General features: G+C 54.6%; 8 protein-coding genes across 8 annotated transcripts in view; 4 read left to right on the top strand and 4 right to left on the bottom strand.

The window, feature by feature from the left end:
- Positions 1-518: 518 nt before the first annotated feature.
- BESB_082370 (LEM3 (ligand-effect modulator 3) family / CDC50 family protein) lies at positions 519-4,066 on the top strand (the record flags this gene model as incomplete). Its single annotated transcript, XM_029366587.1, has 6 exons — positions 519-713; positions 1,334-1,600; positions 1,986-2,117; positions 2,652-2,973; positions 3,407-3,568; positions 3,876-4,066. 6 exons carry the CDS (start codon positions 519-521, stop codon positions 4,064-4,066), a joined length of 1,269 nt encoding a protein of 422 aa, XP_029217047.1.
- A 6,407-nt stretch (positions 4,067-10,473) lies between these two features.
- Positions 10,474-11,619, bottom strand: BESB_082360 (alanine-glyoxylate aminotransferase; the record flags this gene model as incomplete). Its single annotated transcript, XM_029366586.1, has 1 exon — positions 10,474-11,619. One exon carries the CDS (start codon positions 11,617-11,619, stop codon positions 10,474-10,476), a length of 1,146 nt encoding a protein of 381 aa, XP_029217046.1.
- A 929-nt stretch (positions 11,620-12,548) lies between these two features.
- On the bottom strand, positions 12,549-18,184 carry BESB_082350 (uncharacterized protein; the record flags this gene model as incomplete). Its single annotated transcript, XM_029366585.1, has 6 exons — positions 12,549-12,786; positions 13,136-13,201; positions 14,506-14,572; positions 15,045-15,231; positions 15,920-17,406; positions 18,085-18,184. The coding sequence occupies 6 exons, from the start codon at positions 18,182-18,184 to the stop codon at positions 12,549-12,551; spliced, it is 2,145 nt and encodes a 714-aa protein (XP_029217045.1).
- Positions 18,185-19,709: 1,525 nt separating this feature from the next.
- On the bottom strand, positions 19,710-22,273 carry BESB_082340 (uncharacterized protein; the record flags this gene model as incomplete). Its single annotated transcript, XM_029366584.1, has 5 exons — positions 19,710-19,949; positions 20,382-20,521; positions 20,743-21,052; positions 21,325-21,408; positions 22,016-22,273. The coding sequence occupies 5 exons, from the start codon at positions 22,271-22,273 to the stop codon at positions 19,710-19,712; spliced, it is 1,032 nt and encodes a 343-aa protein (XP_029217044.1).
- Positions 22,274-24,028: 1,755 nt separating this feature from the next.
- Positions 24,029-25,832, bottom strand: BESB_082330 (putative proteasome subunit alpha type; the record flags this gene model as incomplete). The annotated part of the gene is made up of 4 exons (XM_029366583.1): positions 24,029-24,256; positions 24,404-24,577; positions 24,852-25,007; positions 25,632-25,832. 4 exons carry the CDS (start codon positions 25,830-25,832, stop codon positions 24,029-24,031), a joined length of 759 nt encoding a protein of 252 aa, XP_029217043.1.
- Positions 25,833-28,816: 2,984 nt separating this feature from the next.
- On the top strand, positions 28,817-33,441 carry BESB_082320 (dehydrogenase E1 component family protein; the record flags this gene model as incomplete). Its single annotated transcript, XM_029366582.1, has 9 exons — positions 28,817-29,249; positions 29,877-29,976; positions 30,309-30,468; positions 30,921-30,999; positions 31,353-31,440; positions 31,771-31,962; positions 32,452-32,543; positions 32,806-32,900; positions 33,274-33,441. The coding sequence occupies 9 exons, from the start codon at positions 28,817-28,819 to the stop codon at positions 33,439-33,441; spliced, it is 1,407 nt and encodes a 468-aa protein (XP_029217042.1).
- Positions 33,442-35,866: 2,425 nt separating this feature from the next.
- BESB_082310 (RNB family domain-containing protein) lies at positions 35,867-51,562 on the top strand (the record flags this gene model as incomplete). The annotated part of the gene is made up of 31 exons (XM_029366581.1): positions 35,867-35,986; positions 36,330-36,417; positions 36,919-36,968; positions 37,337-37,474; positions 38,334-38,367; positions 38,854-39,122; positions 39,638-39,710; positions 39,950-40,084; positions 40,638-40,690; positions 40,964-41,066; positions 41,483-41,515; positions 41,938-42,136; positions 42,313-42,372; positions 42,664-42,763; positions 42,972-43,007; positions 43,298-43,813; positions 44,152-44,235; positions 44,646-44,733; positions 45,213-45,282; positions 45,743-45,958; positions 46,250-46,451; positions 46,622-46,699; positions 46,992-47,043; positions 47,578-47,642; positions 47,886-47,951; positions 48,269-48,316; positions 48,819-48,875; positions 49,136-49,256; positions 49,897-49,913; positions 51,031-51,145; positions 51,558-51,562. The coding sequence occupies 31 exons, from the start codon at positions 35,867-35,869 to the stop codon at positions 51,560-51,562; spliced, it is 3,291 nt and encodes a 1,096-aa protein (XP_029217041.1).
- Positions 51,563-53,613: 2,051 nt separating this feature from the next.
- The window catches only part of BESB_082300 (uncharacterized protein), a gene marked incomplete at both ends in the record, with an annotated part of 13,390 nt that continues 6,055 nt past the window's right edge, over positions 53,614-60,948 (top strand). Inside the window, 8 exons of the mRNA XM_029366580.1 lie at positions 53,614-56,874; positions 57,276-57,461; positions 57,733-57,816; positions 58,438-58,506; positions 59,058-59,172; positions 59,724-59,842; positions 60,348-60,530; positions 60,908-60,948. The exon at positions 60,908-60,948 is cut by the window's right edge and continues 135 nt beyond it. Coding sequence (XP_029217040.1) covers positions 53,614-56,874; positions 57,276-57,461; positions 57,733-57,816; positions 58,438-58,506; positions 59,058-59,172; positions 59,724-59,842; positions 60,348-60,530; positions 60,908-60,948 — 4,058 coding nt within the window. The remainder of the gene's footprint in view (positions 56,875-57,275; positions 57,462-57,732; positions 57,817-58,437; positions 58,507-59,057; positions 59,173-59,723; positions 59,843-60,347; positions 60,531-60,907) is intronic.

Genomic DNA, 60,948 nt, shown 5'->3' with positions numbered 1-60,948 from the left:
TTACCGTCTGTGCGCCTTCATTTCGTCGTAAGCTTGATTTAATCGGAACCTGTAATTATTCGCCTACACAAGCGGCAGTCCTACGCAAAGTCCGCCGTCTGCCGTCAGCGTGAGACCAGTTTCCTTCAACCGTCCAAATCCTTTCGTTTCTGGATTCTGAGCGCCAAAGAACAGTACGCTCGAGCGTCAACAGCGGGGCAGTCTCAAACAGAGCGCTCCGAATTTTCCGTTGTTGGCTGGGTGCACCTGGTCAGTTGCAGTTTCTGTCGCTAGGCTTACTCAGGTGTACGTACGATCGTAGGCAACGAATGGCTTTCCGGTTTCTTTAGAGAGTCTCTCTCACCAGCGTATTCCCGGATTCCCTCAGGTCGTCAGGTAACGGAGTTTTACGGTGACGCAAGAGCTAGCTTTTCTTGCGGCTCGCCCTGCTCGTAGGCAGGAAGCAGCAACAAGATGAGCGTCAGGCTGTGAATTCCGGGCAGGACTTTGGGTTCCATCTTCGCTTTTACCGAGTCACCATGCTTCGTCAGAGTCGAAGCAAAGTCACTCCCTCGGCGACAGAGGAGGATGCGTCTGCGCCACATAGGGAGGGCAACGACGCCCAGGGTCCTCATGAAAAATCGTCTTTCGTCGCAGTGCCCTTTAGGGAAGGAGCCAAGCCGAAGGCATCCCCCAGTCCGCGGAAAGCTCCGTCAGAAGCCAGCACAGATGAGGTAGGATTTTTCTTCGCTGACGCGCCTCTTTCCCGTGTCGTCCGTTCGCAGGTGTTCTGTCCGTCAACCTGTATCGAGATCAGTGATACACTGACTCCGCTTGAAAGAGGGCACAGCGACGCGCGCTGCGGAGTGCAGCTCGGTGATGCCCTCGACTGCGCAGGAACCTCCGTATACTCCTGTTCATCGGACGATACATAAGTATCTCTGTATTATTATGCGCGGGTATGTCCGCGTCCGTGTTCAAGCGTGATCCACCATGAGAGTAGTACCTGAATATATATATATATATATATATATATATGCACAGTCATAAAGGAGATGTTACTGTCCAGCAGCGTGAGAATACAGACTCGTCGCCAGCGCCCCAGTCTTTAGAAGACTGCGAAACGTAAATCCGTAAAGGGGGGGAGAGAGGAGGCGGGGGGGGGCTGCATTCAGTGATGTCTACGACGTGTGCATATGCGTCTGCGGAAAAGCGGGGTCTGGTTGCTGCGTGCTCGCCGCCCGCCGACTGTATGATACCCGAAGAAGCTGCTGTGAATGTAACCGTCAAGCGAAGAGGACGTGTGTGTGCACGGGAGTGAATTCTTTGGCGTCATCTTTGGCTGGGTTTACAGGGTGGCGGATGCTGCGTCTGTGGAGTAGGCAAGAAGAGCGAGAAGCGGCGGCTGTGCGGCTGCACGAAGCGCGCCTTCTCGGACTTCATGCAGCAGCGCATGCATGCCTGGCAGCCGGTCCTCTCGCCTCAGCGAATCGTGGGAATTCTGGGCATTGGCGGACTCGTGCTCCTTGCGCTTGGCATCCTCATTCTTGTCACCTCCAATAACATTCTCGAGTGTAAAGTCGACTACACGGACGCAGCGGGCGTCAAGAATTACATCAAGGTACGCATTCGGGGTCTCCATGCCGGACGAAAGAGTTAGAAGGGGAGAAGGGTGGAGAGCAGCGGGAAGAGGCAGGAACAGAATAGGAAAGGCCTGCCCCAACCTGCTGCGTCGTACAATGCCGGAGTGGTTGCATGGACGCGGATTTCGATCGCGAGTCCCTGCGCAGAGTCTTCGCGTGTGTTGTGTGAATGTGTGCAGGGACACGCAAGTATGTATATCATGTGCATGTATGTATATATATATATATATATATATGAAAAGGTGTCGGGTACGTGGATTCCATGAAATTCGTACAGCTCGTATGTCAAGACGCGTGCTCTTGTTATATAGACGTATTATCGCGCACTCCTCTCCTTTCTGCGGCTGCCCCGGTTTTTCACAGGTCGACTCGCGAGACTGCACGGACACGAGTGTGACCGAGCTCACTGGAACTCTGTACTTTTTCTACGAACTGACGAACTTTTATCAAAATCACCGTCGCTACCTGAAGTCTCGCTCTGATTCGCAGCTGCAGGTAAGATCGGCTCTTGCGGAGGTAACGTGGTGCTGAGGCAGAGGAGAGAGTTGTGCCGCGTTCGGATTCCTGCGTGTCTTTTCAAGACCTTTACCGGGTCGGGGGTGTCGTGTCGCGCAACAAAGACTCCAAAGTTTTGCCTGCTTCGCTTGCGCTGTCGTGTCTCTGCAGTCCATTCGGAAACCACCCCATCCGAGCGACCCTTTGGCGCGCTCACAAATCGTGTGTGGATGTAATGTATCTGCTGTTCGTCGTCAAGAGACGTTTGTGAAGTGGATTAGAGGGTCTCGAGGCACCCAAGATACACGTATTCAGCGCAGAGGCTATCCAGCGTCCTGTTCAAGGGGTCGCATGGCTCTCGTGTGGTCGCACGCTCTCCGCTGCGCTCGTCTTGCGCGTGCCCCCCCGCCCCCCCTACCCGTGGCTCCTGTGGCCTGAGAGCGATAGGAGCTGTTTCTTCGCGAGAAGCTTCTCTTGGCTTAGCGGCGCGTGCTTTCCTCGTTTGTTTGCCACGTGTGCGGCTGCGTTTCGCAGGGGAAAGTGTACACGGAGGCGAGCGAAGTCAAGACGGCATGCGATCCACGGTACCTCGCCGACGACGGGCGCGTACTCGACCCCTGCGGGCTGAACGCGCTTTCCGTCTTCACGGATTCCTTCTCGCTGCACCGGAAGCGCGAGAACGATGCATACGACCTGATACCGCTCGATGAGAGCCGCGAAACCATTTGCTGGCATTTTGACCTGAACTCGAGATTCAAAAACCCGAGTCCGGAAGAAAGGAAGCGCTACGAGAAGTCCGTCGACTTCTGGCTCTTCGAGCCGGAAATGCGAAAGGCACTTCACATGGATATACCAGGTGCGGCAGCAGCGGCCGCCGCGCCGTCTTCTCCGGGCCGCCAGGCCTCTGCTCGCTTATGGACATCTCGCGACCGCAGAAATGACTTCGCCGCGTAGCATCTTCTGGCACCTTGCTCCTGGCGATCTGAGCCCCAGTGTCTATCGCCGCGTCTAAAAAGGAAAAGATGGAAATTTCGTGCAAGTAGGGTGTGTAGCAGTGGCGTCGACCGCGCGTGCGCCCCTCTGTCCATTCTGAGTTGGCGTCAGTGGATGCGTGAAGCGGTTCTTAGACATTTGCAATTCTGTGTCGGTCTCTATATGTGCGTCTGCGTTGGCAGGCGTTTCGTGGCTGGGCGCGGTCAGGCAGCGAGCGGCCTCTTCGGATCGGGAGTTTTGTCTCAGGCGTATTCTTCATTTTTGCCTTCGGTGAATGTGTGGTGTGTGCTCGGCAGGCGTCGGCGAGGGCGTGGAAAACAGTCACTTCATCGTCTGGATGAGGGAGGCGGCGCTACCGACCTTCAGGAAGGTCTACGGAAAAATCGAAGAGACTCCGCTGAAGCTCCCCATCTACGTGAACATCGAGGGAGACACGTACGACGTGAGATCCTTCGGAGGTCAGTGCGGCGCGTCAGCACAAGAAGAATGGCGAACTCGCTCGCAGGGCACGCAAGCAGGCAAATTTGTATATGTAGGGTAATGCTCATGTGCCTCTATCGTCTCTCTGCGTGTGGAGGTCTGCATCTGTTTCCTCTTCTGTATAAAAGGACGGCAGACACCCCGTCGATGTGAGTAGCTGGTGAGGGCGCAGGAAGGGGGACCGGCGGGTGTCCGTGGGTCTTCGTCGTCTTCGCTGCAGACGTCAAAACATTCAGGGCACGCACGCGCGTGTCTGGTTGTCTGTGGTATGCGTTTGTTGCACAGGAAGGAAGTACGTCGTCATCTCGCAGGCATCCTGGCTGGGAGGAAGGAATTCTTTTCTCGGTATCGCGTACCTGGTGGTGGCCTGCGTGTGTCTGGTCGTTTGCCTTATCCTCCTGTACGCGCAGATGCGCAACCCGCGGCACATGGGAGACATTTTGTGGCTTCGGAAGGCGCTCTACGGCGATGCATGAGAGGAAAGCACTGCGTTGGGGAGCGAGACGGGAGAGAGGCGGTCAGATACAGGGACAGTTGAGCACAATTGAGGCGGAAAGCCGCAGGCGTTGGAGGCTTTCTGCGTGTCTGCACTCTGAACGCGGAGAAGGAGCGAGAGACAGACGGGTGGAGGATGCACTCTGCCCCCCTCGACACCGTCCCAGCATCCGTGCCAGCGCCGTGTTCCGAGTTTCTGCTCGCGACTTTGCAGGCCGGACACCTGAATTTGGGTTTGTTTGAAAGCCACACGGAAAAGGTTTTGTGGCGTCCACAAACAGCTGCTTTCGAGCGGACAAGATATGTGGATTTGCTGGAAAGTCCAGTAAACGATCTATTTGAATTTCGGTGGCAAACCCGTTTTTTCCAGATATGCTCGCGCCTGTTTCCCCACGGCACTGCTCGAGTAAACGAAGTCAAAAGGGAGCGAGCTCTGGATTGTTTTGTTTGTGAGGCATCCAGCCTCGAGGATCCGTTCAGAAGACAGTATCTCCAAGCTGTGTACTTCTCAGGTGACAAGGCTAAGGTGGAGTGCGTGCATCATCCGTATTTGCTTTGTTGTCCGCGTAGCGACCACTGTGATGTCTTCCTATGCTTCCTTGTGTACATGAGTTTGCACTTTTCTAAGATTTTGATCTAAAGCGACTTGCATTGCCGTCGGGCGCCTCCGACGCTCTTAACGCAGCTCGGGCTACGAAGCACAACCAAGTTCTTTCCGTAAAACGATTTCCAAACACTAATTTATAGTGCGGAATGCCCCTTCGATTTCCATGCAGCCCGAAGCATTGATTCATGACCTTCTTGCTTCCTATAGAATGAACTCGTGCAGCCTAACTTGGCGATTGCAGCGAGTCTGTCGTACTAGTCACCTTGCTTCCTCCTCTCTGTTCATCGTGACACAGCCCTGCCTGGGTGGAGCGCACTCATGACCAGCGTTGCTGCTGCCGATATGCCAGCGGTGTGGTTGGCGAACAGGAGATTCCACGCTACCCCGGTAGTACGAGGGGTTTCAGAGGCCATCTTTTCTTTTCTGATCGTACTAGCATTCGCGCACTAGAATCCTCGCGATCTTAAGATGAGTGTGAGCAAGAATTCATAGATTGCGCCTCGAATGCAACCGATGGGGAATAACCTTACTGCAGTTGAGTACTGAAATCCAACAATTCGAGCTATCCTAACCTACGTCATCAAGCATGCAATACTAGTCAGATAACAGCTCACCTATGCTGTTTGTTGCCCTTACTGAAATGGGATTCCTAGGTTTGAATAAACTACCTTTTTCTGGGGGGTGATGGTGTACCGTGGTCAGTGCATTTCTATGGCGATAATGTACCTCCTTAGCGCAGCAGACTGGATAGCCGTCGGCAGGGAGCCGCACGCATTATCGCGCCACATTAGCAAATGAGCACCTGATTACGAGGTTTTACGGTCGCTGGGAACGGCGGCTGATGTTACAGCACTTTTGATCTTTAAGAAAATTTTTAAAACAACTTTCTTTATTAATATTAAATATTAAAAAAACGCGTACGCGTTTATCAATGCGGGAATAGCCTAGCGCTAAATAATGGGAGGAAGCACTCGTACGACCACATTCGTTGCCGTGCGACACCACGAGCCGGCAGGCGTTACCAGGAAATGCAGGCAGAGTGGTAAAGTTCCCTGCCTCGTGCTGACTTCATCTCTGTCTTAGAGCGGGGTGATGACTCGACCCCCACGTTATGCCTGTATCTGATGTTCGTCTATTTCTATTCGCCACGTTCTCTACAGTTGGCGCATTTCGACTCGAAAGGGAAGACGTCACATACGTCACTTCAGAGGGCGTCGCATCCGGCGTGTTTTGTCATCTTTAGCCGCCTGGTGCTGCCCTCCCACTGCGCCAATTTCTTGAGTTGATCTCCCAAGGAGCCCAGCGCTGACGCCGCGCCCTTGTTTACCATCCCCCGCACCACCAGCAGCCTCTGCCGTCGAAGCTCTGCTCGCAGGTATTACACCCAGGGTCTTGCCCCTAAAAGCAGAACCGGAAGGTGGCTTTGAGGCGGCGATGCGTGTCTGCCAGCTTTACTGTTTTGCATTTGCTGTGAATCAAGGCAGCCAGCCAGCTAAAACTGCATGCGCTTGTCAATGCGGTTGGACGCCACAGGAGCCATGTGCACGGATGGCGTCTTGCCTTGTCTATGGGAAACTCTGTGGGTTCTCAATTCAGTGATCGTTGATGGGCCACCTCCACGAGTCACGTATTTGCAGCGGTGGGAGACGCACCACTTATCCAGGTCTCTGACCTCTTGACAAGCTTCCTGAGCACAGGGTCCATATTGGTGATCACACACCAGTCTCTGCCCTACAGTCGAAGCAGTCGACCGATCCATGAGTTAACTCAAGCCAGAGGTATGCGCTTAAATTGGGTCAAGTGGCTGGGTGTTGTGGCAAAAACCTTCCAGAGAGAGAGAAGGTCGAGGTTAAGGCTGCCTGCACGACTCGCTCGGATAAATACGGTAAAGTGGCCTTGGCATAGCTCCAGATGAAAGTATGCGCGATGACATGTTCACACTATTTTTGATCATATGTACAATAGAGCACGCGGGTACTCTTTACGGTATCCATGCCAGTAACTAGGTGTAAACCAAAAGCGAGTAGTGTCTAATGTTATGATGCACCCTCTCGAAGGCTATCTCACCAAAGAGGGACGATGCATAGAGTTTGGCAGCAAACGTCTGTCTATGCGTACCTGGTGCTCCTTTTCCCGCTGTGCTTGTTGGTATGTTCGTAGAGTCGGTCCTGTCAAGTTGCGAAGGGTATTCGTAACTGCAGATCCAGTGCAAGCAGCAAGACGTTGGAACTGTATGGAACTGTTTCCCAGTAACAACGGCAAATAAGGCATCCATAGCGGCTTCGGAAAAGCAACGTCGCGCGTACAATGGTGACCGTGTCATATAGACGAGCGCTGTGGTCTTGGCGTGTGTACGGCCATCGCGTTGGCATTTATTGGAGGGCACACAGTATTCTGCATGCTCTGTCCGGCCCCTGTGGAGGTGTGAGGCAGTTTTGTCTAAGCCCCACTTTACTGGCCCGTACCTGCTCCACGTCTCTCACGGTTGCATGCGGAAAGGCTGAAACGGCTGCAGACGGTGTAGGAGAAGGCGCACGGACTGTGTGATTCACTGATTGACTCTAGGCGCTGTACTTCGGTCTTCTGTCACGACGCTTGTGTCCCACCTCTTTCTCTAGCTCACACAGGGCGATCGCAGGCAACAGTCCGCAGGTATAGTGGCACCTTGGCTGAAAAAGTTTCTTCGTTTTCTCGGCGTAGTCGAATCCACTCTCCAAAAGGGGAATCGGGGGAGAAAACTCCTGTTCACAATCGAAGGACCGGGTTTCCGAGAATCGAGCGCCGCTCTGTGGCTCGGGGCTGAAGGAGTGGTTGGCCGTGTATTCGGTGAAGAGTCACACTCTATGTGAAAGAGTCACTGAATGCAGGGCATGGCCTCAACGATCACAAGCGAACAGTACGGTAATTCGCCTCGTGTCCTCATATATAACTGTGGAAAAGAGTGCACTATGTGTTAATGGATGCGTCGTCGTCGTAGCAGCCCAACGAGGCAAAACCAGGAAAAAGCAACAATCTCTCGCAATAGAAAGTTTCTCCGCGATATGCATTGATGGTGTCCGGATCACGACCACGAAGACGCGCGATGCAGCGGATCTGGAGGAGAACATATCCGCTCATATCCACGGCACGGGGGGCTTGATTGCTGTCCGGGTGACTCGCGAGGAGTCTGGTGTCGGCAGCAAGGTGGTAACTACACGTGCCACTTTTTTTTCTAAACAGGTGTGGTGCCATAATGCTCTGGTTGTCGACGGCGCGGTTTTAAGCGGAAAGCTTCTTTCCAGTTTGATGTGGGATCACAACGCACCTCTCGCTCTGCGGCCGAACTCTTTTTCCACGCATCTATTCCCCGATCTGGCCCCAGCCAGCTCGGGAAACGTTCGTTTGGTTCTGCGAACAACTCATAAGACGCTTCGATCGGCAGTAAGGTCAGTTCAACCGACGGTGGGGCATGTGCAAAACGCCAGCGCGTTTTGCGTTCCGAACAACGTCATGAACCAGAGGGTCGTGACAACGGTGTACGATTTCTGTGTACGGTCCATCGCCATTCCGCGCTGTGTCTGTTTCTGCCGTTGTGTCACCGACAACAGCAGCTAAGATTTCTTCAGACTTTCGGAGTCCTGAGAAGTCCTCGTTTCGGCCTTCCCTTCGATATAGCAGAAATGGCAGGTCGTAAGCCACTTGAGGAACACCAATTGAGAGCATGTCGCTGTGATAGTACTGCGAGAAGCTCCAAGTGATCGGGGCCGCCAGTATTTTTTCAGTGCTATTTCCTGTGCTTCTTGTACGCACTGTACGAACTGTCAACCTAGACGGCTCCGCTCTACATTTCACTGAGCACTGATAGATCACCTCTTTTGTTGGTGTGCTTCAATGATGCGAGGCGCAGGGACATGCTTCTTCCCCGATAATGTAACTCTGAAAGACGGAGAACCTGCCGCTCCTGCGTCTCACACAAGTTGACAAGGCTTCTCGCCGTTTTTAGAGACTCATGTGCCCCTGTGCTCTCCTCGGAGACAGTGAAGCCAAGCGACCGCTTCCTGAGGGTGTTGTGTCTCTGCCCCACGCGCCAAACCCATAACGCATCAATTAAGAGCACTGCTGAGTATTGTGGGCTGTCAGTGGCAATCCACATATCAGCTGCTGGCAAAGGTAAAGATAACTGATGTCCGAAACTCACCGGCGAACTGAGCCGCCTCCCTCAGCCATGGCTCGCTCCGCTTGCATGTCATATTGCCGGGTCAGGCCGGAAGTGCAGAACCAGCCCGGTAAAAACTGTGGATTTTATCCTTGGTCATTGGCTGCTCGGGCCGTGTCGATTCAGTGGCATGAAAGAATGCGCCAGTAGAAAATATTCACACGCCAGCTGTGTCTCTGTCCGCGGTGCGCACTACGAGAGGTTGCGGCCCTTGAGTCTAGACGCCGTGAGACCACGGTCCTCGCTCGGGCTGGCTGCTACAGCGGCGTCATATTCATCAGCGCTTGCCTGCACACTTGCTTCCCAACATGGTGTGGGGCAGTGTCCCCACCAGTGCATACTTAAAAGCGTTGCACCGTCCCGAGCCAGCGACAAGAAGCGCGTGAAAGCCATTTGGGAATAAGGGCCGTCCTTGGACACGGTAAGAGAGGATGATAACGCTTGCATCCCAGCTACGTTTCGAACATGCCCTAGACGGACAATACGAAATCCCGGGCTAGGAGGCAGCGTAGAGGTGCAAGCCTGCTGTACGGATGAGCGGGTTCGTGAATCAAGGACTCTGCGGGCGTCAAAATCTTCAGCTGTGTCCTGGCGCTGGGACGGCATAGCAGCAGCTGCCTACAGACCGGGAGCTCTACCCAGCTGACTTTTAGTAGACCACTATAAATGTTCTATTTAATATGGTCATGAATAGCGCAAAAGAACTTGGAACCAGTGAACACATGCCCTCGAGATCTAAACCACTACTCCAGCTTGCAGGAAAAAACTTAGCGTGTGCGGTGTATCTCCATATATCCCCCTATAGCGAAAGGAGCGCGGATTCAAAATCTGTTCTCTCGGCCAGTGAGAACCGTAGTATACGGGTGCACGATATAATTCCAGGGTCACCCATCTCTGCAGCAGGACAGCGTGAGACTGCCGCTTTGGCCGGGCGTCCTCCGACGGGGCGAGCGGGCGTTGCCGCACCTCTCCGCCAAGCAACGAGCCGTGCGACATGAGTTGTCCATTACCCTAAGTCATCTCGGAAAGCGCTCGCCCCAACCATGGATCTAGTGAACGGCGAAAGACTCTCCTTATTGTTTGCAGTGCGCAGACATTGTGGGAACCCCAAAATTCACACGGCTCTGCAGCGAGGCCTTTGAAACTTTTCCGTAAAGCGGGCGGAAGCACGCGCTGCATCTGTATCTTCTTTCCGGCGACACTTATCCATCAGCCGCGTGATTCTGCGTCTTTGACATTTATTGATACACGAAAGCCACATGGAGCGCGGATTGGCCAGAATATCCTGAAATCAGGATAATTCTTTTGAACATGGGGGGACTATCATCGACAGAGCGCACACAAACCGACGCCGGCATCAAACTTAAATTCCACGTTCCAAGCCCGGTTGGCGGCTCTCACTTTATCCTTGATGCGTAAAAAAACCTGACACCCCCGGGAGACGAAAAACAGCAGAGTGCGAGACGCTTCAATCGAGAACGAACTTCGGCGCGTTTCTTCAGACCCGCACGTTCAATCCTGAAAGCAGCTAGTATGTCATTCTGAATTTTGCAAGCAGTTCGGTGTCGGCAGCAACAGTCTGAGTCTCAGTCCAGAACTTTGGCAAAAGCGGCAATGAACTTATCCACTGTTTCACGCCGGCTGTTGTAACCCATGAGGCCGACGCGCCAGACCTTGCCCGCAAGGTCGCCGATTCCATTTCCGATTTCTATTTGCTCTTCCTCCAGTAACTTCTTCGCAAGGGCTTTTCCGTCGATGCCATCTGGAATGCGCACGGTAGTCAGAGTAGGCGCCCTCCAGGGTTTCTCTACATGCATTGTCAAGCCCAGCTTCTCAAGCTCCGACCACAAGTACTCTGCGTTCTCAGCGTGGCGTTGCCAGCAGGCCGACATCCCTTCCTCCGCGATTACACGGAGAGCCTCACGCAAGCCATAGTAGCACGCCATCGATGCGGTATGGTGGTACTGACGTGCGGGACCCCAGTATTTCTCCAAGAGGGTAAGATCCAAATACCAGTTCGCGACCTTTCCACGGCGCGCACGCATCTTTTCGAGAGCGCGGGGCCCGACGGTGAGAGGCGAAGCTCCGGGACTCGCGCTTAATCCTTTCTGACTGCAGCTGTAAGCAAGATCCACTCCCCATGCATCGAGATGGATAGGAACGCCTCCCAGACTGGTCACGGTATCAAGGAGCAGCAGCGAATCATACTCACGGCACAACGCGCCAATTCCTTCCATGGGTTGCACGACACCAGTAGACGTCTCCACGTGAACCATCGCGAGAACCCGGGGTCTGTGCTTCTCAAGAGCTTCGCGAATTTCCTGGCAGGTGAAAACCTGGCCCCAAGGCTTGTTGATGACTCGGACGTCTGCGCCGTAGCGCTCAGCCATGTCGACCAAACGGTTGCCGAAGTACCCACACACAGCAACAAGAACGACGTCGTTTCTTTCCACAGTGTTAGCAACGCAGGCCTCCATCGCGGCAGAGCCCGTTCCGCTGATGCAGATGGTTGTTTCATTAGTCGTTTGCCACACGTACCGCAACAGAGCCTGGATTTCCTGCATAACCTCGATGAACGCTGGATCTAGGTAGCCAACAGCCGGTGACCCCATGGCACGCAGCACTTCAGGGTATGAACCCGAGGGTCCCGGACCAAGAAGAAGCCGCTTGGGGACGCACAACGGCTTAAGTGCAGGCTTAAGCTGCTCATTGACTTTGATAGTCTCTTCCATTGTCATGGATAAGACCTCGGCAAGGGCAGCTAAGACAGTAGAGGGCCCCAAGTTTCGTATTTGTATAGTAAATAGCCGCGCGCTTCCTGTCGAGCACCAACAAAGAAACCTTGGAGTTTTCAGCAGCGACAGTGGGCTATGCGAGGCCCGACAAAAACGGCGTGAATCAAAAAACAAAAAGGACCCGACTGGTCACTTGCGCGAGACTTTCTGCGTGCATGCGCAAGGGCTGCCGCAGACGACCCTACGCAGCCCCAGCGACCGCGGCCACTGCGCGCGCGAACGGCAAGCGCGAGCCCGTCTGTCTCTGGTCCGCGGCACTGCCGAATGCAGGACGAGAGACGGGTCCAAACAGCGTTGCTGATTGTCATAGGAAAAGAAATCACTTCAATTGAAGCCAGAACACCTCGTTTTTAACGGTCCCACACAAAATCCATACATTCTTTCCCGGATTGTGCGTCGAGACAGTGCATCTGATCGGAAGACAGCAGCCCTGCAGCAGAGCTGCGTAGGCTAATGGAGCTTCAGGAGTTCAAAGAGTCCTGCACTTGGTTCGAAGCGCAAGTCACAGCAACAAGTTTCAGTGAACGGGGATCCTTGCGCCTAACATTTGGTCGTTGCACAGGGACAGGGCCGCCGCGGGACAGCCAACGCGGGGACTGCGGGGGGGGAGCCTTTAGATTCGAGCGTGGTGATACTGCAGGAATACACATTATTCAATCAAAGGCGCTAAGAGATGTGTGTATACAGCCATCTGGTAATGTGCAGATGAGTTACGAGAAAGAGCGTCGAGTTCAGTCCCTGGATCCTCGGTGTGTGCGCCGACGGATTTCTGCCGACTTGACGCCAGCGCAGCTGGTGTCAGGTGCCTCGCTGACGACCCTCTAAAAGTCTCTAGGCGATGGTTCGAAAGCGAGGGGGTCGACTGGTTATGCGACGGGTTCCTTGACTTTTTTTTTCTGTCTGGGTTTGCCGGGATTCGGCTGCGCTCGAGACTTCTTGGCGCCACCGTCGCGGGCCTTCTTCAGATTGCCTTTTCCACTATCCTTGGTGTTGTTTGTCTGATTCTTCCCTCGTCTGGAAGTATCTTGAATCTGGTTGGCTTGCATTTTCACTGGCGTGTTCATTGCTGCCTGACACTTGACCAACGCACGCAGAGCTGACGAGCTGTGAGTGCAGTACCCAGCTCCAAGGGGGAGACGTTGGAGCGCAGCATAAAACTGACACCCGGACTTTTTCTGTTGCTGAAAGACGAGCTGCTGTGCCATAAAAATGAGTGACTACGCGAACGGCATATTTCTTGCCGAGAAGGGCACGCAAATAAGAGTGGTGAAGGAGGGGAGGGCATTAGCACGCGAGAATCTCTCCATGTGTGAGCAAGCCAGACGAGAAAGAGAATGCCTTCGTGACAGAAGTCGTGGGCGTTGAGGAAACAGCTTTCGACTTCGATAGAATCCATCCCTGTTGCCGATGCGGAATGCAGCACACGACCACTCGTTTCGCTGCTAGCCCCTACTTTCGCGTGATCAAGCCGAAGAAGCTTTTCGACGGCCGCTTCAGTGTGCAGTTTCTCTCGAAGATCCTAGAAATTGCAAAAAACAAGAGATACATCTCTCACCGTGTCGCGCCTTCCTCCACATGCTGTGGGCCCAAAGAAGTTCTCAGGCGCCGATGAGGGCTCCCTTCGTTTCGCCCGCCCGGAATAGGAAGTACGAGAAGCGTGAAAGCAGCACAGCCTTTGCTCACCCGCCGTTGCCGTTTGCCGGCTCAGGCAATTGCGCAGACTCGCCAGGCAGCAGGAAGTGAAATGCGTATCTTCTAACCCCATGTCGTGTAAAAAATGCCCCGACGGCGAGTCTATATTGGTATTGCTTCTCTCCATATATATATATATATATATATATGTAAACTACGTGTATATGTGTTTCATACGCTGCATATCGGCATGTTGACGCCTTTATGGAAGATAGATCTGTACAGTTTATGCACAGATTGCAGGTAAAGCAATACAGTATCTGCTCGGGCTCAACCCGAGGCCGGACAGGTAAGCCGCGCGTGGCGTTGATTCCGTCAAAAGTCACTATAATCGGGACTGTTATGGCTTTCGTCGGATCTCTCGCCGCCCGAGAGTGCAGTGTCCGATGAGATGTATCCAGTTGGAGTTCGATGCCCCCGCTACGGCCCATTGAAGCAGGTCGAGCGAGAAAGCACCCTGCAATGCGCGCTTGTTCAACTCATTGAAGCATGAGGAGCTCACCGGCACAACTTGGCGAAGTTTTTCTCTAGTTGCCTCCACCTGAGCTGTACCCTGTGCAACAAGCAGAACGCGCGTCATGGCGTGGCAGCGGCTGTGTTGAAGGCCCGAGACCTAAAAACGGGACGCAGGGAACATCACTGCTTGGCTGCCCTCATTGTCGCTGTAGGGGTTTCCTTGCCACGCTTAGTTAGCATTGGACTGCTACGAGTTAGTTTTGGGGCGCAATCCACGATTTTGGTTCGGTAGAACCCTGATCCCTAAACCCACCCGTTCGTTAGCGATTCCAAAAACTCGTCCCGCACATTGGCGTTACTTCTCTATATAGTTATTTTGAAGAGCCGAAGTGCAGCCACGCAGACAGGACATTGCAAGCACTGAAGAGCCCCACCTGCAACTTCGCGCGTAGCCTCTTGGCCTGCTTTGCGTTTCTGATGATCGACCTCCACAGCGCCTCCCGGTCTGCGAGGACGCAGTTCCTCTCGGCGGCGTTACCAGAAACGTTAGGGTGAGTTGCGGCGGCACACATTTCCCGAAAGAATTGCTCATGAGGCGGCCGAGAAAGCGGGTTACGGAAGGCAAAAAACCTAAACTCAAATGGTTTTTGGTAATCATGGATCCCGCCGGCTGACCGCGTGCCTGCAGCCTGGAAGTACTCCCGCACCATCGTAATGCACGTCTTCTGATGGCTGACAGCAGCTGCAGAAAAAGACAGAGAGAAAACAAAGCGGCCTCAATCTCCGTTAAACTGGGCACAGATCCTTCAAAGCGTAAGCACCAGCTGTGCCTGACGCGGCGAAACGATCTTGTTACGATGCCAGAGGCCCCAACCGAAGCTGGATCGTGGAAAAAAACTGGTGTGTTCAACAGCGACTTAGCATAGAGTGTCAGGGCAGAATGCCCGTCGTTACCACGTCGCTGAGACAACAGTAACAAAAGCAGTGCATTATTGCCTCCAGGCGTCAGCGAGGGAGCTCGATATAACAAGGGACACCGCAGGGTCTCAGTAAATGCCCACTCGGCCCATTTAACGGTGTGCTTCATCTCTTCGAATACTTCAACCTGACTTCACACACGCACGCTTATATATCTAATGCAGTATCTAGTATAAATATACATGGGAATACCTGTGCGAATCCACGCCAGAGCGATGCGCAGGACGTCAGCTTACACGGTGGAGTGTGCGCTATCAGATAGAGGACGTCTGGCCTCATGAGAAGCGCTTTCCGCAGGCCTTCTACCAGGTCTGTGCAGCCTTCACTTTGCTTGGATTTCGTCAGGCCGCTAATGAATTTGTATGTAGCGGTAACTGTTCGTGCGTCGACTCGGGAGGGCATCGTAACGAAGCATGCATCGACCTGAAGTTACACCACGCAACTCGGCAAGGCAGTACTGAGGGAGAGTCTGCTACCCTGCAGCGCTCTGAGGGCAGCCTTTTTCCACCTGTGAATGAAGCACGTGTCAGTGTGAAGACAGTGGGACATTTCCGCGTGAATCATTAAGGCGCCAGACAGCTGAGAGAAGAGAGGGGAGAGACGCACAAAAACGTGCTTCAAACCAGCAGGTCTGGTGCTGGGACTCATCTGCTCCCATACGCTCCTCCACACGAAGACGGCGATAGACAGACTACCCGCATGACAACCGACGACACACAGAGGGGGGACGGACTGAGCTGTAAAGACAGAGATACGAGGGACTATACTGACTCGAGGAATGCGAATGACAAGGTTGCCGACGGGGTGGAGGCGCCAACAGAAGACTCACTTCGACAAGGTTTCACAAGATGTAAGCACACACTGGTGCGAACAGGAAAAGAATAGTTGACCGGATGCTGTTTAGTTTGTCGTTGGGTGTCGTGGTTAGTAGCAGCCGGAAGGTGGCTGACAGGGCACGGAGTACTTGCGAAACGCGAAAAACAACTTTCTCGGCCTCGAGCAAAGCCCGCTGTAACTGATGAATTCTTGTGCATTTGTTTCGTGCGTGTACCCTGACTGGCAAGTGTCTCTACTTCGTGTACGTGCATCTGCACAAGTCTGTCTGAATCACCTTATTACCCATTTTAATGATATTGATGACTGCGTGCTGCTTCAGCATAGTCTCCTGCATGAACTTGGTGAGCTCCTCGCGGATGTCGGGGAGGTAAACAGCCGTATCACTGGCCAGGTCGACAACGACAACGTAGCGCATCTTTGCCGCGCGCATTCCTCCCTCGTTCGGCATCACGCAGGGCGCGCTGCCAGTCGGTTGTTCTCGAAGACGTTGGTCACGTTCGCTTCTTGGCGGTTTCTCGGCGTGGGAATGAAGACCACAGGCTACCGCCGCGCCGCTCCGACTTCCGTCTTCCCCTGCAAGGCCTCCGTGTGGGGATTCAGATGGAACGAAGAACTCAGGAAACTCCGGTGGCGCAAGCAAAGGCTTTTCAACTTCTGTGAACGCCTCCTCTAGAACCTTCTCGACCTGCTTCAGTTTGGCCTCAGTGGCTTTTCTCTGCCCGAGTCTCTTGGTTGTTTGCTTGAATGCGGCTGTTTTCAACGTAAGGTCTTGCAGAAGCCCCATCTTCCGGTTCGTCGTTTCGCATATTTGCTTCTCCACGGCAGACGCATTCTTCATGAGCTCGGAACCCTTTATCTTTCTCACAGGAATGCCGCCGCCGCAGGGGTCTTTCTGGGGGAGAACGCCCGACATGGATCCAGAAAATTCCGGCCTTGTCGATCCACTGACTGAACTGCCGAGAGGCAGCGGGGGCACAAGCACCGCCACTGCCACTCCGGCGACAGCGAGACTCACGTCGCTCGGGGGTTGCCTCGAGATGGATGATGCTCCTTCAGTATTTCCCGTGCCCGTGTTCTGCGGCATCCATCCTCGGTGCCTTCGAGCCTGAATATTCACCGCGGGGTTCTGAAGCGAAGAACTGATGGTGCTTGTGCGAGAGCGGCGTTGCCAACCAACTGCATCGTGATAGGCGTCTGCTTTCCGCGCTACAGGGGGCCAGCTCCGCGCCGATGGAGCTGCACTCAATTCCCTCCTGTGTATGAAAGAGGGGAAACTACGCACGACTTCTGGATTGTCAGTTTCAGGCGCCCTGGGTGTGCGCAGCCGCCCCGCGCTTGGCCTCGAGAGCGTTGTCGTACTGCTGTCTCTACTCTGCGGACGCCTTTCTGCCTCTTTGCTTCGCGGTGATCCTCCAGAGCCTGCATTCCGCGCTGACGGCATCGAAGCAAGGCCGGCATGCGCAATGCCATATTGGTTCAAGGCCTGCCCGAGGGGGCATACGCCATACGTTGAGAAATACTTCAAATATGCGGCTACTTTGGCATCCTTGATGAGTTCCGGGGGCAGTGGCGGGGTGCGTGCAGCATCACAGACCGTGATATGCACGGCGGGGGACGAATTCGGGGCTGGTTTCTTCTTCGAAGACTGTAATCGCCCTCTCAAAAGGGCTTCACCTCTGATTTGAGGAACCGGAGTGACCTGCGGCTGTCTAGATTTCGTGACCCCCGCCTGCTTCTGCGCCGTGAGAAGGTGAATCCTTCCTGGCAAGAAACGAAATCAGAGCGAAAAGAAGCCCTTCACTGCGAGCGAATCCACATCGGAATTCGGTGCACGGTGCTTGCTTCTGTTTTCCCCTCTCCGCCCCGACGGGTGTCCAGGACGAGAACGCCAACACATCCATGGGCCAGTATACCCGTGCGGTCCCATGCACTCGATAATCTGCTCCTGGTGCCTATCTGCGACAAGGGAGGCAGTCCTAAACTTAATCCATGAACAGCTCCACCGAGGGAACAGTTTCTGGAACAGCGCAGTAGTACATAGCGTGGTTCACTCTTTCTAGGCCGCGAGCGGATGTAAAGACCCAACCTCACTTCGATCCCTTCTCTGTCTTAGAGAAATGAGCTAGCCAGTCGATTCCCTGTGGTACTTCAGTAATGTGTCGTACACAGGTGTTAAACAGCGCATGCTCTGGTACGCCACGGTACAATGGACTACCGTAGCATTATCAAACGACACAGTGCCACAGTCCTAGAAGGAAGGCGTGCGGCCATCATCCTGGAATACGCGCGAGGAGAATGACGGAATCTGCAACTGCGTACATAGGGCTGCTTATGTATATATATATATATATACGCACCCCTCAGTGACTTCACTCCCTAATAACGCGGCAGTGGCAAAAATCAGTCACGCTCGAGCATGCCCCCAAAATTGTATCTCACTTTGAGTGTCCTCTTCGATGTAGTACAGCTCATTCGTCCTAAATCCGCGAGGCACCGAGGCGCGCTGAGTGCCGATGTGGGTCGTCTCCTGTTTCTTCATTGTTGTTGCTCTGCTTCACATTTCCCCCGAGAGCGGCTCTTCGCAACGCTGGAAGTGCTGAGAGAAGGCCTGTCTCTAGTCCTATAGAGGACTGAAAAAAACAATGGAACCTTCTGTAGGAAGATGTGCACTTGCAAAGAGCTGCCGCGAGATACCCTAACCTATAATCGTCGACCAAATCTCTGCAACCACACACAGCAGGCCCTCTGGGACCTATCGGTGTTGACATGACGAAAACACCGATCGGCTTGGCCGTGCCAGCCCGACGATGGCAACGAGCTCACGCCGCAACCTGTTTGAAGCGCCTGCTTCGGCGCATTGTGACGGGCTCTTTGTCCCCTAAATCGCTACTTCCCAGTTCTGCTTGTGAGGTCAAGCAGTGATTCCGTTTTTGCCGTTTATAGGGTTGTGTGTTTGGTCGTGCAACGGGCTACCATGTGGGGAAAGGCTACAGGGTGCCCGCCACATCGCAAACGTCAAACTCAACAGCGGACGACACCTACGGATGTGGTACAGATCGAAAGTTGGTACTGCTGCTAGTCCTTTGCTGACCTCTGGGTTCTGAAGACAGGGCAAGTTGCAGATGTGAATGAATAACTTTCAGACCGTGGGAGGCTTTAGCCCCACATCTGCCACGCGGCCTACCGGCTTGCTTGCTGGAAGGCCTAATTGTGGCCTCGAGACGATTCTCTGCTTCAGCCGCCGTTTGCCTATATGGTGAGCCCCAGCAGCGTGATTTGCATTCCATACACAGATACGGACTTCAAAAAATAGCGTGCTACAGAAAATCCGTGAGTTTCCGAGCTTTCGAGCCGTGAGTTCAGCCGCCGCCCAATACCCACGCATGCCTTCTCATCACACGCCTGTTCTGTACAGCCCTGCTACGGAAGGCTATTCATGCATTGCCCCGTGCAGTCGTTGCGGCTAATTGACCTTTTAACGGTGCCAGACGCAACAAATGCAATTTGGCCAGTGGCTGTAGAGAGGGAAAACGTAGATACGCCGAAAAAAAAACAAGCAGGAGGCAGACCGCAAACGCCTGACCACACACATCAGATGTTGTGTGAGACACCTCGGACAGCGAAGCTAGCTGAATAAATACCCACATACCAACCAAATCAATATCTGATATATATATCTGATGATATCAGTATCATAAAGATGGTCGTACATAGGCGAATTGACGACGCCGCTTGAACTTTGTAGCCTCTCCCAGAAACCTTTTCGCGCAGTAGCCTAAGTCTTTCCTCACGTGTGTAAAATAACTCAGTCCGAGCCTGGAGGGAACCGTGTCACTGTATGAGCAGTGCCCTGGATGGCACCACGGGTAAACTGTTCCATGCACCACAGCGTGTACGAAGCACAAAGTTGCCGGTGATTTTCCCTGTGTGCCATGGAGACTCCCCGTCGTCCACTGTACATAAAAAACACTAAGAACAAAACGGGCAAGTGAAAAACAAGCCCGACCAATGCAATCCTCTGTGGCTACTTCGTTCGCAAAGCAAGTCAGTGGCTAAAGCACAGCTCACTGTTCTCCTGCAGAGGTTATGGCGTGCTGATAGTACTCAACCACGCTTGTCTCTGGAAGGTAACAGTTGTGGTTGACAAACAGCTCGGGAGGAGGCACGGATCTGCACTTGAGTGCCTTGTTCTCCTTGATCCATTTCTGGATTTTTCCAAGGTTGACGACGTGGTTCGTGACAACCATCTTCTGAATCATCTGCGGGATCATGCCTCCAAGGTCTGGCTGGCTGATTGCGGCCACCTAAGTCGAGAGAACCAGAAAAACGATCTCTAATGAAATACGGTCGTGGGTAAATGGGCTGCTTTACAGGGCAAGTGCTGCCTGCAGTTGTCCGAGTTTCTGATTCCACCACCGGATATCCAGGATTTAGTCTCCTATACGCACACTTAGCGACATACGAAACGTTATCTCCCTTCCCGGTCGTAGGCTTCCACCGCCCTTCACTATTTACCGATGGTCCCAACCAGCGATTCTTCTTTCCTCGATCATCTCTGAGTACCAGCTTTTTATGTGCATGACATAGTAGACTCATCACATCAGATGCTGAAATCCCTACCACTTTCGGACGGCCGAGCCCCCACAGTTTTGTCGTTTCACGCACAGCGGTTTTCTTCCCTCAACAGAAACGACTCACGACTGTCCAAAGTCGAGATGTGCACTACGTTTATTTACCTTGACAGAGCCATCTGAATGCTTTGTGATGTCGTAGCCGACGATATAGCAATGCGCGCGAACAAGTCCGTTGCTTTTGCCAGGAATGCCCATGCGGCACAGCGTGTCCGCATCGAGGGCTTCCTCTGACGGAGTGCAGCCTGAAAGCGCAGCGGTGCGGCACAACTCACACCTTTTTTTCAGTTTGCTCTCTTGCTTGGGGAAGGAATGCCACAGAACAAGTACCATTACAGCGGATTTTTCGAATGTGACAGATGAATATGTAGAAGTCCTTCGTGCTTTGTCAGTCTGTTCGGTGGTTGCAGCAGCTAAGCAAGTTAGCCGATGCAAGACGCATCACCCCTCGATACATTCGGGATACCTGCAATGATAATGCGGTCGCCGCCCTCGTAGTGACGATCGAAGCCGTTGATGATGAATTCTCGCCCCGGGAGTCCCATCATTCCATTGAAAACCTGGTAGGACAAGACGCTGGTATTGTGCCGGCGAAGAATAGTTCCATCTCGAAACATCGAATCATACAGGCCACGGTTCTCTGTGTTTCTCAAGAACTGGAAAATATCATCCACAGTGATAGGATCCGTCTCAGTCTCCGCCTCCTCCGCCGTCACAAACGTGTATTCGCCTTTGAGCACCACCGGGAGAGACTTGTCCAGTTTCTTCTGAGTGATCTGAGAGAAGACGACATCGCATACACAAGAGCCTTCCTCGAGAACTCAGTGCGAATCAATCAGATTCATTCTGGCTGTTTTAAACCTCTTAGCACAAGACTCTATATGAGCTCAAGAAGTCCTAGCTCCAGGACCCGATGAAAAGTGCGTTTGGCGACGCGCCATGTAGGCTAGCTCCAAGTCCCTCACGACGTCGTAAAGGACCTCTTTTGTGGCTTGCCACATAACAAGTTGACTGTGGAGTCAAAGTGAGTGGATATTTTGTTTCTCACCTTTACGCCGTCCGTGCAGCCGTACGGAGACCATCCTTCAGTGTCGTCGAAGATCTTCACAGCCATGTCAACCGCCGCCAGTGCCTGCACAACAGACAGCTGAGCTGCATTCGACTTAAGAGAACCGTGGGACACACTTCACGCGGCACGTTCCGCTCTGTTGGCTCAATAGTTGAGCGCATCTGTCGCTTAGGAGTTATGCAGGGGGGATGATGATGAAATGGAGTCGGCTTTGTATATCGCCACGAGGGAGCTTTTCGTCAGGTAGTCGTGAACAATCACGAATACCCCTCAGAACAGACCCATCGACTAATGTTGATTGCATCCCATCCCGCACTTTTCGGGTGATCGGATAATCACACAATCCAGCAAACAAGCGACATGCACAAGTCCGGAGTTTTCTACGCAACGCGAACGATCAAATGCAGTTGACAGCTATTAACCGATAGGGACGACAACTTAGAAACCGGGTGCGCACCAGGGCTGACGTTTACGGTTACGTAATATATGGATTCCTGTTCTCTCTCATCTTAACAGCGAGATAAAACTACTACTCAGATGCTAGTCTAATCAGTAGCATCGTACTTGGTGTATTCGCTGACTTCCCTGAGAAATTTTCCGAGAAAAGGCTTGTGCAAGAATGTCAGATACCGTTCGCTGCGCAAGCGTGACACACTCTATACATACGTACTTCCTTCTCGAGACGGGATCTGAGGGTCTCCTCTTCCGCCGGCTCGTGCACTGGAGGATAGAAATTTTCGCCGAAGATTGCAGGGGCGATTTGCACATTGGCTGCGGTGACAACCTCGTTAACTTTCTGGAGCTTGCGCTCAGCGTCCAGCATCTTGCGGATCCAGACCAAACCTAGCTCCTTGTCGGCGTCCGCCATCCCATTGACCCCGCCTGCCTTCTCCGCTCCATTGCGCGAACCACGCAAAAAGGACAGCATTTTTCTTCACTAGGGAAACAAACTTTGTCTTACCGGAGAGGAGAGAGCACGCAAGTGCCAAAAAGGACTGACGCACTTAGCAGATGCAAAGACACCAGGAAACGGAACTCTTTATGGGTAGTCACAGAACTCGTACTCGTTTTGGGTTTTCACGTACAGAGCACAGAAGCGAACGGTTCTCAAACCATCCTTATGAGTTTTTGAGGGAGCGGTGAACAGCCAGCCCTAATACCTCGCCTCTGCAAAAGCCGAATGACGTCAGTGATGAAGCACCCTGGATTTGAGGCCCCCCGAAACTAGAAGTCCACTGGTGACAGCAAGGTAGTGAGGGAGAAACCAGAGCAGGTGACGGCCCAAAAATGCATAACCACGAGCCTCAGGCTCTGATTTGCGAATCAGGCTCCACGGGCTCATCGAAGCCAAAAACCATTTTTGATTCCCTTACGCACCCCTGTTTTTCGTATCACGTCTTCAGCGTCCGGACAGGGTTGGTGTCCTTTCTCCCTTCACTCGAGGAAAACCTGTTGTTTCTTTCCTGCTGGAACCGCATGGTATGGCATTGTGTTCCCTCCTCAACCTTCAACAAAACGCACTGCGTAAAAAACCAGAGATACAGACGAGATACGTAGTCCGCGCACCACGTTCTTTAAAACCCGAGTTGACTCCGCTGCGTTCTGTGCCTGCGTGAAGCACGAGTATCTGCTTCTCGCAGAACGAGACAGACAACCACCCACTCGTGCGAAGGAACAGCGTCTGCGCCGCGAGCGGTGCACAACGATTTGGCTCCCCTCAACCGGAGCCTATGCCGGCAGCATGAGCTCAGAATACCTGACCTGCGGTCCAAGGAGAGGGGAGAAGCATCCCATGAAAGCTGACGTGTGCGCCGTTCTGTAAACTCTGCGCTACCTCTGGTCGCTATGCCGTGGTGCTGGCCGATTTCAGCGTTGATATCTCCTTCTCACACTGGAAAACAAGCTATACAGCAGATTCTGGCGCTGAGAAAAATGCGCTCGAGCTGCTTCGTCTGGCTTTCTGCTCCGAAGCTGAACCTGCAGCGCTCCGCTTTCGCAGCCGACGCCACAAGAGGAGTGACCGTCTAGAAATAACCGCGCACTCAGCGGACATTTGCACTCGTTGCGAAAGCAGCTTCTATTAGCAAGAAACAAGCAGCCGTCTGGAAGAACAGGATCCTTTCTGACTAAAGCTTCACACCGCTTGGGCGGCCAAACAACGCTGTCACACTCCGTGGTTGTCTGTCATAGGCTGGGAAGTAAGTCAAGCGTGGTGTAGATACACGGAAGCACGAAGATTCTCGAGCTTGGCAAAAAGACACGTTGATCAGTTGCTGAATACCTTCGTGGTTCAATCTCCGCCTTCCCGTCTAAGGAAGCAGCGTACCCTAGGAGTGCGACCCCAGAGCCAGAGCCCGCCGGCCTAACCACAGACTTCTTGGTGTAAATGTCTACCTATAATCTCAAGTTGACAAAGCTTCGTGCAAAAAAAGGGCGCACCGTGGAGCATTCAACTGTGCTCGTGCCTGTATCGTTTTTGCTCCGTGCGCCAGGTGAATCCCCGTCCGGCTGCGCAAAGCAGGCGTGACTTGTTCAGACATTCCTCATTGAGTGTGTTTGTTTGTCAACACGACGCACGCGAGACACAGAAACTGGATTGTTCATTAACAAAATGCTAGAGCCCCTGGGTTCTAGACCACACGCCTCTCAATTTTTCGATAAATCTCCGCCCCGGCTTCCGCAACTACGCTTGCTGCTCTTCAGCTTGGAGCTCCTGGGCTTTCTGGATAAGGGCTGTCACTTCTTCGTTGGTCAGCATGCGCTGAATCAGGCGAGACTCGTCTGCCGGGTCCTTCTTGATGATGGCGATTTCGAGCTTGTCTGCACTCGGGGCTGCGGAGTCCATGGTTTTGTTCAACACCTTCGCAGCCAGCAGAAGCGCGCCATCGACATCCAAGTCCTCTTTCCACTCCTGAGCGCACGTAGCACAGAGTCGGAAACGCATGCTGCAACTCAGCCAGCTACCACGAGACGCTGAGTCGCATCCGCATCACGCACACACAGCGCGAATATGCGCGCTTCCCTTTGCGTGCGCGCTTTCGGAGTTGTCGGGTCTCACCTGCTTCAGAATCGTCTGCGCGGACTGGTTGTTCACGCCAATCGCCGTCGCCTTCCATCCTGAATAATTCCCCGAGGGATCCGTGTGGTAGAGCTGGAAACCGTGGTGCCGATCCCAACCCGCAAAGAGGAAGCTGACGCCGAAGGGACGCAGGCCACCGAACTGCGTGTAGGACTGCACAGAGAGAGAAAAGGAAAAAAAACGCGCAAAAATTGAAACAGCATACAAGCGCCGCGGCAATCCGCCCTGGGGCGACTTCCAGGCGCAGAAGCGTAGACACACTCACTCTCGTCAAACCCACAGACACACAGCCAAAAACCAGCACATATATATATATATATATATATATATATATATATATATATATATATGTATTTGTATGTTTTCTGCCTGCCCTGCGAGGGAAGCGAGGCTGGAGCCTGCCTTGCCCTTCTCTGCCGCTCCACACCTGTTTGACGTCACAGATCTGCAGGACGAGCTGCTCCAGCGGCTGCGGCTCGTCGTACGCGTAGAGGTAGCGCTGGCCAATGAGCCGCGCCTGGCTGATGAGGATGTTCGCGTCCGCAGTCAGTCCTGCGACGGCGCACATCACGTGATCATCGACCTGCAGAAATCACATCAAGCTATCCACAGGCACAGCATATCGACAGGCCCCCGGGCAGACCGCCTGCGAGACGCTACACAATCTGCAAAGAGACTCACGAAGAAGACGTGGAGCGATTCTCTGGGAAGGAGTGAGGAACCAAGATTCGGCACGAAGCCGCGCGACCCGTCACGCGACGGAAGTCGCAGACGCGGGTCCGCAGAGATTGCCGCCACCACGGCAAGGGTGCCTGGAAGAAACAACGCGCGCTTGCGGCTCGACGCCCGCGACCCAACAGAGGAAGCGGCAGCACGGAGAGCAGACGCGACTCCCGAGCGAAACAAACGAGAGCGACACGAAGAAGACTGAAAGACGAGCAAGAGGAGCACGATACCCCACGGAGGCACGCAGCGACGCTTAGAAAGAGCCAATGGAAGGGCGAGAGAAGATAGAAGACGACGAAGCCCGCGGCAACGAAAGAAACAGAGTGAGCGACGCCATACAGAATTTAAACAGAGGAAGTAGAAACGAGAACTAGAGCGCATACGATGCCACAGAACAGGGGAGAGAGGAGGTGGGTGAGGACGCCAGAGAAGTTAACAGGCAAAGAGAGCAGGGACGAGCAGAGCGGGGATGCGCCTTTACCTTGTAGATCTTTTCCTTCGTTCTGCCCTGGTCAAGGAGCTTGGAGGTGATCATTTTATCAGCCGCCAAGACAACGCCGTCCTTCGCGAGGATGCCCAAAGTCGACGAGGCGTTGTTGATGGCCTCCAGGGCGTACTCGACCTGGTAAAGTCGCCCCTCGGGCGAGAACGTCGTCGTCCGCGAATCGTACCGGCGCGCCATCTCGTAGCTTAGCACGAAACAGAGAAACGTTGCGCTGATCTACCGCACAGAATACCTGACTATCGGGTCACGTCCCTACAATACGAATGCTTGAACGCAAGCTTGGAAGACAGGGGGAAGCAGCTCGTCTGTTGCTACGGCGACTGGAAGACCTTCACTCGGCGGCGGATGGGGGCAGACGCAGCTGTCGGAGGAGCCTGTTCAAATAGGAAGTGGAAAGAGGAGGCGGTGGAGAACAGAGGAAGAAGGTGGCCCGAAACAGAGAGAAAACGAAGGCGACAACAGGACGAAAAAGGGAAACAGACGGCTCAAAAAAGGAAAGCTCGGCGGGCGGGGGGACAAGGAGAGGGGGAGCACGGACGAAAGTCGACTGTATGTACTCCGAAAGGCACAGCTTCCTCAGCCGAGAAAAGAACGAGAGAACGGAAGAGACGACGAACAGAGCATGCAGAAAGCTGCACAAGTGAGAAACTGTGCCACAAAGACACAGTCGAAGCCGCTACCGAAGCGGGTGTACACAGGGTACGATTTTGAGCACTTTTAAGATGTGAAATGCCCCCTGAAAGAAACCGAGGTAGACGACGATTGAGTGGAAGACGAAAAAAACGAGAAAACGTGTAGAGAAAATCGGCACCGCCCCCGACGTCTTCAAGCTGGAGGTGTTTTTGCTTTTTCTCTCCAAGAAAAGACACCAAGTGTGCGTCTTCACCTCGCGCAAGTGCATGCTAGCCTTGTTTACGGGTGTGCGTGGACAAGGAGACTTCGGACGGCAGCGGCGCCCCCCAAAAAACGGAATTAAGCAATAACACTGTAGAAAGGCTCAAGAGACACACATCTGGAAGCAAAGAAATCGAAAGGTAGCGAGTGAGACGCTTTCACAGTAGTCTGTTCATGCACATGCGCGATGGAGAGAGACAGAGCTTCCCGGCCACACGCCTCCGGTCAGCCAAGGTAGGCTTGTCCGCCGGCTTGCAGCCGCCACAGGTTTCTCTGGTGTTCTACACAACCGTCGTGCGCTAGGCAGACGGTGGAGGAACCTGCACAGCAAAGCAGGACGTCAGGATTTGGGTGGACGGAACTGCACGATTGTCGCTGCCTACTGACTTCCATAAACCGCACCGTTGGGCGATAATATTCCGTCCGTCCGCCGGGCCGGGCACGAGCTAGTCTTCGTTGGAATCTCGCGGTGGTCGGACTTCTCTGATTCCGTCCCTGGACTTCACCACTTGATCATCAGACGCAGCGAGACGGCCATGTACACAGACCCTAGACGCGCAGGCGGCAATCACGGAGCCGCGCCTCATGCGGGAAAGTTGGTTCAACAGGAGAGGCTTACCTGTACGCAGATTCTGTTTCCTGAGCTAGACAGAGACGATCACGCAGAACAGGTTGTGGAGACAGACACAAGAGTGTGATATCTCCAGAGACAGACAGCCGAGACGTGCGCTGGGGGCACTGGTTCCTCGCCGCCCCGGCCAACTCGTTTCGAATTCTGGGCCACGAACCCGCCACTTTACACGTGCTGAAATCCTCAAAAGCTCACGACTGTTTATGTGACAGTCTTTTTTTAAAGTAGTGAAGAGCGGAGGCACTCAGGTTCCTTTTCCTGGAGCAAATCCCTGAGCAGGGGCAGGGATGTGTGCGTGGGTAGGTACATGACAGTTCCGCGAGGAGCGACCTCAGAGGCGAGCATCGTTCATCCTCAGCTACAACCGCCGGGAAGAAGGCGCCTAATGGAGTTAGATGCGGGCAGGAGTCTCGCGGAAACAAAACCCGGCGTGTGCAGAATCCACAGTGCGGCCGCTGTGGTGCTGACTGCCATACGATGGCTCAACTCTAAAAACTCGAGGAGACCACCGCGATCGGCGGCTGCGAAGCCTGGCGATGTACGTCTCTCTCTAGCGCGTAGCTTTCTAGGCGTACGCGGCAGATGCGCAGAGTCAGGGTCGCGGCCCGTGACCCCATATCGAGGGGCGCCTGTGCTGCGCCGGGCTCTGCGCCACCATATCCAGTCTTTGTTTGAGACCCTCGATAAGGGTTTCTGAGCCCTCTATTCTCCTTACCAGCTGTAGGATCTGCTCCCCTCTGGCTGCTGGAGAGTGGAGGCGGGTGTCGGTGTGGCGCCATCCAGAGGGACAGCGAACCCGTCCGTTCGGCGGCGCTGATGGTAAACCCTCACCTCGCGGCAAGCAGGAAATACGTACCGGAGGATTCACTGACGCAGAGGGCACGCCATATCTCAAATCGACCTGCACACAGACTACGAGTTTTGTGGAATCTGTTTCGCGTTGTGGCGAATGAAGAAGGCCTCAAGACGCTGACGACCCCAACTGCGTTGGTAGGTGAGCATTTGACTTTTCGTTGGGTCCCTAGAAAACCCAGTCGTCGAGGCAGACGGAGGACTCTGAAGTGGCATGGTCTAAAAAGCGGCTAGCAGTTTAGACAGATTGAACTTCAAACGGTTGCCAAGCGTTGAGCAGAGCTTTTTGCCTGGGTCTATCATCCCTCACTATCTTCGGTCCTTGCGCGGAGGCCGGGGAGACGTCGCGGTTTCCGCAGTGGCGCACGTGTGTCAGGGTGTGGTTGCCCCGTTGCCCCGAGCGCTGCTGACATGTGCGGCAGTTGCTGAGTCGCCTGCCTCGATAGCGAGGAGGTCAAGCGCGTTCTGAAGTTTCGCGTTCTCTCCTGGTGTGGATGCTCCTGTTCCTTGCTTTTCAGTTTTCGCCCTTTTTCTGCTGCCTTGCTCTACTTTTTCACCGTTGCTTCTCCCTCTGCGTGCGGCGGAGCTCCCGGCAGACGGTCGCTCTGTGCCGTCGTCTTCGTTTCGTGTCTACTTTTCTCCGTCCCTGTAATCGCGGTTCGTGGCTTCCATCCCGTCGTTGCACGGGCATTCCTGGTTGCCGATTTTGTATTCGGCACCCACTTGAATCTGTGTCTCATCTTCTGCGGACGACCCACGCATCAGAAACTCGTTCCTAATCAGTATGGCGCACGCCACAGCCTCCTCGCCCCTGTTTCGGCGGCTGCTGCAGCAGCCCGCCGCTGCCAGGTTCTCCCTCGCGGCGGCGCCTCTCTGCGCCAGACCAGCCAAGCCGTTTTCCCTTCCGAAAGCGACTTCTTTCGCGCATAAATCCCGGCTCTTTAGCGCGGGCGCGCGCCCCTTCAGCAGCAGCGCCTCCTCCTCTGCACCCCGCGAAGAAGCGTACCACGCGGGCCTGATCCACACGGAGTTCACCACGGAAATGAACATCAGCAAGGAAACGCCAGTCATCCCCATTTTCCGCGTCCTCGGCTACGACGGAACCGTCGCGGACGGATGGACTGCTCCCATGACCGACGAGGAAGTCCTCGACGCGTACAAATTCATGGTCAAACTCAGCGTCTGGGACAACATGTTCTACAGCGTCCAGCGCCAAGGTGAGAGACAGAGAGAGGGGATAAAGAGGAAAAAAGAGAAAGAGCGACAAAGCACGGGAAAACTGACGCAACTGGACACAAGGCGGAGCGCCCGCGAGCCTCTTTAACAGTGTGACTTCAGAACTTTGGTCTGCTGACCGCTCGCCCACCTCCCTGACTCGGGCAGCTCTCTTCTTTCCAATGTGAACTTAAAGGATCTGGATGCCCAAGGCGGCGTACTGATTGCGAGGAGTTCATATTTCAGTGCAACGGGCGTGTGTGCGAGGCTGTGGACGTTTTCATGGCTATGACATAACAGCCCGGATTCCGCTGTATGTACATCCCGGAGACTGCCCTTTCCCGCCCGGGTGGCTTCGCCGCTATTCGCAGTTCGTCGCGACTGTTTGGCAGACTTCGTGCTGAAATGCTGCCGTGCTAATAGGCTGTGGTTCTACGAAGAAATTCGACCGCGTACTGACACACGTGGAGATGTCGGGATGGTGTTTTTCGTGTCAGTGAATGATTTCGCGGCATGGGCACGGCGGAGTTGTGGTGTCACTTCGCCAAACTAAACTGTCGAGCGTACAGTTTGTTCTCGATTGCGGCTGCTGTAGCCTGCCGTTTCGGCTGTGCGTGCGTCGATCTCAGGACGTATTTCTTTTTACATTCAGAATCAGGGAGAAGAAGCGCTGCAGGCTGGTGTCGGTCTGGCTCTCGACAAGAAGGATCACCTGTTCTGCCAGTATCGGTAAGCCACGAGACCTGCACACGCTCCTAGGGTAGAAACCCCTCCGTCTCCCCAGTTTCACAAAAGTGCATGTCCTTTTAGACCGATGTGTCTGTTTTTGCTTGCCCGTCTTGCCTTCGCAGGTGGGACTGTATGTTTGGGTCTCTGCCGCTCCTTCCCACTACACGTACATAACAGTTTTCGGTTCCCTGGCCTTGTATGTGTCACATCAGCAAACGTGACTAGAGCATGTACCGTATTTCCTCGGTTGCTTCCGCCAGATCGTCTTTGTCTGTCCTCTCTACCTGCCAAAACAACGGGCCTCTCGCTTGTGTACGGTGAAATCTCCCCAGCGAGCTCGGAGTTCTCCTCCTTCACGGCTTCAATCCCGAAGACGCCCTCGAGCAGCTCTTCGCGCGCAAGGGCGACGAGAGCAAAGGCCGCCAGATGCCCATCTCGTACGGCAAGCACCAAGTCAACCTTCACACCATCTGCACACCCTTGACCACTCAGGTGAGAAAAAACAAAAGACCCGCAAAACCGCTGCAGAGACACCGACTGCAGGCGAGGCAGTCTGGATCGCGAAAGAATCAGACGCCGCGAGAGCACTGAAATCCCGATATTGGTACATCCCTCTCTCCTCTCCTGTCTGTCAGGACTTCCTTGCATTGGCATATGATCATATATATATATATATATATTGTCTGTATTATGTGTACTTTTATAGTGATATTTACGTGTATTAACACATACCAGTTCGTGCTGTCGTGCGAAGGCAAGACTGGCCGGATACGCTCGTCCTCAGCTTTCTGCGTGCTGGTGATGAAATGTATAAATAGAGGTGGATGCGTGCAGAGATACTGTCATATTCTTGACGTATATTTTTGCAACTGTGTGTACATACAGTTGAGTTGGACACATGGAAATGACGAGGTCCGCGCAGGGATGCCTTTGCTTTTTTTTAGGTTCCGCACGCCTCGGGAGCAGGCTACGCCTTCAAGCTCGGCGGAGAAGACCGTGTGGCCGTTGCGTTTTTCGGCGAAGGTGGGAGGAGGCGGAGGTTTTTTCTTCCTTTTTTGTCCCCTTTCCCGTCTTCCAATTTGCGTCGCTCGCCTTGTCTTGGGGCGTTCTTCTCAGCTGGTGTCATGCGTTACTCGCCGCGCGGGCCCGTCTCCTCGCTCGTTTGACTTCTCGCGCGTCCTTTTTCATTGTTCTCGGTGTCGTTCGCGTCTTTGCTTCCTTTTGCTTCGCGTCTCTGCGTTGTGTTTTTCTCTTCTTTTACCTTCCTGCGGCGTTAGCCGTGCCGCGCCGCCCCCCGTGTCTGTCTCGTCTGTGCGCGGGTCGTCTGTTTCCGCAACTTTCGCGCATCGACTTTTTTTTGTTTTTGCTCTCAACAGGCGCGGCTAGCGAGGGTGACTTTCACGCTGCGATGAACTTCGCCGCCACGCTGAAGAGTCAGACCCTGTTCATTTGCCGCAACAACGGGTGAGTTGCTTCTCTTTGCCGCATCCTCCGCATTGTACTAGTGTGAGGGTGGTAAATCCAGATTCAGTCGGGTGGAAGGCCCGCAGAAGCGGGCTTTTTCTTCCTCCTTCACTCCGGCAACGTCTCACGTGCTAGAAGACGAGTGCATACGCGCAGTGATATATCTGTGTCTCTCTACGTAAATGTATGTGTCTACGTGTTTAAGTCTCGCCTAGATGTGTGTAGGGATTGCTACGCGTTTCTGAGTTTCCGATTTTTCCGGAGGACTAGGCGCGTGCGTGCGGTCTCTTTGCACGCGCAACCGGAGGGCTGCTTGTTTATTTTTTTCAGCTACGCGATTAGCACGCCCGTGAAGGACCAATACGCCGGTGACGGCATCGCGATCCGCGGCATCTCCTACGGCATGCAGACCATTCGCGTCGACGGCAACGACCTCTTTGCCGCGCTGCTGGCGACGAAGAAGGCGCGCGAAATGATTGTTCAGAACCGCGAGCCTGTCCTCATCGAGTTCATGACCTATAGGTGAGGAGGCAGGCTATGTGTGTGCATCGCCCCGTGAAATGAGTTTCTTCAGCTTCCCTCCTCCCCTCTTTCCTCAGGTCTCAGAAGTCCACGTCATGCATGCATGCGTCTGTATGTGTGTTTTCCTCTCGAGGGATATTCACAGACGCGTATGGAGAATCACCTCGCATGTTCAAGGGGTGACAGTTTTAAAGCCGTTCTGATGACTCACGATATTCGCTGGTATCCACGTTCTTGGACTATATCCAGAATCTCAGCATGTCAATGAGATTACACTATAGCTGACAACCAATTTCAGTTAACATATTTTCCATTTTTTTTATTGCAATAGAAATGGTTTTCTATAAATCATTCCTCGTAGAAATTGTAGGTGTCATACCGCGCCCGTGCGCTTGTTCTGCACACGGGTGCGTGGAGAGCGTCTCCTCGTTTCCCCCTCGTGGACGTTTCGCAACTTGTGTGTCGATGGATTTTTTTTTCTTTTGTCAGAGTTGGTCATCACAGCACCTCGGACGACAGCTTCCAGTATCGTCCGAGCGGCGAGCTGGAGGCCTGGGGGCAGTCCGGCGTCCATCCCATCGGTAGGTGCACACAAGCATCTGCTTCCGCGACTTTTCTCTTTGTTGGCGTCTTCTCTAGGCGGTTTCTACTCGTTTCTAAAAGATTTCGCGAGCGGAGTTCTGACTCGCATCAGGCCGCGGCAGGTCTGCTGGCAGAAAGGGGGGGGGGGGGGGGGATCCGCACGCGCCGCGATGACTTGCCATCGGAGTTTCGTTCTTTCGCCCGCCGCTTTGGCCTTCTCTCTCTCTGAGGCAGTTTTGTTTTCGCTGCTTTTTCGTTCAGCACGTGTCCGCCGCTACTTGGATAACCACAACCTGTGGTCAGACAAGCAGGACGAGGAGCTGCGCAAGGAGGCGCGCTCGAGTCTTTTGCAGATGGTGAGTGTTTCTGTGTTTCCCGTGTCGTCTGCCCGAAGCGTGTGTGCGGGTTCGCGTTCAAACGGAGACTCTTTCTTGCAGTCGAGCGCCGGCGTGGTGTGGGGTGTCGCGGCTGTCGCCTGCGGAGTCTCTTGAGTGGGCCGCGGAACTCTGAGCCTCGTTCGCGCGTCTGCGTTTTCCGGCTCTCACTTGAGAGAGGTTGAAGACATGCGCACTGCGTGTCATCTCAGTGTCAGTGAACTCTTGCACACACGCGCCCGGCTTTTCGAGGACGCAGAGACGAGTCGACGACAAGCGCCGAGCAGCTGAGGTCTTCGGCTGGGCGCTTGCGAATTCTCTCTTGCTCGAGTTGGGTGCCGCTTCTTCTGTTCAGATGAAAGCCGTCGAGAAGCACAAGCGCTGGCCGGTGGTCTCAGGCGTCTTCGACGACGTGTACGATAAGGAGCCGTGGAACCTGAAGGAGCAACGCGAGAGTCTGCAGAGCTTCATGGAGCGCAACAAGCAGCACTACCCGCAGCTGAAGGAATTCGAGTCCATTTGAGGCGCCTGCACTTGCAGAAACTCGGGAACATCGAAAAGCGCTAAGGGGGGGAGGCGGGCGGCGAGCGAAAGCCTGGCTGTGCTGCGCAGCGATGCGTTTGCGATGGCGCCGTGGAGAAGCCTGGGGGATCAGAGGAGCTTCGAAGATGCGACCCCGAGAAATAGAAGTCGCTGTCGCAGTTTTGCGCCTTGAGAACTCGAGTGCCTCGTTCCTTCTGTTCTGTCTCGCGTCTTGCGCGCCGCCGCGGTTGTCGAAAACGCACGTTTGCCTCCGAAAGGCGAGGAGAAACGGTGAAGAGACAGAGTGCCCACGGCTTGAGCCGCGTGCCGAGAAAAAGAAAGATGAAGGATCTTGTTAACACACGCGGGTGCCCGCGCACAGGCAGCCGCAAGAAGAGCTTTCCCTGCATGTGCGGGGCCGAACAAAGGCTTCCTGAATGCTGGGGAACCTCTGCGCCTAGGCATCGAAACGCTGCGTCGCTCGCCGAGACCCCAGACAGGAAAGCGTGTGTAATGAGTTGAGGCAAAACGATCTCACGGGGCGGTTGCGCTCGCTATCGGCGATTCAAAACGCTGCAGAACAGACACGCGTTCCCATACATCCGCATATATATATATATATATACTGATTCCATAGAAATATATATATATATATATGTATATATATTTATCTGCTGAATCCATACGTATATATATTATATACATGTATGGAGACCCTGCGTATGCTCAAGCATGCGTACAGTCTTAACTTGTTCGTAGCTACACGTGCACGGAGAAAGCTCGCGGTTGCAGATACGCAGATGTATACATGCATATACATATATATATATATATATATACTTAGACATGTGTGTTTTGAATGCAAATAAATGGAGACGAGTCTACACATGCACATATATCAATGGCGTAGATCTAACGCGCGAATATGTAAGGTTAGAGTATAATATATATATATATATATATGAGCCGCGTGAAGGCATGGCGGCTGCGCTCGTTTCTAGAGGGGTGGGCCTACATGCATCTAAACGGATGCTTATGTACATCCACGCCTTTTTGTTTTGTCGTAGATGAGTAGGGGAGGCCGCTGGAGGGAAGGACGCTGAAATGTGTAGAGACCAAAGCGCGTCGTCGCTGAGGGTCGGCACGCTTCAGACGCTGCTACGGGTCAGGGACGCGCAGAGTTCGCATTGTGAGAGCATTTGTGGCGGCTCTTAAACCCGGCGACGTACACTTTGACCTGGGGGTTTTCGGTGGCGACGGCTGGATAGCCTTTGAGAAGCGAGGTCCGCGTTTTTGTGGAAGAGGGAGTCCAGCTAGCAACGCCGCCTCTTTTTCCAGCGAGGATGACAGCAGGCTAGCTTGCACGCATCCGCTACTTCGGGGATCTTCGCGCACCTTTTTCAGACGAGGAGAATTTTTTCGTGCTCCTTTTCGTAAAGGCGAGAACCATGAATGTGACGAGCAAGTCTGACTTCCTCCTCGACTTTTCTTTTTAACACGCGTCCGCTGTACAAGCACCTGCAGCGGCGTCAGTTTCCGCAAACTGGCATGCAAGCGAGGCGCTTGGGCGCTGTGAACTTTCTTTTGGCCTTCTCGCGGAAAACGGCGGATATTCTCAGCGGAATTTTTTAAGACTTCCATATTTTTCTTTTCTCGCTTTAGCCTAGCCGTGTGTGCGACGCTGTCAACCGTTTTCTGTCTTTCTCTGTCTCCGCGGCAGGTGTTGAGCTTGGCGGGAGACAGGAGACATCCGCGACTTTCCTCGCGTGTCGGCGGTCGCGGAACAGAAGCGCTACAAGGAACCGCGATTTGTTCTCTCTCGTTTGAGTCTCTCCTTTCCTGCTTCCCTTTTACCTCCATCTTTCCTTCTCTGAAGCAGGCTCCGACTCGGCAGAGGAGAAGACGGCGTTTCCTCCTGTGTGCGTCTTGCGGCGGCGTTTCTCGCTCTCCGCAGTTTTTCCGCATTCCCTCGACTTTGCTGAGGACTGCGGTTTCTCTTCGGCCTCTTCGGCGTTTTCACCTCTCTCCAGTGCAGTTTGCCTCTGTGTTTTGTTGATTCGAGAGTGACTATTGTCCCTCCTCGCTGCGCCCTCCCTCTCCGTGCGGTTCCTTTGTCGTTCACCCTCTCTCTTTCTGTGCCGTCGAACACCAATCTCCGTCTGCAGTCTCGCCGAGGGTTCCTCCGCCGCACGTTCCTTCCCTTTGCCCTTTCGTTCCGCATGTGCTTCTCCTTTGTTGGGTGTTTTTCGCCTCTCTTGTCTTTCGTTCGCTGCATCGACTCCTAATCCGCCTCACGCGCTGGCGACGGCCTCCGCACGGGTGAGTGAACGCCGACTACTGCCGCCCACGTGTGCGTCGGCTGCGCCGGCTGCCCGCTTCGCTTGAGCGCCAAGGACACACAATAAAAACAAGGGAGCGAGCCCGCCATGTCGCGCAAGTCTGCGAATCCGCCTCCTTCGTCTGCCAGCGACAGAGAGAAGCAGTTCGAAGAGTACGTCTCCGCGGAGGAGGCGCGCGCAGGCCTCGAGAGCGGCCGCTTCGTCAAGGTGAGAGAAAGAGGCGATCGCGACTCGAAAGAACCGCGCTTCTTTTTCCGCGCGGCGATCGCTTTTCCTTTGGCCGCGGCTCCTCTCTCGCAAGGCGGCTGTCGCCTCGCCCGTGGAACCTCGCTTTCGTTTTCCCTTGCGCTCCCGTCTGTTTGCCTCTCTTGTGGTGCCCGCTGCGTGCGTCGTTATCGGGGTCCTCCCCTTTGCTGTCGTCCGTTTTCTTATCGCTCTCGCGCGCGCTGCCCGCGTCGCTCGCCGTTCCTTCGCCGGTTGCGCGTTCGTCTCGCGCAGGTGTTGCGCCGCAGCTTGTCCATGGCTTTCGTTTTCTTCTTCTTCGCGACAGGGCTCTTTGCGAGTGAACGCGCGCCAGCCAAACGACGCGTACGTCTACGACGGCGACGACGTCTCCGCCGCCGACTTCCTCATCGCAGGTAAGCCGCGAAACGGAAAAAAGAGCCGAGAAAGAGGCAGACAAAGACAAGAAAAGAAGGACAAGAAGACGCGAGCCCGGAGGGAAAGGGAGGCGTTGGCGGGAGTGGGGGGGGGACGGCGTTGAGAAGCAGACAGAGCCGAAGACCGTACAGCGGAGCCGCGCGAGGAAGCAGCGGCGTACCCCCTCAGGAGAACGGAGAGAAAGGCAGACGTGGATGCGCGACAAGAAGCCTCCCAGCAGAGAAAGGGAGAGAAACTGCGAGACGCGCCAGCACAGAAAGGCGAGGGAGATGCTGGGTCCTCTCGCGCACCACCATTCTCGTGAATTCATCCACCGTGGCAAACATATATATCTATTTACAGCTATAGATATAGATATGAATATATATGAGCCATCCAGGAGTCCACAGATTCAGGCCAATATATATATATATATATATATATGATATTTATAGACGCTTCAAATGCTGTGTCGCGTGCTGCCCGCGAGATACGCGCAGGCCGCCGCGACAGAAACCGCGCGGTTCATGGGGACACTGTTTTCCTGCAGGTGAGCGAGAAGGAAGGGTCATCTCCTCACTCTTTGAAAGAATTTAGAGGCGCCGCGGGTGCGGAGTTCGAAGGGAGGTTTAGTCAGCGCAGACGGAAAACATCAGGGAGGCTTCGCAGAGACACGTGAAAAAAGTAGCGTTGAGCCCTTTTGTAAACCCTGAACCCTAAACAGCGAGATGACGATCCAGCGTTGACGCAGAGACGAGGCGTGTGAGGAAAAGAACCTATGAGGCGTCGGCAGAAGGCACGCGATCGCTCGCGCGTCAGCGAACCCAAAATTTCGAACTTAACATCTTTGCAATCCGTTTCTCGCGACTTGGCGTTCTGTGACAACGCGTTTTTTCGCCTTGTCCGCCTCTGCCGCAGGTCCACGACTATCGGCAATGGAAGCTTTACTCCGACGCCTTCTCGTTCTGCGACTCTGCAGAAGTGACAGGGCCGCGCGGCCCTTTGGAGGGCGACGCGAAGGACCCCTCCGCCAGCGCGCGCAAGAATGACTCCCCGGTGAGCCGCATTCGCGCATTTTCATCCTTTTCTGCGGACGGAGTTCGTCTGTTTTTGTCTGCACACGCGCTTCACGCCCCCGCCGGAGTCATCTTCATAATTCTAGGATCTGTGCTGTCTTTGTTTCTTCGATTTATATAAATCCAATAATCAGTTCTGGGTCGCTCGCGAGTTGCGAGGGCGCGTGTGGGGGGAGCCTCAATCAGATGTCTCTCTGTCGACAGAGAGAGAGACAGGCAGGTATATAGATAGTTAGATAGTTGTGTAGGTAGCTATACAGCTAGATAGCTAGATAGAGAGTTAGGTAGATAGATAGCTGAATATCTATACAGGTACATAGAGAGATAGAGAGGAGGACTGCGGTGTACTGCGTGCATTTGATGACTCGCATGTCGACTGAGACAGTCGCATGGAATAGGGGTGGCTCTCTGTAGAACCTCGCGCACAGAACGAAGCAGTTCGCCTGCACATCGTCTCTGTCTGTGTGTCGGTCCGGCTAGCCTCTTAAGCCTATGTCGCACGCGATCTCCCTCTCGACTCACCTCTCTCGCTTACCGCTTGTCTTCGTGTCTCTGTTCATCTGTCTCTCGCCTTTCATTCGTGTGTACTGTCTCTCAACCCTGTACCGGCATCCCTATCCATTGCTGCATTTATGCGTCTTCTTTCCTGCGCATCCCTCCCCCCAAATGCGTGTCGGTTTAGTTATCTTTTTCTTCTATAAAGCCTCTGTGTATCGTATCTCTTCACATATGTCTGGGAGGGAGCACCGCACGCTCGAGGCTGACAGGTGTCTTTTCGGGTTTCGCGTGATGTCTCTCTTTTAGCGCGCGCGTTTTGGTGTCTGTTTTTCAACTGCCAGACTGAGGCCGAGTGTCTGCAACTCGTCAAGGAAGGTGAGCCTCGACTCGAGCGGAAGACGAGAACCGTGGAGCACAACACAGCGAAATCTCAAACGCTTTAGCCTGCAGTTGAACGCAACGCAGAGAGATCGCGGGCAGAGATAACTGACGGAAGGGAGGGCAGGGAATGCGATGCGAAGGAACATCCCACAGAGGGAACTGAAGAGAGACGCCCACGGGGACAGGGCGGTTGCGTGTGGCAGGGATCAAAAAGAAGTGCATTTTATTGAACTCGCCGTGAAAAAAACGGAGAGCAAGAGAGCAACGCAGCGCAGGGCGTCAGGCATCCGATGAAGGCGAGAGGAGATGAGGGCGGAATGAGCGCGTGTGAGGCGCGCTTTGATTCGTGAAGTATTGAATCTCCCTTCTTCTCTCAAGCTCCAATTCGGGGCTTCGTCTGCGTGAGGCTTCTGCGCTGGCCGCTTGGCGTTCGCGTAGGCCCCCTCAGGTCGAGGCGTGTCTTTTTCTTCCGGTGTGCAGGGCGAATGTTGCGCACAGCGCGCGTGGTGTTTGTCGAGACGCGCGCGCTGACCGACTCAGAGAAAGAGCATCTTCTTCCGCCTCTCGCAGAGGAGCCCCGGGGACGTGCAGACGCGCTCCCTAAGGACGAGAAGCGACTCGACAGCGAAGAACACCCAGCGGCGGGAGCGCAGCCTGCACCAGCGCGTGAGGCGTTATCTCCGCCTTGGATGCGCAGGAGACTCCTTCGCAACCGGCAGTTCATATGCACGCTGCGCGCAAACAATATGGTAAGAAGGCGGAAACTGAACAAGGGAAAGCGTGGCGCCAGCGAGCAGGTTGACTCTAATCCTCGCCCGAAACGAAGAGGGGAGGACGGCACGGAGAAAGAGAAAGAGAGCAAGAAAGAGAAAGGGAGAAAGGAAGAGAGGTAGAAAGGGAGACAGAGAGAAAGAGATAGCGAAGGCAAGGGAAGTGGAGGGAAAGGAAGAAAGAGAAAGACATACAGAAAGAGCGGGAGAAAGCAAGAAAGAGAAGGAAGGGGAGAACGAAAGAAGGGGAGAGAAAGCGAGAAAAAGAAAACGGAGAGAAAAAGAGAGAAGTACAGAGAGAGGGAGAACGAGGAAGAAAGAGACAGCGAGAAAGAAAGAGAGGGAGGAAGACGAGTCAGTGCAGTGAAATGGAGAGAAGAGAAGATGGAGAAACTTGCAGGGCAGAGAAGGAACGAGGAGGGCGATTGAAGAGACCTGGGAGCCGTCTTGAGTCCAGGCCTCGCAGTCTCGTTTCCGCGGTTTGTGTGTCGCAGCGCTACGGAGTCGCGCCGGAGGACGACACACTCGTCCGCCCCAACGCGACGCTCCTGCGTGCGATTCCACTCGGTATGCCGGAAGGGAGCGACGCCTCTGTTAAAGGAAGAAGCGCCTGCTCCACACGGAAGAGGCACATGATAGCGAATCGGAAATATGTCCGCTTCTCTCTCTGGCTCTCTCTGTCAGTGTGTCTCCCTTCCGACCGACACGCCGGCTTGGAAGCTGCAGACTTCGCTGAGGTGCAGTCGGATGGAGCAGGGCACTTTTGTGCGTGGCGGCTTGGTTGCGTGTGTCTGTCTTTCCGGCAGACTCGCGAATCAACTGGATTCTGGTGCCTCTGAAGGAGGCGCAGAAGTGGGAGAAGCTCCCCGGGCCCCTGGACAAGCAGCGCCTCTACCTCGTCAACGTCGACGCCTGGGACGTGTACAACATCCTGCCGCGAGGTAAAGAGAGACTGACATTCTTCGAGACGGCTGCGGGCGCTTGATCCCGCGAAAAGGGATACCAACCCTTCAGCAGCACACGGCTGAATCGCGTTTCCCATGTATACTTTCATACATGCAGATGTATAAGTACATACCCGTATTTATCCACCGTATACATATATATACTATACGAATGCATATACATGAATACACTCATACACAAATATGCACACTCACATATATATGTTCACATCTGTATATTTTGCTATATATATGTACATGCATATATACACATATGTCTGTATATATATTTATATATATATATATATATATATATTCGTACATACGCATACGTGAATGAATATGTCGCTGCATGGCTGGAACGGACTGCGTTGCTTTGGGAAGCGTCGCTTGTTGCGCCCGGGGATCCTCTGGAGGGAACTTTTCGAAGAGGGAACTCGCGTTTTCGCAGGAGGATCTGAGCGCCGCTTTTGGCTTCGTGGAATTTCTTCTTCGCGTGCCTAGTCATCCACATGGGAAGTATCTCGCTCTCGCCTCGCGGTGTCGTCAGGCAGCCTTTTGGCATACATCGGCGCGGCCGACTCAATTCAGACTATTGAGAGGGTAGGTCAGCGGAAGTCTTTTTTTTTCCTCGAGAGTCTCGAATCTCCTTTCTTGCCCCGGGTCGCTGCAGAACGGCGTCTTTCCGCACATCTCGAGGCTCTGCGCGGGGCGTTTGTCTCGTGTCTTCTCGTGAGTGTTTTTGCACTCGCCGACATCCTCGGGGTTCACCTTTCGGTTTGTTTTTTGAATTTCTCTTAGCCGCAGCCAGGCGCCTGCGTGTGCTTCGGAGAAACTCTTCTGATTTTCTTCACTTTTCTTGTTTTTTTCCCGCAGTTCTGCATGATGAATAACGACCTGCAGATCCACATGCTGCCGCACAGCACCGAAATCCTCGAAGAGACGGATGCCATCGTCGAGCGCGCAGAGAAGGAATTCGGTGAGTCGATTTGCTGTCTTCCGGGGTCTCTCGAAGGGAGGGGAAAGGTGGCCTCGCTGCTTCGCCACCGGATTTTCCGCGCGCGTCCCGCTTCCTCCGAGTCGCGCGCTTCCTCTGCCTCGAACCCCGTTTAAACATCCGTGCGTCGGCTCCTATTGTCATAGCCTTTTCTCTGCGTGCGTCTCTGTGTTTCTCCTCATCCTCATTTGTCTTTCGCTCCCTCGACTTCTGTATGCATGCATGCGAATCCGCGTTTTCCGATTTCGCTTTCTGCTCAAGTAGGCGCTTCCGGGTTGTGCTCATGATTCGCGCTGCGTGTGTTGTGCTGCCCTGGGTGTCTTTCTCTCTCGATGTCTGTTTCGTTCTCCACTTTTTTCATCGTTTGCTGTCGTATGTGTCTGCGTGTGCGTTCGCAGAGGAAGAGGCGAAGAAACGCGTGGATCTCAGAGGTAGGGCTGCCAAGCAGGTTTCGAAGGCCTGAGTTTGGTTTTCTCTTTCTCGTTATCGCGCCTGATTAGCAAAGCCCCCCCTTCGTTTTGAGGATTCTCATCTGCTCAGGCGATCACGACCTCGCCTCCGTCCTCTGAGCCTTTCCAGCTCAGCTCAGAGTCTTTTGTGGGCAGTGCCCTGGCGCCGCGAGTGCCGCAACCCCAACCCCTAATCTTCAATACGGCTTCCTGCGTTCTTCGTTGGCGAGGATCGCTGCTCCACTTTCGCGATTGCTCCGGCTCTCGTGTGTCGCCTTTGTCCTCGCCTTCCGCCGTGTTTTGCGCAGTGTGCACTTGGTGCATGGCTTGGTATACTTCGTTGCGATTTTGCTTTGGTTTGTGCTCTTTTGTGTCGTTATTTTTCGGATTTTCTCTTTTTTCAGGCCGCCGGCGCGTGCTGACGATTGATCCAGCGTCCGCGCGAGACCTCGACGACGCCGTCCATCTGCATCGCGTCCCGCCTTCGTGCTGGACAGGGCACGAACCCGAGTTCGAGATCGGCGTCCACATCGCAGACGTTTCGCACTTCCTTCAGCCCCTCTGCAGGACGGACGAGGAAGCGCGGAATCGGTGCACCACGGTGTACGTAGTTCAAACAAGTGCATGTGCGCACAGGGTCTTGGGCGCGGGATTTCAATCTGGGAGACGCTCCCCGTTATTCGGTTTTTTCCAAGTGTTTTCCTCGCTCGCGAGGCGAGCCTTGCGCGCGAGAGCCTCTTCCTCCCCACTGCGTAGTTGGATGTTTTTTTTCTTCTCAGGTACCTCAAACACGTCGTCTTCCCGATGCTGCCGCGCGCCCTCTGCGACGCGCTGTGCAGGTACGCGCGAGGCTGCGCCGCGGGCGCGAGGAGGAAAGAAAATGTCGCTAATTCCGTCTCGTTTTCTTTTTTCAGTGGTCCCTTCGCCGAGGGGGGGCGTCGGGCGCCGAGCCAGGGCTCGAGAGGAAAAACAAACTCCGCGCGACCGCGGGACGCTGGCTGTGCGCATGCAAGCTGCCGTGCTTAGACGGAAGCACACGGTATCTGTGGTCTGCGAACTTGATAGTCCTCCGCGCGCCTGGAAGCTGCAGACGTTCTTTTTGCTATTCTGCCTTGTGGTTTTCGCTGCAGCCTCCATCCCGGCTGGCCTAAGCTGACATTCTCAGTGACCTTCCGCGTGCGCGAGGACGGAAGTCTCGTCGAGGCCTGGAGGCCGCGCTTCTACAGATCGGTAAGGGAGGGCGCCTGTTCTTGAGACAGCGGTCGGGGCTGCGTGTCTGAGGAAAGCTGGCGCTGTTTTGGCATCTCCTCGCCTCAAGCGGCTGCGTCGCCGCACTGAACTCGCAAGCGAATGCGCCCACGCTTCGGCAGATGTTCATTGGGTGCGCGCGGCGTCAAGGAAGTGTGCTGCGTGTCGGTTTTTGGTTTCCTCTCTGCAGGTCATTGAGAGCTGCTGCCGGTTCAACTACGACGAGGCAAGTTACGCAACAGACGAGGGTTTGGAAAATTAAAGGCTCTCGTTCAGTTTTCGCCTGGGCCCACGGGGCGCAGGGGTTGCACAGCTGACAGAAAACGGGAAGCAAACGCCAGAGGCATGTCCGGTCTCACGTTCGACGCAGCTTCGATGCGCCGCGCGTGCTCAAGGATGGAGACAAAGGAAGTCGCGCCCTCCCTTTGTTTCTGTGTTTCGCGGTTCCCTGACTAGCAGGCCCTCCTTGAGGCAAAGAGAAAAGCTTTATTCTGCATGCGTTCTTTGTCCTTCCAGGTTCAAGTCTTGATCGACGAGGGCGACATCCCGGAGCAGGCGCGCCCGCTGGTCTCGCAGCCTTCTTCTGCGCCGGAGTTAACCCTCGCGGACTGCGGCTGCTTCGTCTCTCTCAGCTCCTGTACGCGGCAGTCCGCCCCCCACTCTCTTTCTTTTTTGTCTACTTCCTCTCATTCGTCTTCTTCTTTGTCACCTGAAGAGCGGCGCGCGAGAGAGACTTCGTGTTTCCCTTTTTCGCCATATGGCGACTTGGCGACTTTCCGCGCCTGCTGCGGTCGGTGCGCGGCGTGCTGCAGATGCGCGGGCGCGGCGGAAGAGAATTCGCAAAAAATCGCGAAAATTTCCCAAGCCGCGGGCGGCGCAGAAAACGTCCATTTGACGCAGCGCGCAGGCTCTGTGGCACCCGAGAGAGGGGCTGGGAAGCGCGCCTCTGCTGACGCTTGCTGGGAGGCGATCGTCGAGGACCTGAAGCTCCTGGACAAGCTGACGACGGCGATTCGGAGTCGACGCTTTGAGGTGAGAGGACGAAGGCGCGAGGCTGCAGCCGCCGCATGCAGCAGACGCACGAGAGAGCTTTCTCCGGCCTCAGGCGCGCCGTTTTCGTCTCGTCGAGTGCAAGTTGCGCCGCGGGCGGCTCTTAGTAAATCCGAACTCGCCTCTCCCTTCTTCTGGTGGTTGTGCATCCACGGTAGTTGGCTAGAGACTCGAGAGAGGAGAGAAAGGAACCAGTTTGCGTCAACGCAAATTGCTTCAATCATTCGTTATTTGAGCTGCGCCGTCGCGTCTTCCGCTGCGCCTGCTGTTGCCCTCTCCCCCGCTGCTCAACTTTTTCTTTTTGACTTGTTTTCGTTCAGAGCGGCTCGATTATGCTCCACAAGATGACGCTGCGTTTCGAGTTAGATGCGCGCTCGCAGCCGATCGGATGGACTGAAGAAGAGGTAAATATCGGGCGCTGTGTAGCCGCCCCGCGCCTTCCTCTCTCCCTGGTTGGTTCGCCTGTGCGCCTGAACCGCTCTCAGTCTCCATATATTCATCTAAATTAGTTGCAGTCGCGTTGGCTCTCCTAGAAATTCTCCACCCACGCGCGCCTTCTAGAGATTAAGAGTTTCATTTCGGCGTTTGTCTCTCTGCGGGTGTATCTCAGCGAGATTCGCGTCCGGCGCAGCTACCAGCCCCTATCCCATACACCGATATTTACCTATTTATATATTTTGTTTTGCTACGTGTACTTATTTTTGTAAGGGCGTAGAGAAAGGTCAATCCCACATACCCTGGTATCTGCAATCACCAGTTTGCGAATATCTATCGAATGCAAACTACTGGCTATCGTTAGTTTTTGTTTTTTCAGCACGCGCGGTCGCACTCGCTCATTGAGGAGTTGATGCTTCTGGCGAACTGCCTCGTCGCGCGCCGCCTCATCGACAGTCCGTTCGCAGGTAGCTGCGCCATCGGAGCGTCTAAACCTGGCGAGACTCTGAAGAGCGGCCGCACATAAACCTCAATTTTCGCGTCGATTCCTTGTCTAATCGACATGTCCCCCTCTGTAGGACTCCAAACTCATGTGGATAAATATAAACAAATAAATACAAATAAGTATATATCTTTATATGTAGAAAAAAAGGATGTGAAACTAGGGAAGCTTCGCAGCCTGCAGGTGCGTGCAGGCATCGGTCGAAGACATGTATTTACATTCTTTTTTTCCGAATACGCACCTTTAGCTATGAATGTACGAGCTTTGTGTCGCCGCGTCCCAGGCGCGAGTGGATGTCCTGCGGACGCAGCGACAGCGGCTTTGAGAAAAACTTAAATACAAAAACCTGCGCGTAGATATATGAATTTATATATTGTGTATTTCTATCCCAAGGAACTGACATCCTGTTTTCCTCGGATTCGATTAATGATTTTTTTTCGTCAGATCTCGCAGTCCTCCGCTCCCACTCTGCCCTGGCGGAGAAGCAGGTCAAGCCGCTGAGTGCCTTCCTCAGGTGAGGAGGCTCCGCAGCGCCTCTGCGGCGTAGAAGTTCAGGATTAAAACGCCCTTCTATCTCTGCGCCCGCGGCGCCTCTAAATTCTTCCTAACTTCAAAGGTTTAGTTTACGCGTAGGCGTGTTGTGTCTCCGGGACGCTGCGCAGATTCCGAAATGGAGCTGGAGGGGTCTCTCGAAAGAGGGCGATGAGCGGCGAGAGGCTGATGCGTCTCCTAAAGCCCTACACTTTGTGCGTGGGGCAGTCCTGTGGATATTGCCGTGTGACACACACACGTGCATACTAATATATATAAATGTAAACATATATATGGATATTTGTACAGATGTATATTTATTTATATGCAAATAGTACTCTGCATATCTATATCTATCTATATATATCTGTATCTATATGTATTTGTAGAGTTGCAGCACGTGCGCGCAATGAATTTCTGTTTGTGCGTGCGGCCTTCTGCAGCAAGAGGGGCATTTCTTCGGATTTTTCCTCTTCGAAGGCCGTTCAAGTCACGCTGGGGGGCGTTCAGACCAGCCACGGCGTCGCCGCGGCCGTCGCTGTCGAGGCGCTGCTGAGGAAGTCGCTCAAGCTCGCGCTCTACTACGTGCGCGGCGACACACAGCACCCTCACTTTGCCTTGAATTTCACAGAATACACTCACTTTACCTCACCCATTAGGTACGCACGCGCTCATTGCCGACCAGAAAGATATATCTACGAATATCGGTGAAAGCGTGTGTATGGAAAAATACGCATATATGCATATATATATATATATATATATTCATATACGTAGACGTATGAATATATATAGATATATATAGTTATGTATAAGCTTCCAGGTTTGTGTTGATCGAATGACTCTTCGGTTCCGTGTGGCGCGACGGGTTTGGGTCCGGTTGGTTTTGCATCGTGTTTGAGGCCGGTTTTTTCTTCATCGCGTTTGAGTCCGGTTTTTCTCTTCGTCAGGCGCTACGCGGACGTCCTCGTTCACCGCCTCCTCGCCTGCGCACTCGAATGGGAGCGCGTCGAAAAGTCCTCCGCCTTCGCTTCGTCTCCTTCATCGTCTTCTGTGTCTTCTTCATCCTTGCCTGAGGCAGAGGCGGAGGGCGCACTATCGCCGACACTCCTGGATTTCCGCAAACAAATGGAAGCTGCGACGGGATCCCGAGTACGCGCTGAAGGAGCATGCAGCCCTAGCCCTAAATAACCCTGCAGTCGGAAACCTTCTCCAGCGAAGAGACGACAGGCTTGTCTGTGCGTCGCTTCCTCCTCTCCTCTCGGATGTCTCTTTTCGTCCTGTGGACGCGCAGCTGTGTGACTTGTGGGTTTCGCGCTCAGGAGCAGCTCGAAGAAATCTGCGGACTCTGCAATGCGAAGAAACTCAACTCGAAAAACGCGCAGCAGTGCTGCGGCCACGTAAGAGATGCACGCGCCAGATGCCGCGCGAACTGCGCAGGAGTTTGCTAGAAAGTCTCCACGCGGCATGCGCCGGAGGGGGGGCATGCAGATAGATAGATAGATAGATAGATAGATAGATAGATAGAGCGCCGACATCGCGGCTATGGCGCCAGATTGTGCTTCGGGTAGACGCATGTGAGCAGAGTCATCTGTTTCGCTCTGCGTGTCGCAGTGGGCAGCGGGTCTCCTTTCGAGTGAGCAGAGGCCGCGGGGTCATCGTCCCGAGTCTCCGAGTGTGTCTCCGTTGCAGTTGTTCCTATCAGTTCTGTTGAAGGCGCGCAGAGAGCCCTACGCAACCGCAGGTAAGCCTCCAAGAATTTCGTCGAACCACAAGTCAACCAGGAATCCCGGAGAGATGCAAAAACCTACATCAGTCTGTCTGCTTCCTCATCCATTTTGAGTCGCGGCAAGCATTCTCTCCATCCTTATAGAAATATATACATATATATACACATATATACATATATGTATTTATTTGTGGTGATTCATTTGTGCACTGTATTCGGGCCGCCTTCACCTTACGTATTGAAAAGCTGTCTCGGTGTCTGTGCAGAGCGCAAAAAACGCCTCGAGTTTTCCAAGAAACCCTTTGTCTCCCTATCGGCGTCTCTGCGGCGCGCATACATGCAAGCATCTCTATACATATTCACATATATATATATATATATATATATATATATGTGTATATCTGTGGATACGTCTTAAACGTAGCCAGCATTGGCGGTGTATAGCTGGTACTTGACTTGCGCCTTCCAGCCTTTTCTCTGGTTTCCATTGTGTGGCGTTCTGTCTTTTGACATTTTTTGAACCTTTTTCTTCCGCCTGTTTTCTCTCAGGCGTTGTGTTGCTGCTGCAGGACAAGTCTCTGGTTGCGTTCCTTCCGCTCCTCGATAAAGAGCAGGTGCGCGCGGGCCTGCGGCGAGCGTGACGTCGATCTTTGTCTCTCTCTTTCTCTGCATGCCCTAGCAGATGGCATCTGTCTCCCCGCGGTTGCCTCGCGGTATCCGGTCTGCTCGGGATGTGTAGTCTCGCTGTATGACGAGAACAAGAGAGTGCCACCCGGCGGATGGTGTGCAGGCGCGGGCAGTCTGCGTGTCTTTGTCAGTTTTATTGTTTTTCTGTCTCTCGGCTGCATGTGCCTCAGCGAATCACCTTCCAGGGCGAGAGTGCGCGATCGCAGGTCTTCCGCCCCGTGCCAGACGACCTCCAGGTGAGGTTTCGCTCCTGATCTGAAGACGCGACGCATTCCATCGCTGCCGAGTGTCTTCAGTTTCTTCTCCTTCTTTCGAAGCGGGGTGGCAGGGGGGTTGCGCCCTCCAGCGCGAAGATCGACTCGCGTCTTCAGCACGCTGCTGTTTCCGGCCAGTGCTGTCGACTGCCAGTGGCTCTGCGGTGCCGCGCCCTCGGGTGCCAGTATTATCTCACGTCTTATCCGCGGCGTGCCTTACGACCGTGACGTGATTTTGAGATTGCGCACGCGACCGCATCGCCGGCTGCGCGTTTGATTCGTTTCTTCTTCCTTTGCAGAAGACCGTCCAACTTCCTGCCGACTTTCGTTTGCCGAATGGAAACGAGGTGAGTCACCTCCTGTCCTGCACTCCATCTATCTATATAAACCTGTTCTTATTTACCGCTAATTCTCGTGCGTCTATAGACACGCCGCACCGTAGACCTATATATATGTATATTTATATGTCTGTGTGTATTTCGAGAGTTTTATGGAGCCACCAGCGTTGCGCACATTATGAACCTTCACGCACGCGGACTCGTGAAGACGGTGATGACTCAATTGACATCCGAAAACACGAAGATATATATACATATATTTGTAAGCATGACGTATGCCTGCGCACCGGAATAGCAGAGGGAGAACTGCCGCGCATGTTTTTTGTTTCTTCGCGTTCTAAAAGCCAATCTCATCTCTCTCAAGCTAGCTTGGTGATATAAGCTTGCGGATGAGTCGAGCCAGGCGGTCGTTAAGCCTCCGCTTGCCGCGTCGCATCCCATGCGTGTCTTGTGCACGCAGAAATTTGTGAAAATCGTTTTTCTTGAGTGTGACGTTTTCCCTGCTCGGCAGGTTGAAGTCACGTGGGTGAATCCGGCGACGAATGAAGTGACGGTTCAGAAACTCCAGGCAAGCGAATCGGCTCTGCTGGCAGCGCAGATGCATCGCTCTGCATCAACATGTTGTCGCGTTTGTTCGCAGCTCGCACATGCTGAATGACACATTCACGTCCTTGCATCTGTTTATAGGCAAAAATCTCAAATGCGTTTCTTTCGTGTTTTTCGCATGCGAGAGCAGAGTCCGGGGTGGCTGGGAAGTCTGGAGGGCAGTGCACTTCCTTTTCGGCCTTCGCCTTGGGTTTACGCGTTTGTGGATTTCTTTTTTCTCAGGCCTTCTCCCCCGTGCCCGTGTACGCCCTGCCAACGACCTCTGTGCCGCCGAGCTTGGTCTTTGCGCTCATTTCGCCGTTTTCTCCTGACTTCGGCCGCGTGAAGGCGACAGAAAACGCAGGTATTTCGCCGCCTTCGGACGCATCTCTCAGCTGCGCCCTAGCCGGAAAACGATGCTGCATGTCACGAAACAATAGCTCAAACCCCCTCCGCTTGCGCATATATATATATATATATATATATATATATATATATATATATATATATATATATGTATTTGTATATGGAAGCATGTACAGGCCCGTATATATAAATGGACATACATACGTACACATATATAAATAGGGATACATGTATGTGTACGTCTCTCTGTATCTGTGTGTCTATCTGTGCGTCTGAGAGAAGGAACCTGTATTCCTCTCTGAGGCCCAAGAGTGGCGTGGCGTTCATTTCAATCTCTCACTTTTAACCCCAACAGCTGCATGCAAAGCAGCCTAGTGTGAATTTTTCATCCGCGCATAGGGGAGGTGTCGCACGCGTACATGCATGTCGCGAGATCATCCGTATCTGTGGATATGAAAAGATCCGCGTGGAGAGGTTAAGGCCTGCAGTAAGAGGGACGAGCAGAGCGAAGAGCGACGTCGAAGGCGCCTGCAGACAAGCGAGGTCATTCTCGCAGTTTTCACGTTCTCCGCAGCCTCCAGCATGTTTGTGAGAGGATCCTCGTGCGTGTGTGTCCGCGTGTCTGTTCTGTTTTTCAGTTTTTTCGCGCTTCCTGGTAAGCTTCTGGCGTGCAGAGGAACGGGGTAAAAAGGTTGGGGGGGGGGGGGGGGGGTGGAATTCGAACCTCCGCGACGACGCCTACTCCATGCGTCAGCAGCGGCAGAAAAAGCAACGCAGTGAATTATCAGAACAAGAGCGAGGATGCAGGCAGTTCATGTGCCTTCTCACAGCCCCCACAGATGTGCGTATCACACTTACACAGATGGTCTTAACCTGTAGGGTTGTCTCTGGATATGCGTCGATAGGACTTCGGAATAGTTGCAGAAAGTGATAGAAGGCAAGTGATAGAAACTGCTGAAACGCGGGAACCGTGCCACAGAGGAGAGAGAGAGCGACTCCAGAAGGCTCCCTACGTGTGAGGCATGAATCACTGCGTAACAAATGCCGTTTGCATTCAGTATAGCAGTATATTTTTGTGTATATGCATGAATAAAGTATGCGTAGCTGCATGTCGTCTTTTATGTATATCGTTTGGATAGTACGGCTTGTAGATAAGCGCGGCGCTCGTCCGTGCTTTCGCGCGAAAGAACGGACGAGCGCCGCGCTTCCCAGTACAGGGCCTCAGAGTAGTGGAGTTTCTCTCCTTCTTCTCTTCTACTGAGACACGCGGATTAGTGACAGCTTGGAAAGGTATCTCAAGTTAGCCGGTCTTTTTTATCATGCTCACGACTCAAAACTGATCGCGCAGGAGCACGTTTACGAAAGAGTTGGAACGCGACGTGGCATTTCGCACGGGTCCGCCTTCCTGTGGTGCGGCTCCGCTGACTAGGTGACGGCTGCTGACTCGAGCAGATGCGTTTTAGAAAGTTGTCCTTATTCTATATTTGAAGAGGGCTGGAGTAGAACGCGTTTACACGGAACAGCGCACTGCTTGCTGCTCTCGGGACCATGTGCGCTTCGATGCTTTCGCAGAAAAGGACGTGGAATTGGCGACAGCTGTGGCCGCGAATAGATTAGCTCTCATGAGCGGAGTTCAGGCACATTAGCTTTCCACGTGGCTGGCGTCGGGAGCTCGAAGGAAGAGAATCGCCAGCAACTCTTCTGAGTAGTGTGGAATACGTCTACGCGCCGCTGCTGTTGTATTCTTTTTTCCCGTTTCTCCATCCAGTCAGCATGAAGCAGTGAACAGGGACGGTTGTTCGCAGGCTCGCAAGAGGGGAGAAGTGGTCACTGAAAACGTGAATACGGATATCGCGAAAAGCATTCCTAACCAAGTTTATGCCTACAGTACGCGAGCGGGAAATGACGAACTCACTGACGCGTTTAGCATCTTCACACTTTGGCGCGAAAAGTGGGCCTGGTTCGCAAGTCTGAGTGGATGTGTCTTGTTTTCGGCGTTCTGTCAATGCAGGGAGCAAGCTCGCCGGATGCGGATTGATGCTCCTACGGAGACCAGGGCTCGCTAGTCCTCGGGGAAAAATCCACTCAAACTGCGATTCTGCAAGGCAATGCCATTCCCGCTGAGAGAAGAGCGGTTTTGCAATTGTTGGACGGGAAATATGAACCCAGGAGTAGCCACGGACCGGCAGTGGAGCGTAGACTTTCGCTCAGTCCTTTTAGGACCTCAGACAAAACATTTCTGCGGTTCTGGACGTAGCCGGAAAGGGATTTCCCTTCGCTTTTTCTGTGTTTTTGCTAGGCTAAACTACACGCTTTGTAGAAACCCGTCAAATTTTTCAGGTTTCCGCTTTCCGGCTCGCACTAGAACCGTTCCTGGGTTCAGCCGGCTAACCTCACTGTCGCGCTCAGTCAAACACCGATCAATTTATATCTCCAGCGAGGGAATTTCTTGTGTAGATTGAGGGGTCAAGAACGTTGTTTAGCCCGAACCCAACGCAGTCTCTTCCGTACTGCCATTTTAGCGACTGATATCGAGCAATAAACGCAGTCCGGCTGGTGGCACATGAGCGATCCAGGCGGCACGCCACCGAAGCGGTATTTGTTTCTGTGCTCCTTCGATTTAGCGGACCTCGCTTCGCACAGGGTCGAATATTGGATTCTTCGCGTAACAGCATACAGAGAATTGATGTAGGTTAAATACCCGCATGCCATCCCCGCGACCGGTTGAGTCTGTGCGTTTGGGGAGGTTCGCCGTCTGTAGCTTTGCGCGTAGAAAATCTACAAAGACATTGCCATGCTGTAGACGCTGTCGTTCGCGAAGTGGAACACACGGCGAGCGGCTACGACGTGTCTGCTACGATGTCCGGCCTCTGTACCTGATAAAGTGGCGTGCATGCAGCGCCTTTCCAAACACTGAAGACCTGTTCCCTCGAAAAATCTCGATTTCCAACAGTGCGCTCCGCCCGGGGGGCCCCGCAAGGCAGACTTGGTCGCGTTAGGCCTCTTGAGCAGAAACGGCGATAAACGGTGTGAAAATGCAAACCTCCTTGAATACCCGCCGCAGGGGTTCTCGAGATCTGTGCGTTCGCCTGGGCGCAGGCGCGGAGGCTGCGGAACGTCCTGAAAATGCTTTTTTCCAGTTAGAACGGACGGGGGTCGAGGACGCCGTGTGACCTTAGAGTCGGTCTCCGGCAGTCATGAAAACATAGAGCTGGCTGGCCGCAGATAAAACCATACATAGGACTATCGTACATGGGTACGCTGACGAGAAAAGCGTTTCCATGACAGGCATTTCCTCCTGCGTTTCCACGCTGAGGAATGCAAACGTAGAACGAGCTTGCTCCCTGGTTAAGTCCCAGAGGGTCGCGGAGAGGGCGATTGAGGGGGCGGCTGCCTCTGAGACACCTGGCAGCGAGTCTTTCCCTGCTTGACACCAGCCCTTTATCTCCACTTCTTCACGCGTTGCCAGTAATGCAGCCGCGAAGAATACGAGCACTCTCCGAAGCACCCGACTTGTAGCGCATTCATGCGCCAGTGTTCATTCCACTCCTCCAGCGTGCAAAGGAAAGAGCTGAACACACGTCGTGACTGCTAAACCATATAGCAACACACGTGCTTTTTCAGAACTCTCAGGTCAACTCCATGGGTTCTGTCTACCCGAGAGAGGAACACGCGTCTGAGCCCCTCGCAGCTCGGTGGATGCAACTCAAATGCGATCCGAACAGTTTCTCACAGAAGGCGAAACTCTCTTTGCAGCAACTGCTCGCTCGGCCCGCTCTTCTTCGGCTGGGCGGCCCCATTGTTCTCGTTTTGCCCCTACCTCTCCCATTTTCGTGCTCTCCGTTTGCTATGAATCGCGCTTCGAGAGCCTCTTCGAAAACCTCGACTCGCAGGGAAGGCCTTCATGCATTTGAAACAGTCCATCTTTGTCGGCTTTATTATGCATCCAGAGCAATCACAGCCTGTTCCGACTTTGTACCGTTTCGTGGAAGCTCTTCCCGGCATTTCTTCAACGACCACACCCTGCCTCCACGTCTGAATCGACTTCTTCGCCGCATCTCCCTCTTTCTCGCCTTCTCTCTGGCTCTCCTGATCTGTGCTCTACATCCTCAGCACTGCGTCTCCTCTTGCCCTTGCCCTCCGTTCGCTCAGTTTCCCACTTCGGCTCTCGCTGGCTCCAGCCCTCTCTCCCGCGAGTGTCTCCGCTTCTCGCGACTGCCGCTTCCGTCTCTCCTCTTTTCACCTCGACTGCGCGGGCCTCACCCTCGTTAAAACCGCTTCTTTCAAACCCTAAACCCTGAACAGCGTCTAGACGTCTCCGCTCGCGCCCGTTGCCCTTCCCTTTCCCCTCCGCCATGGCGGAGTTGCTGTTGGAGTGGCTGAACAGCCTGCCTCTGTCGAGGCGCGTAACGAGCCTGGAGCGCGACTTTGCGAGCGGCTACATGCTGGCGGAGGTGTTGTTTGCGCTCAAGCAGCTGGAGAGCCTTGCGCCGTTCGTCGACAGCTCTTCACCGCATGCGCAGGCGGAGAATTTCCGCCTTCTCGCCCCGGTGTTTCGCCGCCTCGACGTCAGGTGCGACTCCCGCATCATGGCGGCCGTCCTCGCGCAGCAAGAAGGCGCCGCGCTGCGGCTCCTCTTCCAGTTGAAGCTCGCGCTCTCGCGCTTCTCGCGGAACGGCGGACGGGCGCCTGCTGACCTCGCGCGCATCAACGCGCCCGCCAAACCCGTCGCGTTCGAGGCCTTCCAGGCGAAGTTCATCGACTCGCGGCTCAAAAACGTTGTCAAGCCGCGGAGGGGGCTGAGCCAGGAACCAGCCAAGGCGCACAAAGAGCGAGAGTGCGGCGAGACCTCCGCAGGTCGGGCTCCCTTCGAGGGTGCCGCGTGCGCAGAGGAGGACGCGAAGGCAGGGCGAAGCTCCGCGCCCGCCTCAGGGCGAACAGCCCCCGGCGTCTCGCCTGCGCGCGCGGTGCCTCGCTCAGACGCAAGCGATAAGGCGCTCGGCGATGGAGGCAGAGTGCGAACACGACCTGCGGCGGAGAGAGGCGCCGAGGACGCGGGAGCTGGTGCGGCCAGAAGGGGCGGATCTGCAGAGGCGACGCGCCACGGAAGTACGGAGCGAGGGACACGAGAGAGGAAAGAACTTGAGGCGGAAATCCTCCGCCGGAAGCTTCTCGTGGAGGCGCGCGTGAAAGCCGACAGGCAGCGGAAGGCCGCGGCCAAGCTGCAGGCGACGCGCGAAGAGATGCAGAAAGGCATTGAAAGCTTCGAAATGAATCTCCAGCGCCGAGGCCTTCTCGCGACGGGATCCGCCTCTTTCTCCGCGCCCTCGAGCTCCCATCTCTCCGCTTCGCTAGAGACTAACGCGACCCAGACCGGCGCGTCGCCCTCCACGTCTTTGCCTTCTCCGCCCGCAGCAGCCTCTGTGGGTGCGTCTGTGCGGCCACGGCCGAGTTCACTCGACGCGGAGCTGCTGCGGCGGCTGCCGTCGGCGAGCGCATGTCGCCGCGAGAACGCGGAGATGATGGCGCGGCTGCGCGCGTCGCGCAGTGCTCAGGAGATTGCGCGCAGGGAGCGCGAGAAGCGCCGGCAGAAGTTGCTCCTGGAGCAGACGCAGGCGCACGCAGACCTCGCGGCGGAGGCCATCACGGAGAAGCTCGTGGGGAACGTGTTTCGGCGGCTGTCGCGGCGCGCTGAGGCCGTCGAGGAGGCAGTGCGGAAGGTTCGCCAGCTGGAGGAGGTGCTCACACAAAACCGCGCGCTGCGGGATTCGCGCGTCGCCAGCCAGCGGGAGAAAGACTCAGCCGCGCACGAGGCGCGAGCCGAGCAAGTCGCGCTGGAGGCGCAAGAGAAGCTCCGCAGAGACGTGCAGCTCGAGGCGCAGCAGTGCCGCGAGTGGAAGCGCCGCATGAAGGCCTGCAAACGCGCCCGGCTGGTCGCCGAATGCGGCGAAATCGTGGACTTGCTTCTCGAGCTGGTCGCCGCAGCTTCTCAGTTCCATCGCGCCCGCGACGCCGCCATCGACCCACGCACCTGGCGCGAGTGGTTGACCGGGTTCACCGAGGGCAGTTCGCCGTTTGCGCAGCAGACGCCGGCTGCCGCTGAGAAGAAGGCCGCTGTTGGCGCAGGCCGCGCGGCTTCGCGGCGAGGCGCCGACCTCAGCGAGGACGCGCGCGCGGAGAAGGGAGCCTGCGAGGGCGACGGAGAGAGAGGGGAGGCAATCGCTGCGGACTTCGAGGGACGCCCTCTCGCGCCTGGCTTCGCGTTTCTCCGTGTCCCCAGCCCTCCGCGCGCTGAGGTAGAGCGTGGCGCGCGCCTCCTGCCGCAGGACTTCCCGCACGCGGAGGACGCACCGCTGGAGGCGAAGTTGAACCAGGACACGCTCGTTCGATACATCAACGCCCTGGGCGAGTTCGACCCCGAGGCGAACGTCGCGGCCGCGCCGGAGGCCTTCGCGTTCTCCTCTGCTCCCGGCGCGTCGGCCGCCGCCGCCAGCGCCTCGACTGTGAGCGCGGGCGAGGGCGCGGACGCGGAGGGAGAGCCTGAGAGGTCTGCGGCACTCGACAGAGCCGCGGTGCTGAAGGAGCTCCTCAGACGCAACGACGCCTGCGGCGGCGCTGCCGTGGAGGGCTTCCCTCAGGGAGCGTGCGACGTGTCTGGCGACGCGGCAGGCGATCCGGCAGGCGATCCGGCGGGCGACGCGGCGGCGCTCAGCGGCCTCGGCGGCCTCGTCGGCGCGCTGCTCGAGAGCCTCCACACCGAGGCGCCTTGTGCCGCGCCCGGCGACCTCCCTGCGCACGTTCTGAAGATCGTTGTGACTGGTAAGCCGTTCGCGGGAAAGAAAACTCTGGCGCGCAAGCTCGCGCACAAGTACCGCCTCCACGTGCTGTCGCTTGAAGAGATCCTCGCGCAGAGCATGCACGCCGCGCCCGACTTTCGCGCCGACGAGCCCGAGGCACCGCGGCAGCCCCCGCCCCTTGCGTCGCACGCGCCCTCGGAAACTCTCGCGGCAGTCGCCGAGGAGGACGCGCCCGAGCAGAGTCCGCCCGCGGAGCTCGCCTCCACAGACGCGCCGCCGAGGCAGAGCCCTGCCTGCAGCTCTCGCGTTGGGGGTGCCGTGCCCGCCGCTGCGCCGCTTTCGTCGTGTTCGCTGAGCGAGCTGAGGGCACGCGCCTGTGAGACTCTGCGCAGCGGGGAGAAGCTCAGCGACAGCCTGTCTGTCGAGCTGCTGGTGGCCAAAGTGAAACAGCTCTTCGCAGCTACTACTCCCGCGAGCGTCGCGCGGCTCCTCGAGCTCGCGCCGATCGAGGGCGGTGAGGCCGGCGTCAAGGCGGAGAAGGCGTCGGGCGGAAAAGGCAAACTCGGGCGGAAGGCGCATGCGCCGGAGCGTCAGGGGGCGGGGCAGCGAGAGGCCGCGAGTGGGAGCGAGGAGGAAGCTGAAAAGAAGCTCGGCTGGATCCTCGTGGGCTTTCCACAAACCTACGAACAGTGTGTCTCCCTCGAGGAGAGGCTCTCGGGCTACGTCGCACCGGATCGACGACCCGCGAACGCGCTGCAGAGAAAAAAGGAAAGGGCGTCTCTCGTCGTGCCCATTCCTCAGCAGCCGCCCGTCGAAGCGGTGAGCAGAAAAACGCGAGAAACGGAGGACACGCCGCAGAGGCGCCGCCCCTAGTCAAGCGCCATCAGGCACACGCAATCACATCGATGCAGAAGCGACTACAGACATGTATATACATATATATAGGTAGGTAAGTAGGGAAATAGGCCTACATGGGTAGATAGATAAATATGCCTATGTATTTGTTTGGGTAGAAATAAAGACGTATCGATGTGCGGGTGGGCATGGACGGTAGCGGCTCTGCCTTCGACAGCTGTGATGCGCCCGCCGCCAAGGAGCATTCCTCTGTGTCGAAAAAACTCTCTGCATTTGCTTCTAAACGGCCAGGGTTGCCCCACATCTGTTTTCTGAGGCTTCTGCAAGCGGGATTCACTGCTTCATCTTTTTCTGCGACTCCCCAGACTCCAATCGAAGGCGGAGTCGACTTGCACTTTCACCTCGAGGTCTCCACGGAGGAGGCGGTCCTGCGGGCTCGAAGCGCCTTCCAGTCTCCAGGGGTTCACGAAAAACTCGTTGCGAGAGGCGGGGCTGAGAGTCCTGCCGCTACAAAGCCTGCTGCAGACGAGGCCCTACGAGCGCCAGCGAAAGTAGGCGCGACGCAGCAAAGCTGCCACAACCCGTTCTTGCTGTGTCTGCGCTGGGAGATGGCTGGAGGCGAGCTGTTTCCGGCTGGCGAGCGGCGCTCGCTCTTCTCTGTCTCCAGTTCCTTCTCCGCGCGCAACTCTAAACTGCCTGGAGTGGTTTGTCTTTTTTTTGGCGCTGCGCACCTTTGCATGTCGCTACGCGTAAGCAAGCATCCTGGAGAAAAGGCCTCTCTCGCAGCACTGGATGAGATCTCGGTGTGGCCTGCGCATGCAGCTCTCCGTCGCGGCCGAGTGCTGCCACCTCGACATCCAGCATAACGTTTCGCGGGCGTTCCTGCAGCGATTCGGATCGCCGGAAGTAAGTAGACCTCAGGCTGCTGTTTTCATCCACTCCTTTGCGCCGTTTATAACTACTTCTTCGAGTTCTTCCGCGCCTCTGAGGAAGTCAGGAAACTCTATCAATGAATGTCCACTCAGCTATTCAGAGGCAATTAGAATTGAAGGGCTCGGTTCACCAACCGAATGGAGTCGGGGTCGACCCGCGCGCAGCTGGTAGCTACAGATCCTACATATACAAGCGTACGCGCTGCCATATGTGTATACATGTATATACGTATGCATATACATAAATAAATATATTATTTAGGTGGATGACAGTATAGATGATGTTGAGATGTGAATTGCGCGGGAGATGCGCGCAGCGAAGGCGCCTTTGAGGCGTGTTGTGAGGCTTCGCCCTGGTTCATATCTGTGCCGACACCGTCCCCGTTGCCTGCGCCCGCGCTCGAGGCCTGTGGGTTCAGCGGAGTCCCTCGCGGCTCTCAGCAGTAGCGATTAAGCTAAAGAGGAGTCGAGTTCGTGTGCGGCAGTGCTTCATGCTTGACGTCATTACGAGAGCTCAGCGGCAAAGCGTCCGCGGCATCCCGAGCCTCACACAGGTCAGACAGCCAGCCGAAATCGATTCCCCGTTTGTCTGCAGGTTGGACCCCGGCTCGTCGTTCTTCCTGCGACGTCTGAGACCGAAACCATGCAAGCTGCATCTGAGAAAGTAAATTCGCCGAATCGCAGGTCTCTGGAGAAATGCGCTGCGCAGTGTCTCAGCTCCTCTGTATATTTTGCGTCGTTTCTCGTGCCTTTTGTCAATGTTTCGCTACTCAAATCTCTTCTTTCCGAGCACATGCAAAGGCATGCCTGTTGCGGCTTCCTTGCGCGAAGACGGCAGCTCCTTCTCATGTGGTAGCAGCATGCCTTGATTGTGATTTGCATGTTCTCGAGGCCTGCGTGGTACGGAGGCTAGGTGAATTCTCCAAAAACAAATATTGAAATGTTGTCAAAGGCGTTCTGCCGTTGTGTTTTCCACGCCTGTGAGATACGGGCTCGCGCACCTCCCGAGCGAAATCGTCGCCGAGGCGCTCCAAAAAAGATCTCCACTCATACATTTGTGCATGTAAAAAGAGAGTGGCGAGAAAAATACATGTACAAATATGTATCGAGACTAGCAGCTCGTGTATTGGCACCCGGCTCTGCACAACGCTGTGAAGGCGGTAAGAGGCGTTTCGTTTTTTCCTTTTCTATTTTTTTTTCTATTCTTCCCTTCAGGTGGAGCTCGCGCTAGCGCGGAAGAGAAAGGCGTTGGCGAACGCGGCGAGCTCCGAGGAGCCTGTCAAGGCTGAGCAACTCTCCCGCGATGAAGTAGCCGCGGAAACTCAAGAAGGTAAAGTTCTTCGCGACTGAGCTCTGTATCTCTAGATTTCGGCTGTGTAGATTCGGGCGGCGCGAAAGGCGACAAAGCGCTCCAGAGCGGTCTGCATCTTGGGCGGACGTCTCTTTATCTTTTTGTTTTTATCCTGCTGCGAAGGCAAAGAGCGCGCTCGAAGCGAGGCCTCCCCGTTGGCCGCCGACGACGCGGGCGCATGCGCGCGAGGCCCCTGTGACCCTCTGCAGACCTCCGCACCCAGTAAATCCCAGAAAAGAGATCAAACCGAGAGGGACACACTTAGCGAGAGGAGTTAGAGCCCAGCGCACACTGCTCGCGCTCGAGGGCTGAAGGTGACCCGCATTAGAGATACATGAGCCCGAGTTAGGCGCTTTCTGCGCTAGACTCCTGCGCAGAAACGAACAGGCAGTTGCATACGGGAGGGAGAGTACTGAATACCCTGAGGCGGAAGGACGAGCGAATCTCCTCAATACTCACAGGGATGACACACTTCGCTGGCTCACGTGTCTCTCTTTCGGTTTTTCGCTCCGCCACGCTCCCGTTCGCAGACTCTGACGCGGGTGCGATGTGGCGCGAGCGCGTCAACCGCTTGGAAGACCCCGTGAAGCACTTCCTCCTTGCGCAGTGGAGAGCTCTCGAGCGAGACTACACGTCTGTCCTGGCGAGAGTGAGGCGAAACAGACACCCGCCTGAAGAAGCAGGTGACGCGCTTGAGTGCCTAGAAACGAAGCGAGCGCAGCCAGAAGCGTCGAAAAGCGCACACGATTGAATAAACTCATTTATCGGGTCCGAATCATATGTACATATATATAATATAGAAATAAATATATCATTTGTAAATAATATATACATAATATGTATCATTATAAATAATACATGTACTATGTACATACCATATATCACTTGACAGCAATATGTATAAGTCTTGACAGCAGTATGTATAAATTATAAATAATATATGTTATCTATAAATAACATGTGCGTAATTTGTGTAGTATTTATAATATATACATAATATAAAAATCTGCAAATAGTATATGTATAGTAAACAAATAAAATATAGAGGATATGTAATATATACGTATATATGCCTGCAGAGCTGACAGTAGTTTTTTTCTCTGTTTGCCATCGTTGCATGCGAAGAGGCCCGCGCGCTGCGATGGCGTTTTCAGGTTTTTTCGTGGAATCGCCGCACGCGAACCGACTTTGGAGAAAGCCTCGTTGCTCTGCAGCTTCACTTCATTCAGTTGCTCGAGGAGCCCGACGGCAGGCAGGAGCTCGTGAACAAATTTCTTGTCGACTACAATGCGTTCGTCGCGGAGCTGTCGAGAAGTCTCCACCTCGATCGAGTCAAGGTAACTCCATGCAACTCGTGCCAAGTTGCAGTGAACACCAGAGACTACACCCGCGCGCATCTGCGCATCTGCCTCTTCTATCTCGAGTCGCGGGGGGTGGCGGCAGACGCCTCGCATGCACTCGCTCGCGCGAGGTTTTTTTATGCGGACAGGGCGCTTTGACGTCGCCTCCTCTCTAGACCAAAGCGCCAAGCACGCACACACACACACGCAACTAGAGTTGACTCTACGTAGATTTCAAGACTCGCGTGGATGGGTTTCTGCGCAAACCACGCTGGCGAGAAGCGCAAACCACGCAGCCTCCTGGCTGCGGGTTAGGGCGCTCAGCGCCTCTCGGCAGACAGAGCCGGGCCGAGACGGTGTTTCCTTTTTCTCAGGAGGAACTTCATCAGCGCGTCGAGGATCTCGTGGAGGCTCT

The sequence above is a fragment of the Besnoitia besnoiti genome, chromosome VIII (assembly GCF_002563875.1).
Source record: "Besnoitia besnoiti strain Bb-Ger1 chromosome VIII, whole genome shotgun sequence".
Taxonomy (NCBI): domain Eukaryota; phylum Apicomplexa; class Conoidasida; order Eucoccidiorida; family Sarcocystidae; genus Besnoitia; species Besnoitia besnoiti.
This window is presented reverse-complemented; position numbering and strand designations above follow the sequence as displayed.